General features: G+C 44.3%; 6 protein-coding genes and 1 pseudogene across 8 annotated transcripts in view; 6 read left to right on the top strand and 1 right to left on the bottom strand.

Moving 5' to 3' along the window:
- eaf1 (ELL associated factor 1) overlaps nt 1–3,839 on the bottom strand; it is a 4,949-nt gene extending 1,110 nt beyond the window's left edge. The window contains exons 1-6 of the mRNA XM_084471656.1: nt 3,647–3,839; nt 2,719–2,813; nt 2,326–2,462; nt 1,467–1,639; nt 671–922; nt 1–490 (exon numbers count right to left, since the gene is read on the bottom strand). The exon at nt 1–490 is cut by the window's left edge and continues 1,110 nt beyond it. Coding sequence (XP_084327782.1) covers nt 441–490; nt 671–922; nt 1,467–1,639; nt 2,326–2,462; nt 2,719–2,813; nt 3,647–3,749 — 810 coding nt within the window. The 5' untranslated portion in view covers nt 3,750–3,839 and the 3' untranslated portion in view covers nt 1–440. The remainder of the gene's footprint in view (nt 491–670; nt 923–1,466; nt 1,640–2,325; nt 2,463–2,718; nt 2,814–3,646) is intronic.
- Nucleotides 3,840–4,127: 288 nt separating this feature from the next.
- mettl6 (methyltransferase 6, methylcytidine) lies at nt 4,128–12,627 on the top strand. The gene is made up of 5 exons (XM_084471443.1): nt 4,128–4,483; nt 4,579–4,713; nt 11,546–11,716; nt 12,017–12,158; nt 12,256–12,627. Exons 1-5 carry the CDS (start codon nt 4,193–4,195, stop codon nt 12,411–12,413), a joined length of 897 nt encoding a protein of 298 aa, XP_084327569.1. The 5' UTR covers nt 4,128–4,192; the 3' UTR covers nt 12,414–12,627.
- LOC311351627 (4-galactosyl-N-acetylglucosaminide 3-alpha-L-fucosyltransferase 9 pseudogene) lies at nt 8,881–10,945 on the top strand (annotated as a pseudogene). The gene is made up of 2 exons (XR_014684153.1): nt 8,881–9,203; nt 9,836–10,945. The product of XR_014684153.1 is annotated as a 4-galactosyl-N-acetylglucosaminide 3-alpha-L-fucosyltransferase 9 pseudogene (transcript).
- A 964-nt stretch (nt 12,628–13,591) lies between the features above and the next one.
- Nucleotides 13,592–16,024, top strand: LOC311351799 (C-type lectin domain family 12 member B-like; the record flags this gene model as incomplete). The annotated part of the gene is given in 7 exon segments (XM_084471937.1): nt 13,592–13,673; nt 13,676–13,701; nt 13,705–13,801; nt 13,968–14,267; nt 15,204–15,355; nt 15,669–15,778; nt 15,868–16,024. Coding segments are annotated over 7 exon segments (924 nt in total).
- A 15,745-nt stretch (nt 16,025–31,769) lies between these two features.
- sv2a (synaptic vesicle glycoprotein 2A) lies at nt 31,770–52,084 on the top strand (the record flags this gene model as incomplete). Its single annotated transcript, XM_084471203.1, has 12 exons — nt 31,770–32,394; nt 41,327–41,507; nt 43,775–43,926; nt 44,076–44,209; nt 44,578–44,667; nt 45,168–45,275; nt 45,704–45,792; nt 47,994–48,158; nt 48,869–49,002; nt 50,184–50,390; nt 50,905–51,064; nt 51,901–52,084. 12 exons carry the CDS (start codon nt 31,770–31,772, stop codon nt 52,082–52,084), a joined length of 2,229 nt encoding a protein of 742 aa, XP_084327329.1.
- Nucleotides 52,085–56,190: 4,106 nt separating this feature from the next.
- On the top strand, nt 56,191–58,318 carry bola1 (bolA family member 1). Its single transcript, XM_084471238.1, has 2 exons — nt 56,191–56,293; nt 57,003–58,318. Exon 2 carries the CDS (start codon nt 57,068–57,070, stop codon nt 57,527–57,529), a length of 462 nt encoding a protein of 153 aa, XP_084327364.1. The 5' UTR covers nt 56,191–56,293; nt 57,003–57,067; the 3' UTR covers nt 57,530–58,318.
- Nucleotides 58,319–58,665: 347 nt separating this feature from the next.
- arl4aa (ADP-ribosylation factor-like 4aa) lies at nt 58,666–61,105 on the top strand. Of its 2 annotated transcripts, none has more exons than XM_084472103.1 (2): nt 58,666–58,733; nt 59,481–61,105. In XM_084472103.1, the coding sequence occupies exon 2, from the start codon at nt 59,590–59,592 to the stop codon at nt 60,202–60,204; it is 615 nt and encodes a 204-aa protein (XP_084328229.1). In that variant the 5' UTR covers nt 58,666–58,733; nt 59,481–59,589; the 3' UTR covers nt 60,205–61,105. The 2 variants fall into 2 exon arrangements, with proteins under 2 accessions (XP_084328229.1, XP_084328230.1); XM_084472104.1 differs by lacking the exon at nt 58,666–58,733 and adding an exon at nt 58,835–58,872.
- Nucleotides 61,106–71,578: the final 10,473 nt, after the last annotated feature.

Below are 71,578 nucleotides of genomic sequence, written 5' to 3'. Positions count from 1 at the left end.
CCCCTTTATAAAATGACCTCCTGTTATAGAGCATCTTCGTCACAGAAATACATTTAAGTGTGCTATGCCGAGACATTACATCTTCCTATCAACTGAAGGCATAATTAATATTACTCCTTTGAGGTTCTCTGGATTAGAGGGAGGTAGGGGGCAACAAAGGGCACTAGGGGTACACATAAAAACCTTAAAATGAGTATCTAAACACTCGTAACATACCATATTAATGTACCCTCTTATTTATAATCTTCTAAACTATGCCTTTTCTCTTTCATACACGACAGAAAATATACAGGTAATAAAAAATACACTCTAAAATATCTAAGCAGGCCAGCTTTGAGGAGAATACAAAATAAAAATAAAAAAGTCAGTTACCACAGCATTGGAATAATGGAACTGGCGTTACAGTTGAAAAGAGAAGAGGTGTGGGCGGGGCTAGAACTTCAATCATCATCGCTGTCACTGCCTGATTCGCTGAGCTGCAGATCGTTTCCTGCAAAGACAGGAAACAGAATGCGTTGGAAGATGTCACAAATCTCTCAGTTTTCCAGAAGTTATGAAAGTACTTTGTTCCTCCGTAAAGCACAGCCCCCGAGAAATCCAATCCTCCCATATTGTTTCACATCAGGCAATACAAAGTACACATACAGCCAGCCCTCTATATCAGACTCACGGAGTGTGCTCATGAGCTGGTTGGTGCCCTGCTGCCGGTCGGGGGCCCCGTTGGCCAGCGGGTTTCGGTTGGGGGAGGCCTGGGCGTGGTGGTGGGGCGGCGGCGGTGGTGGTGGTGGTAGTGGCGGGGGTGGAGGTTGTGCGTCGTGTTCACCGTCACTGCTGGAGCTGTCGTCGCCGCTGGCCGAGTCTGATGAGGAGCTGCTGCCACTGCTGCTCATTTGCTCAATGACCTCCACCTCCGCACGCAGCTCTGCCCAACACAGGGGAGGGTCAGGGAGAGGGAGGGAGAGAGAGAGACAGAGCGAGAGAGCGAGCATCAGAACCAACTTTTAACCCAAAACCGAGGCAGGGTAATCCATCGCTCCATCATCAATGATCTTGATGGTGATTGATTAGCTCACAGGGACAGCATTTCACAAGAGTAAGGGGTGGACGATAAATCAATATTAATAATAATCCTGATATATTCTGCCACGATAATGGTGATATAACTATCGACTGACATGAAAAAGTATATGGTGATATAGATTTTGGCCATATCGTCCAGCGCTACCTAAAGTGTTATCAGAGAGCCCCTACTTGATCACTTGTTGGGTTGCCCCAACTCCCGGGTTGCCACCAGCTGGTAGGCTGGAGTGCAGTAAGCCCCCATACAACTTGGTGGACAATCCTGCTTGTGACGTCCCCAGTGGATAGGTTTTGAGTGATGGCTTGCAATGACTTGTCAGCCTCACAGCTGGTGGAGAAATAGGGGCCCTTTAACAGTGACGATGCCTCTGGCTGAGGGCCCTCACCTCTCTTGATGTCATCCAGCTGGGGCTCGGGAGAGGGGTTGTCCTTAGAGGGGGAGGGGGAGGTCTTTACTCCAGCCCCTGGCTTGGTGGGGGCCCGGAACTGGGAGCTGGGCTGGTTGGACCGCACCGACTGCTGCTCGATACGGGCCTGTATCTTACTGCTGCCCTCTGCCCTGGAACCACCACACACACCCAGACACCCGTGTAAAACACCATCGTTCATTCCTCCACTGCTTACATGTTTCACAAACCCCAAAAAGCTGTTTGTAAGTGTTTAGGATATTTTACATTTCAGTGGAGGGAACTTTAAAGGAGAACTCAGGCGATTTTTAACCCCATTATTGTTTTGAGGGTCACCCAATGTTGAGGGAAGCTAAAAACCAGACGAAAATTGATTCGACCAAGCCAGAGATCTGCACTGGCTGCCGGCGCTACGGAATAGCTATAACGCTAACCTATGGGGGCAAGCTCTTTATCCGCTTTTGGGGCTTCTAAACACATTCAGAAAACCATTCCAAGACATGTAACAAGGGTTGGTACCTTACGAGACACCACCGTGTTTGTTTAACTCAAATAGTGTGGCAAAACAGTATAAACTTTGTGTTTTTGCATGTAAACACTCACCGCAGATTACCCCGTGGACATATCCAGAAAGCCCTTACTAGCCGATAGCAGAACGGATGCGCTCCCAGCCACTAGCCCAGTGGCTGTGCATCCGCACGCATCTGTTCTGCTATCGGCTAACCCTCTCATCATGTCTCATCAAGCATTTGTGGATTAGAAATAAACAAGAGTTCCCAAATGGCTACGAAGCTACCTTGGCTTTTTTTCCCCCCATGGGAACTATTTGCCCTCTCACCTGGTTTTCTTGACCTGGATGCTACTGCTGAGTTTCTCCAGCACAAACTCCCCAGTGTCGTGGTTGATGATGAGGACACAGTCCTTCTGGTAGGGCCGCTTGTTCCCTTTGAACACCGTCATGGGGGGTGTGGAGCCCTTGGGTGAAATAAAGATACATAATATAAGCTTAATATACCATGTTATACATTGCATTGTTGCCCATTACTGAGTATCAAAGACAGATGTTTCATCCCTGGATGGGACACTGCATGTGTTTTTTTTTACGTATAACATAATGTGATGCATGCAGGTTTGCAATGGGTAGTTTGTGACATTGCATTTAGTTGTTGAGAGGATTGTTATTCTGTCAAGCCATGTTCTAGTCGAAAAGAGGATGTTCCCCACTTCTTACTGGAATATGTGGCAACGTTATGGTAACTTCATCCCCCTTTCCGACCTGCAATTCTCCCTCGCAGCTGGTGTCGATAGAGGCTGGTTTGAAATCATCTGAGGTACACAAAACAAACATGAAAACAGGCTTTGAAACTGTTGCTACATACAGGTGTGTGGAAAATAGCATGTATGTTTGTTGACGTCTCCTTTTTTCTTCCCCTTTCAGAGTACTAAATCCGTGCTCAGTTATAAATGCAGAAAACCAATAACCATGTATGTATGAATGACTGATTTTTCTATTACGCAAGTCCAGTCAACCCAAGTGAAAAATGTGTTTTCCTTCTACAAACACAATGTGTAGAGAGAGCATTGCTTCCTTGTAAAGTAGGACAAAAAATAGTCCATGGTTGTGGAATGCCGCAAGTCTGGCCGTTTTACATTTACACAGCAGGAGGCGTGATGTCAACATACTATGACTTACCTCGTGCCCAACAACGTCTTTGTTTTTGATAGGGGCTTTTGATAATAGTGCAATGGGGCCCTGTGCACAAATGCCAAGGGCCAATACTGGGCTGAAAACGCCCCTAGTGGTACTGCACTACTCGGGGAGGTACAACCAAAGACTGTAAATGATTGGGAGAAACGCACCGCAGGACGACAGATGATCGAGGGGAGGGGCAGGGTATTTGGTACTTCCAATCACTGACAAATTCAACATCCCCCATGTCAATATGCTATTACTTAACACTCGTGAGATGATCTGACTAGGTATTCATTATTAATTGTCCCTTTACAACTACGCGTTCACACAGCAGACCAGATGGGTACCGAATTTAACTAATTTAAATGTCGTGGAAAAACGCCACCAAACGATTCACTTCGTAAATGTGGAAGCTGGACTTCAAGCCATCCATCCCCTCATCTCATACGCTCTTTTAATAACTCACATCTGATTGTATGGAAGGACGATTTGGGCTTCTTCTCGAAGCTCTCTCCGAGCTTCAACACATGCTCCTCTTTATCCAAAAGCGGATTTGTAGTTCCGTTCATTGCTTATTTTAAATGGTCGAAGTTTACATTTGTTTAAAATCACTGAACATGTACAGAATTTGTTTATGCAAAGTGAACACACCAGAGGCGCCCTGGCTAGCCCAATGACGAACTGCGGCGAGCATCTGTTTCCTGTTTGGTTCCTGCTGGGAAATACTTCCGACAGTGTGCGGAAGATTCGTGTTATACTTATTATACTTATTACCTCTATTAAACATTAGATTAATAATACATGATTTAAAAAATATAAATGTAACAACACATATTACATTTCACATCCAAAAATGGAATGTTTTTTAGAGATAAATAAACCAGACGGATTGTGAGAAACTCGAGACGGAAGAATATATGGGACGGACATGGTGGGCTCATGTTGTATACGCTGCTTTTGGTGCTGACCACTGATTGATACAGTGTCAGGCGTTGAAAACGAACTATCCGACATGGAATCGGAAATAAAGTGTTTTACAAGCGATCATGTATCCCCTGAAGATCAGTCTATTATCGATAAACACCAGGGTGAAATCAAAAGCAACTCAGACATGTCACTGAGCCAAGAAGAGTCACATAAACTCCCCATTGATCAGACTCTGGTCTCAGAATTCAAGCAGATGAAATTAGAAAAGGAAGCGCAGAAAAACTGGGACTTATTCTATAAAAGAAACACGACAAATTTCTTCAAGGACAGACATTGGACTACGCGGGAGTTTGAAGAACTGAAGTCGTGCAGAGAGGTATTAATGGATGATGATGATGTATATTGATTCCGTGATTTACACAAACGTCTAAGCGAGTTTTAAATGTCGTTTTATTCTTTCTGGTTTTTCAGTTTGAGTTCCAAAGGCTGGTGCTGTTGGAGGCTGGTTGTGGGGTAGGAAACTGCATTTTTCCTCTGCTGGAAGAGGATCGCAACATCTTTATCTACGCCTGTGACTTCTCACCGAGAGCTGTGGACTTTGTCAAGGTATTACATGCTTTGTTGCTATATAACCATCGAACTGTCTTGTATCACGGATGACTCCCTCTCTATGTTAAACACACGCTATTGCATTCAAACCGTCTTATTGGCGGATACAGTTACCCACCAATTAAGTGGTGATGCGATACACCTTTGCTCTGCTTATTGAAGCTGAATTGAAATATAATTCCGAGGGAAACTCCAGAACAAAAGTAATGCTTTTTTTAAGGCTAGGGTTTGGTTCTCCTTTCACTGTCGTCCGAGAGGGTTCTGGTTTCAAACCCTTTTGTCTGAAGTATACTTGAGAAGGAAAATTCAAACAGCTGGAGGGCCTGCAGCCCAGATGGACATAACCTGCAGCATCCAAGGACACGGGTTGCTGAAGTCATACAACGGTCATGAGTGGATGCCAGTACATGCTGACCGGAGAAGAATCTCAGAATAACTTTGAGGAACCCACAGTAACGAAGAAGGGGAAAATGGGTGCAAAGAAGGAAAGCAGAATGATTTGGATGTATGGATAAGGCAGGGTGTGATCCAGGTAATGGGACCTCGACGACCTACTGATTTTAAGACACACAAAGGAAGCTGCGAGAAGAGACACCATGACGGTGATATATCATTGAAACCTTGGGTTTCGCCATGAACTGGGAAAATAACTCGCTCCCTAGCCATCGACTAGTCTACTTGGGGCTTTGCCTAGACTCGGCCATGATGTCAGCGAGGCTCTCGCCTCCTCAGTGAAATCCCGTAGGTTCCCCTGGGCAGAGTGATGGGCTGGGGAGGAACGTGTCTCTCTGGTGAGTGGCTGACACTCCCCAGTTCACACATTAATGTGCTGGAGCTCGCCACAGAGAGGAAAGTGCTTTTGCATTTCTGGTGCGCGGACATCACCTTCTGATCAGAACGGACAGCGTGTCAGTGGCGGCTTACAAACAGGGGGGCGTGCGCTCCTCTGCTCTCCAACGGGCAGTGGTCGAGCTCTGTCTTTGGGCTCATCAGAATCAGCTCAGTCTTAGAGCCCTGCAAATCACGAGCGCACCAGAAACTTTGGAGCAGACCTCATGTTTCGCAGTGGTCACCGCCGAGTAGAGTGGCCGAAGTCTATAAGGCAAAGCCTAGACGACTACACATACAATCATAGAACTAGAAATAAAGTAACATGACTATTGTTTTGCTTAACGTTCGCTTCTGTCATTTGAGTCTAGAGAATGTGATCCCATGTCAGCCAAATCATGGAGATGTGCTTGAGCTGAGCACGAGGCCCGAGCCTTTGATAGTGAAGGCACTAAAATGGAAGCTAGCGCTGTCACCGCAAATAATTATTTTACAGAAAACCCGATCAAGAAAAACGTTCTTTTCAGTCAAGATAAGTCAAAGTCAGTTTTATTTTTAGTTACTTCACATAGACATAGGTCTCTGTCTGTATGCTGGCATTAGCATAACAGTGATGTGATCAGAGAGTCCAATGTGGGGGAGGGGGGAGGCCTTGTATGCTCCTTTGTGGGTAGTGTAGACCAGATCCAAAATGTTATCTCCTCTTGTTGGGAAATCAACATGCTGGTAGAGTTTTGGAAGGACAGTCTTAAGATCAGCATGATTAAAGATGAGAAGCAGAGTATCTAGCTGTGGGTGGTGGGTGTTGACGACACTATGATCTCCTGGATTACTGACTACTTGACAGGCAGGCCACAGTTTGTCCGTCTGGGTGTCCTGTCTGACGTGGTGGTCAGCGATACAGGAGCTCCACAGGTAACTATGCTTTCTCCCTTCCTCTTCACCTTGTACACCACTGACTTTCAGTACAACTCTGAGTCATGTCACCTGCCGAAGTTTTCTGACGACGCTATTGTCGGGTGTATGCGACTTTGTAGAGTGGTCCAAACAGAATCACCTGAGTCTGAATGTCAACAAGACCAGAGAGATGGTGATCGACTTCAGTAGGAAGAAGAGGATGACTTCACAGCCTCGGGGTCGGGGGGGGGGGGTGGTGGAGGAGGTGGAGGACTACAGATACTTGGGAGTGGTGATCGACAACAGACTGGACTGGAAATCTAACACAGAGGCTGTGTACAAGAAGGGGATGAGCAGACTGTATTTCCTGATGAAGCTTAGATCCTTCGAAGTGTGCAGCAAGATGTTGGAGATCTTCTACCAGTCTGTTCCAGCACCATTGTCTTTGCTGCTGTGTGTTGGGGCAGCAGCATCAGAGCCACCGACACCAACAGACTTGATAAAATGATCAAGAAGGCTGGCTCTGTACTTGGTCTCAGGCTGGTCTTTTGAGTGCGTGGTGGAGAGGAGAACGCTGAATAAACTGTTATCCATCATAGACAATGATCAGCACCCTCTACATCACACAGTGGTCAGACAGCGGAGCACCTTCTCCCACAGGCTGCTCCAGCTCCGCTGTCGAAGGGACAGATACAGGAAATATTTCCTGCCACATGCCATCACATTGCTCTGCTTATTGAAGCTGAATTGAAATATAATTCCGAGGGAAACTCCAGAACAAAAGTAATACTTTTTTTAAGGCTAGGGTTTGGTTCTCCTTTCACTGTCGTCCGAGAGGGTTCTGGTTTCAAACCCTTTTGTCTGAAGTATACTTGAGAAGGAAAATTCAAACAGCTGGAGGGCCTGCAGCCCAGATGGACATAACCTGCAGCATCCAAGGACACGGGTTGCTGAAGTCATACAACGGTCATGAGTGGATGCCAGTACATGCTGACCGGAGAAGAAAAGCACCGACACCAACAGACTTGATAAAATGATCAAGAAGGCTGGCTCTGTACTTGGTCTCAGGCTGGAGTCTTTTGAGTGCGTGGTGGAGAGGAGAACGCTGAATAAACTGTTATCCATCATAGACAATGATCAGCACCCTCTCCATCACACAGTGGTCAGACAGTGGAGCACCTTCTCCCACAGGCTGCTCCAGCTCCGCTGTCGAAGGGACAGATACAGGAAATATTTCCTGCCACATGCCATCACACTGTACAATAACAGCTAAAACTCTGGTCATAATAATAATAATACAGTCTCAAAGCACCTTATGTTTTATCTGTTCACTTGCACCTTATATTTATACTTTCTACTTTGCACTACAATTATACTGCTTATTTATAAATTTTTCATATTACATTTTATATTGCCTCTTTTTTATATATATGTCAAGGTTGTTTCTCTCTATTTGTATTGTTACTGTGTGTAATGCTGCTGCTACACTGCAATTTCCCAGCTTGGGATCAATAAAGTAAATCTATCTATCTGTTCATAGAATTCAAAGGCAAATCTATGTGACTAGTTTGCTTAGAAACTATATCAGTCATGAAAGTAATTTCAACTACTACAACTGCACTGAATATACTGCTAGTTGTTTCACTTAATGTTGGGCCACTGTTTTTCAGTTTTGTGCCATCATTGAATGATGATGTATGTGAGCCCTTTGCACTGAGGAACATACTCATCACTCATGTGGCTGTTGTTTCTTTTAAAACAAATTTGTTGTATTTGTCGTTTAACAAGAGTATAGACTTTATATGTTAAAAATGTATTTCAGCATGGAAAATATTAAATTAATGTATGTTGGTTCAATTAAAGGGGTAGTTCGGAATTTTGGACTGCTGAGAAAGTAGTCCCTCAAAATGTAATGCGATCATTGCGATACAAGGATAGTTTTATTCCTAACATTCTATCAACACGACATTTACGATAGTCTGCCGTTATAACGTAACGGCAGACGGCGTTATAACGGCCAAAGGTACACTTAAAGCTACAGCAACTCTTCTCTATGTGACATGAAAGCGGCACCAACCAGATAGATATGCAAATATATGGAAAAAATAATATAATTTACATAATTCTTAATAACTCTACAGTTTGCTAACCTGTTGGACAGCTAACAGCAGTCAGCAGCTGTCTCGAGTAAATATTCCTGCTATATTGCAAATACATATACAGCTATGTATAACTCTTTATACATTTATCTGCTGGGGTTGGGTTTGTAGGCCTACGTCCGCTGATTGTTGGCCGGGGGGGCGGGGGGGGGGTTGTACGTCCGCTGATTGTTCAACAGGAATTTAACGGGAGTTTTTTTTTTTTTTTTTTGGGTTAGACATTTGGGTGACATTTGTTGCGTGTGCGTGAGAGCGTGAGATTGATGCTGAAAGCGTGAGTGTCACGCCAGATGCGTGAGAGTTGGCAACCCTGCTCAATGAGTCATTACATGACTATGTGTGTTGGTGGAGGTGAGCATCCTGTCCTAGTTCATTCCTTCTGCTCCATCGCATGAGGTTCAGCTCATTTTGAAGCCAATATGTGTATTTATCAGGTAGGCTGCTTTGTGGGAGTGTGCACACTCAAAGGGGAAGGACAGGTATTGCTGCAGCCCGCATACAGCACACATACAGCACACAACAACACAAAGCCGAACACACCCTGGCCCAAACCGGTTGACCTGAAGTATCACTAGCCTGGTTGACAAGGACAATCTACAAAAGGTGAGTGGTTTATGTGTTTTTTATTTATCATGGTCTGCATCCATACTTTTAGTAAAGGGTAGGCTACCAGCCTCCTGCGGGCAACTAGAAATAAGTAAGGGATAATGTAGCCTGTAGAACGCCGGTGATTATCAGGAAATAAGGAACAGGACTTGCTTCGCCCTGAAGGGGCTTATTTTCGATAATGACCGGCGACGGATACATTATCCCGCTTATTACACGGCTACTTGCCAAAACGAAAAAATAACTTCACACGGTGTGTCTTTTTACAATTAATTTGTTACCAGCATTCGTAGTGTTGATCAGCAGAGAAATAGTCCGCCAAAGACGTTGACGTCGCTTAGCAACCGAATCCGCTGGGGTTGTTAAGTTACCAGACTACTTGTGTATTTGAGTCAAACGAAAGACGTGAAAAAATTCACTTTACTTGACAGCGGTCATTATATGCTTAGCAACGGTCATTATCTAAAAATAATTGACCGCAGGAAGTCGGGAAGGCCCATGCAAGTAAACGGAGTATTCAACAGCATTTAGAAGAGCCATGTTATAATTGAATACTTTTTTTCTAACTCTTTATTATTATTATTAATTATTATTTTTTAATATTTATAAATTCATTCATTCCTTGACAGAACCAAAGGTGGACGAAGATGACGTGGTCACGAAATGTGTTGGCAGCTGCTCTCATACTGGGGTGCACCACTTATGTGTACTTTCTTTACATTCATCCCTCCGTGCACATCTGCCCATCGGACGGACGTCTCTTTGCGAACTACACCAGTGAAATGAGGGAAGAGACTCATAAGAAGCCTCTGCTGTTAATCTGGGCCATACCGTTGAATGTTAAATTTGATTTCAATGATTGCAAGAAATATTATAATATCTCAAGCTGTGATCTGACATACGACAGATCCTTATACCAGCAGGCGGACGCGGTCATGTTCTATCAGAAGAATATTCACAGTGTGACCCACATGCCACAAGGACCACGCCCACAACGACAGAAGTGGATCTGGTATAACGTAGAGTCGCCAGCAAACACAGCCAAGCTCCCAGGAATAAATAATATATTCAACCTGACGTTGAGTTACAGAAGAGATGCTGGCATCACTGCGCGGTATGACGTTGTGATCAAGGATGAACCAGGTGACCACTTCGTTTTGCCCAAGAAAGATAAACTGGTCTGCTGGATGGTTAGTAACATGTGGTCTGCTGGTTCGCGGGTCAGAACAGCATACTACAAAGAGCTCGTCAAGCACGTCAAAGTGCATGTCTTTGGTCTTGGGTTTGGTGCTGCACTGCCGGCGGAACGTTATTACCCGACCATGCAGAGTTGCAAGTTTTACTTGGCTTTTGAGAACTCCGCCCACAAAGACTACATAACAGAGAAGGTAAACGGACCCTTGTCGTCGGGAACTGTGCCAATAGTTTTGGGGACGTCTAGAGACAATTATGAAGAATTCATGCCGGGTGATTCTTTCATTCACGTCAAAGACTTCCCCGATGCCAAGGCGATGGCCGAACACCTGCTCGAGTTGGACAAGAACGACGAGAAGTACATGAAGTACTTTGCGTGGAGGCGCTTTTACACCGCCACGCCGCATCTTCTGACCACTAAAAACGAGTTCACGCAACCCACCTGCTTGGCCTGTGACCACATATCCAGAGACAATCATTATAGCGTTGTTCATAATCTGTATGGGTGGTACCATTCAAGCAGATGACTGCTTTATGTAGTACATTTTGGGATACATAGTGGGTTTAAAATTTTTTTTTTTTTAAAGAAAGCAACTTATTTATATTTTGTCCAAAAATGTCAGCCCTTGCTTTCCGCATCCGTTTTCATTTATGAATCTATTACTGTTCAAAAATGTTTTGATCAATGAATTGACTCAATTTCCTTAGTTGCTCCCCTGAAGTATATTTATGTTGTATTTTGGCCACAAAATGGCCATGGTTGGGATTGGCTGGTAATTCGTTTTATTTATTTTTACATCATGGATGACAGAGCCATTGATTTCTTCTCTTCCTGGTTTACATGTTATCAGTGACTGATCTATAAAATGAAGGGTGTAGTAGTTAATAACTCACCTATTCTTGTGTGTGTGTGTGTGTGTGTGTGTGTGTGTGTGTCCTAGGGAGTTGTATTCGAATTTAAATAGATTTAGAGCATCTCCCTACATGGTAACAGAATAAACAATTATAAAAGAATAAAAGAAAATATACAAATTAATGAAACACCATCCCTGTAGTGGACTACTGGGATCACAAGAAGCTGAAATCATACATCAAACAAAGGAGAAGATGTGACAGATTTGGTCAGCCTGTGTGTCTGTTGGCAGCAACACCCCCTGTACTGCCCCGAGCGCTGCAAGGCCTTCCGGTGTGACCTCACCCAGGATGACCTACGGGGCGAGGTGCCGCAAGCCAGTGTGGACGTGGTCACGCTCATCTTCGTCCTATCCGCCATCCACCCCGACAAGATGGTGCAAGCCCTGGAGAACATTTTCCGGGTGAGGACAGCAATAGAATCGCCGTGTTCAATGTCACATTCTCACTAGCTATATATTATTTTGTATTTTGTGCATCATTCAATTCTACTTTTTTTAAGCCAGACCAGTTCTGATAAAACCTGTAGCGGAAACCCTTACTTAACAGACTAGCTAACCCCCTACCTGCTCCCACGTATCTGGATTTACTTTAAGTCACTTTGGATTTAATGTCTGAATGACTGAATAGTAAAGTAGTTCCCTTTAAATGGAAGGTGAGCGTGGCATGGTACAGAAACATTTGCCTCTGTTTGTGTGTCTCAGGTGTTGAAGCCAGGAGGCTCTGTGTTGTTCAGAGACTACGGGCTCAACGACCACGCCATGCTGAGGTTCAAAGCCGCCAGCAAGCTGGGGCAGAACTTCTACGTCCGGCAGGACGGCACCAGGTCCTACTTCTTCTCCAAAGGTCAGTTTTATTATTGTACACGGAAGGGTCATCCATAGCCAAGTGCAGTGCATTCCCCTGACTACAAAATACTCTTACGTGTCACTTCCTTCTTCAGAGCTCCTTGCTGAACTGTTTGAGGGGAGGGGCTTCCACTCGGTGGCCAATGACTACGTCTTCAGAGAGACGGTGAACAAGAAGGAAGGCCTCTGTGTGCCTAGGGTGTTCCTACAGAGTAAGTTTAACAAGCCTCACCAATCAAAGACTTTGCCCTGAAGAACCAAACCCAACCCTATATACACAAGGATTGTTTTTCACCATAAGCAAATTGGTTGATGATTGAAGAAGAAGATCACTCACCAACTGAAAACTGTTAAACGGCAAATACCATGTTGCCAAGGATCTATGCTTCCATTTTGACTTGAGGATGAATATCTGATTCTACACACGTTTTACATGTTTTAAACCTTTTTTTTATTAAAGGAAAACAAAATAAAAACAATACCAGTGTTTTTCTTTTTGTAGTGTGATTTTAGTTTGTGTGGACAACCAGCGATAAAAAAACTTAAAAACAAGAAAATATTCCAATTGCCCTGTTAATTTTCAAAAACCTCCCTCTGTAAATAAGTAATACATTAATTATTATTAATACAAGCTACATGAAAGCCATTAATTTGTAATCTCAGAATAGACTAAATGATTTTTAATGTCAGTTGACCTCATTCAATTGAAGCCCACCAGCACTCTTGCCAAGACTTTGGGCTTACTGCATTGTGTATGTCCTCTAGTGGTAGGTTAATGCACTTATATATATTTTTTTACTTTATTTTGAAAAGTGAGATTTAATAAATTACATTTGTCTTTGATCAAATGTTTCATAGCCAGACATTTCCTATACATCTATCTAGTTGAAAAGCCTTTAATTGTTGATTGAGACAAAAAAAAAAGTAATTAATGGGGACCAGTGAGATCAGTCTATTGAGCCTTGAAAACCCCCGCTTAACCCCCACCAAATATCTGTGGTCAGAGACAAAGTACAACAATATATTTCCTCATGGGACATGTGGTTGGAATATTTCAACATGTTATTGGCAAACTATGACTACAGACACAGAGGGAAGTGCCACATCCTCCACCCAGAAATAAGTTGCCAACAGAGAAAGGTTTTCTCTATATCTCTGTGATACACACACACCTTGAACACCGATAAGTCATGCAGCGGACTGATTTGGACTACATCAACTCCCCTTCCTCTTCATCAAATGATAAAGATGCAACGGAAACTGAGAAACCGAGCTGTGTTTCTGGTAAAAAAAAGTTTGATTTTTGTCAAAGGGACACTATCAGGTCAACAGGTATTCGTAGACAGACCACTTGGATTAATCTGAAATGTAATGTCAAAATTTGGACTAACAGTTGATCACTATTTAATTTAAATTTGATGAGTTCACATTATGTTGCTTTACTCTTTGGTCAAAGGTGGGGGGGGGTATATTTTGAGGATCAAACTGTTTAAATGTGGCACATCAAAATGTGTGTGTTCATGCATGTGTGTGACATTTATTAAACAGTATTGGGAGTTTGCAGAGTGGTTGGTGTAAGTCTGGGTCTCCTCTGCGTTCTACAAGCCACCCTCAACATTTCACTGCGCCTTCATAAAACCTGTGAGTAGGCATATATCCATCTGTAACATCACATTTTCTCAGCAAACTATAAGAGAAAAAGGTTTAGGTTTATGAGAAGCCAAGGTTCCAGGCTGAGATCCCTTTGGTGTTGACCCTGCCTCACTAAAGAGGAACCTCTGGCCTGATGTGTATCTTCCCTCCCCAGCCCCCGAGCCTTTCGGCTTCGGCGGCACTACAGATTGGGCCGTCGAAGACTTGGTTTCAATGAGATTTCACTTGATAGGGCAGAGGCAGGAGCTACAGAAAGCACACGACATTCTAGAGGCCCAGTTCATAAACTGCAGCCAGTCTCTGGGCAGACGGATCTACAACCCACATGTGGAGATCTACAACATGGTGGTCCGAGAAAGAGATGTGCTGAGGGACCAGATCTCCCGGCAGAGAAATGTGGTAATGGAACTCAAGAACCAGAGAAGCAGGCTGCTCATGCACATTTCTAAACTGGGTGAGTTTTATTAGTTCCTAAAAACATTGTATGTTTTATAAATAATTTAATCTAATAATCCCAGATGTGAAATTTGTAACTTTTTTTTTTTAAGAAAGTACAGGTTGGTAGTTTACATTTAACAAAAAATATTAAAATATATATTTTTACAGTACAAAATAATGCAGAAATTGTATCTAGGCCTTTGAGTAGTAGCGATACAAGTCTGATTGCAAAAAATAATTGTACATTACGCACAGTTGAGATACTTCACAGTATGGGTAACACTTAATGGTACAATAATGGTACGTTAAATAACCATTAAAGAAGATTATTTAATGCAGTAAAAAGCATTAACTAACTAATTTACTGGTAATATAATGGTTATTTCTGCTTTAATATAATGGTAAATTAATATTGACCACATGTTGTCTTAGAGTGTAGTGATTAAAGTGTCAAGTAGCATATATGATATTGAAACTATAGGCCTATACTGACTATTCTACAGAAGTGTTATTTTTTTGTATTTTATTTATTTAACATGTAAATAAAATGTAACTAAATAAATGGCGTTTGAGCTGTTGTTAATCACAGCTGTGATTATCTTACTCATATAATCCCAGCTGTTCTGTGATTTAGTATAACAGCACTCCCTCTCGTGTGATATTGATTAATTACATGTCAAGAGACCTTTTTCACAGCAGTCATTCGGGGGAAAGGGGTCACTCATAACCCAAATGATGGGTCTGCTCCTTTAATGAACAGGGCACAGGTTCGTAGACTTAACTTCACTGGTTAAATCGACTTCCCCTGTCCTGGTGCATAAAAGGAGCAGACCCCTAATTAGCATTATGAATGACACCTGTGTGGGTCTACTGTGACTTAAAGTACACCGGTGTAGTTCAGTTCAGAACTGTAGTCTCTAATTGCGTTCTGCTCTGTCGGACTCCTGACCAGACCCAAGCGTCCCACGCTGTCCCCCAGACTGGACCTCAGAGCAGTCCAGTTGTTACCTGCTCTCCTCCAGTGAGGGAACCTGGGAGTCGGCCCGTCAAGACTGCCTGGATAGAGGCGCACATCTGGTGGCCGTTAACAGCCAGCGAGAGCAGGTTGTGTGTGCGTGTGTGTGAGCATGTGTGTGTTACAGCATGTACTTTACATATAATCGTACATACTTCATATGTAACGGCATGCATTTCACATGTAACGGCATGAACTTCTTATGTCATAAAGTTATGAAACGGCCTGTAAGTGGTGGCAAACACCAACCACATTGTGTAGTTACAGGCTGTTCCATAACATTATTACATTGAGGAAGCTGGGCTGTTACATGTTGTAACATTAGCTATTTAATTACACTGTGACAATGGACTCTTTAATGTGAAGTGTTCCTCATAAAGCGATTGTCGTTCTTGTTGACAGATGCTGATCCTTACGATTGGATTTTTAGTAGATAGAGTTTGGATCGGCCTGCAATCAAGGGCTGGAGAATGGGACCCTGTTTGGGAGGATGGGACGGCGGTGGAAAGAGGGTAAAACATAACATAACGTTCACTTCACTAGAACATTGCATTGTGATGGCTTAATTCAAAACCCTTATTTACCCACTTTGCATGTTTAGGTATTACAAAGAAAATCATTTTTCGGAGTTCCGCAATCGTATGAAGAGGAAATGCGCCTACTTGGACCAACAAGAGAAAATGAATCCCTTGAGAAGCGCCTTCTGTGAGAATATGAACCACTGGCTCTGTGAGAAAACACCTGACCTGTCTGAGTAAAGGTTAACAGTATACATGCAGTGTGTATGTAGTGTGTTAACTGTGGAAAATCATCACAAGAGTCCATTTCATTACCAGGATTTCACATATGACGAATTTGTAATAAAAAAAATATACCCCCATAAATAATGAATAAAAATATACTGTATAAGCCTACAAAATATGAATTATGCTTATGTTTTTACATACTTGGTAATATTATTTTCTTGTTCGTTTGCCATTTTCATTGGCGATTCAACATGGATAAAAATAAACAAATGGGAAAAGCAGTTGTGTCCAATTTCGTCCTTAGACACTAGAGGGCGGTGTCACCTTTCATCTTTCCATCCAAGTAATTTATTTTGTTTGAGATTGATATCCTTTTAAATAAACTTGAGTTACTTATTTTCTCATTTTTATTAAAAAAAACGTAATGCACTTTTTTGGAAGGTAGTGATCATGTTTTACCCATGTTTTGCCTACCAAGAAGTTATACAATTAGTAAGGGATAATCAGGGTGGGGCAGGGCAATAAACAGTTTGATGTGGACGGCTTACCGCCCGAGACGAGCCGGGCTGTTTATTGCAACATAAACATAATAAAACAATTAAAATACTTTAATAATTATGCTTTTTCTTATTCGTAGGCCTATTGCATGCTTATTAAATGTATACTCTGTTTGTTCATCTCCCTCAAAAAGTAGTCCCCTTTAGAATTACGGTGAATAACGTTAGCTCAGCTGTAGCTAATTAGTTTCTATAGCAACCGCAACGCTGCATCTGATCACTAGTTTAATAACGTAGTTGCTAAATGTATCTCGCTTGCGAAACTATGTATCGACTGATCCTCCGACACATTTTAGAAACTTTTTTAAACAAGGTTTATTTTTACAATGGACCTCATGTTTGTAATTTCTGTGATAAAAAAAAAAATACAAACGGCGTATTGATCTACTATTTGATGACGCTGTGCTCAGTCAGCAGCAAGTACAACCGACAAGTCAGCGGGCAACCTGCCGGGTTAATGCCCTCCTCCCAGCCAATCAGAATCAAGCATTCTTAAACGAAGTAATAATTTACTTTATATAATGTCTTATCACTCACAGTTGCCGATAGGCAGAGACCCTATCTATCTGTCTTCAACTGGGCAGATTAAGGCTGATTGAGGCGGCCTGTGTGTGAAAAGCTGATAGGCCTACTAGCCCTGCAGATAAGCCGGTCAATAGATCTCGAGACCGGACAATGGCAGTTGAAAGCTGCCGACGGGGAGGTGGTTGTAGTTGGCATGGCGATGGACATCTTACCAACAACACCGTTGGTTTACGGTCAGACAAGGTGTAAACTATGGTTGAAGCTCATTAAATTATTCAAATTGCTATTTTTTGGGATCGTTTGTGCTGCAACGAAATCAAAATAATTCGATTTAGTAAAAAAACTCCCGTTCTCTTTGCTCCTGTCACTTTTTTTTGTTTGCCATTGTAGCGTTGCATTTTACATAGGCCTACCTTTGATTGAGAGATGAGATGGAATTGACGAACCAATCAGGAATCATATACTTTGATTGGTCAGAAATTAAACTGGCGTGGTCTAAAATCTAAATTGGCTCAAACAGCGACACGCGCGGTCAGTAATCACTTACGCATCTTAAATTAACCCCTAACATATTATCAAATATTACTGATTAAATAAAAAAAATCCAATAGGAAAGTAAATGTTATTTGGCACGACAAATTAACTGACTCACGGGCCCGTGCAGAGAAAACCGATTGGCTGCATGGACCATTATATGCACGAGCCCGAGCACGTGTGGCGGCAGGAGAGGCATATCGTGCACAGTTCATTGCACCAACCCATTTGGTGCATATGGTAAAGAAACACGCAACTCCATTCGGTGAGTCGAAATATAAATGGTTGTGTTGAAAATGAATACTACTTCTAATCCCCCTGTGCGTTTGCCTGGACAAAACACGGCCAATAATCCCGGACAAAATGTTTAAAAAGATGGACCGTTTTAGCATTTAGGCAATCACGTGCACCCCCCACCCCCTCTTGAAAGAGAGCGAATGGTGACGCGAGGAGGGCGGGAGGGTGGGGGAGAGGGATGCTCCAAGGATGGCGCCGTGTGCGTGGTGGGGGTGGGGGTGTGCGTGATGGTGGGGGGCGGTCTACGTCAGTGCAGAATAGATCACAGGGCTACACACATTTTACACAAGGTGCCGGGCCAGTAGGAACCCAAGCCGGATTTTACATCTTCATTCTTGCCCATCGCGCCACTCTCTTCCACAAACAAGCTAATTGACCTCTCAGTTTGAAGGTAAGATAGAAATGGGTTGTGCGCCGTTTAATTTGGATAATATTCCATTCTAACACCCTTTCACTTTCTGTCAATGCCCTGTCGCGGTGACAGATGTGAAGGTTGTTACGGGTTTTCCCCCGCTTGTTATCGTACTTACACGTAACTATAAGCGACGACTCTTAACGAATTCGAGAGACACATCTTATTGTGAATTATTCACAAAGGAAGCGAAATGCAATTTTTACAATGCGTTTGAGTAGGCAAGACAGTCTTTGGTTGTTTCCAATCACATGCTTTTAATTTGGCATCTTGCCACTTAAAAACATTTTGTCTTAATTGTTATCATAGATTTAATGAGCCGATACAGCCTGCGTCTTTACTCCATTTTGTCTATTTGTCTTATTCTGTTTTGGATATAGACTATTTCTTGCTGAAGACGTTTGCAAATCTATAGCCAACCTCTCCGCAAACGTCACAACATATTATCGGAGGCCAATGATCATATTTTCGGATTTAATCTAGCTTCAGAAGTGTTTCATTGTCTGATATCTCGACCATCAAGGCCCATCCATGTAGCAGCGTGTCCTCGACGCATCGTGCCGCTCAATGACCTTGTCGAACCCCCCCCCCCCCCCCCCCGCAGCTGTAGATGTGGACGGACCTCGTTCTCCATCCATAAAGACGCACCCAAACGCATGTTTGATGATGTCCTGGTCTCCTTTTGTGGTTCTTCGAAAACAGCTTCGTTATTTGAGTTGTTTTGAACGTAACATTGGTGGGTCTTTTGAGAGGCCTATGCATGAATGAATATCAGGGTTGTTTTTGCTCTTGTCCGTTGGAGGTAGAGGGAGGCAGTGGTTGCCAACAAGATTTAGGGGCTTTCAGACCTACATCGTAGGCCGTTTGTCTGTAAGCAAATCAGTTATGGTGCATTAGGGCAATTGCGTGCTCCAACAGACACATCAACGCTTTTGGCATTTATAAAATGATTATGAAACGAGGTATTGTCGTGATTGTGGCAATGATGTGATTATAACACATCCATCACTGTTTTATTAACGGTTTGACAGATTTTTACTGTACGAATTACTGTTCATAGCTGTCTAATAAAGACAACCCACAAGCCTGAAATATGCAGGAGTGTCATTTAGTGTGGAATGGTTCTACAAAGATCCAAAAGGGTGGCATTCATGTTTCATTGTTAAAAACATTGTTGCCCTCAACCCAATACTGTATTCTCTTTTTAAAACTGCAGTAGGTACGATTAAGTAAAAATACATTTATATGCAGTCAGAAATATTCCATTCCAAAGTTTCACAGCTAGGGCCACTCCTTCAAATCAGTCAGAGAAGCTCAAAGAGAAATAGGGTACCCCATTTCCGTCAATCAACTACATGAACACAATTCAAGGTTAGTATAGCATTTTGACTATATAACTTGCCAGGTAGTATAGTAGCTGGTTGTATTATAAACGAGGTGGAGAAAGAGAAGTCAGAGCCTTGCTATGAAATTAAAGAATGGGATATTTCTGCTCAGAATGCTGCTATACACTGGTCAAAGAAACTCTACTACTACTACTTACAGTAGAGTATGAGTTAGTGTGTCCACGTTAAGGTCTACTTGATTTAGTAAATTTAATTACATAGACAAATAAGGTTGTTTGACTACCAGGTGAAAGGTTCTGGGTTCCAACCCCAATACCCCAAACCTCCATATGTCTACCACTACGCCGTCTACTTGCTCATTAATGACATATCTAAATCATAAAGTCACTGGATAAAATATTTAGTTAAATGACCAAAGTGTAAAGGTAATAGTAGAAACCTTTGGCTCCATCTTCCTTGTTTAACTAACATTGACTGTTCTGTCAAGTATATGTAACTACTAACAGGCTATGGTTGTTAGTACACCATGAATACTGCTGAACATTATATTATGATCCTTGACAATCACGATCAGTTAGGGTTGTGCGATAAGGACCAAATCTTCTATCATGATATGGGTCTTTTCATATCTTGATAATTATATATATATATATATATCACAACATGGTAAATTGGCTACAACATGGCTGTACATTTTGTGAATTATTTTTACATAAAATAACCACATGCCTCATGACTACTTTTGAAAAATCCTGTCACGACAAATGAAAGGGACACTCTCTTTTGTCCTTAAATATTAAAATGACTTTGAGCTAACCCTGTCACACATGAGAAAAATGTAAAAAAAACTGTTTCAAGTTTTAGAAATCTCAAATGATCAGCCAATGAACAAAATATGAACTCAGAGTAACTCGTCTGCAGGTCCGTTGTTAAAATGTAGACAAACCCACAGTTTCAGCTGAAATTCAAATTTTGGTGGAGCAGGGGGTGGGCGACCCACGGCAACATTGGGATATTTTTTTGGTACCGTCATTGTGAATGAGCGTCACAATGCTGCATTATACTGAGCATAATGCTCACTCGGACAGGGACATCAAAAAATATACCGCTGCTCCGACAGAGCGCCACACATCCACACACACCGTAGCGACGCCCCAACAATGTCTGGCACAATCTTCAAAATCAATGGCCGTCCAGAACGAGCTCCACATATCCGCACACTATAGACTCTTACAAACTTGTTTCAGATTTTCCTTTCTTTTCATCACTTCCCTTGAAAGCAGATCGCATTTTTGACTCTTGTTCTTGTCTCGGACTGCTGCGGGGACGTTCGTTCTGTGTGACATTCCTCCATGTATGTTTTTGTATTCGTCGAGCATGCGTAGTGAACGCAAAGCAGGGTCAGAATGAGGTAAAATACTGCCGTAAATAAAATAGTTATAGGAACAATAGAGGGAAATATCTATTGATAGACATTTTTCTATCGTCATATGGAGCTGCCCTACGATCAGTGCAATTTTTCAAACTAGGATAGCTCATAAACCGTAAACAAACGCACAAACACACACACACACACACCATTAATGATCATCTTTTGAGGAGGAGGTGAGGGTTGCTTGCTTAGTAATTTCCTTGTGCAGATGATCTTGTGCGCTGAGATGAACTCTGTCATAGGTTATAACAGAGCTCTCTGCATTAGCATAACAGCCAAAACTGGACGTCATCAGGGCATTTCAGAGGTCTGTTCATTATTTATTCTTGGCAGATTCATATTGTTAGTCTGCACTCCTGCAGTCTTTTTAGAAAGCTTACCCTTTGAAGCCGTCCAATTTTGATTGTATGGGCTTTTGCTTTTGATTAAAGTGCTGAATTACAAAATGTAACACATCTGCTAGTGGCACATCTTTTGCTGTCTGCAAAGACCAGGCAGCTTTATGTAGGATGTGCATCTGGGAGTTTCTTTCGTTTCACATTTGGTTTGACCAATCATGTTGCTGGAAGCATCGCTCACTGCGTGATTGGTGATAACAACAGCAGTATAGTAAACTGTAAAAAAAGGCATAAAAGATCTCAAATCAAAACTATTCAGATATAATACTCTCATGTAAGCTCCATCAATGAGTATTCTGTGGTAGAATATCTCTGTCACGAATAAGGAAACAAGGCGTTACGCCTGTCCTTGCAGTTTCTGGTTTCCGGCCCAGGCTGCATGCCTTCGCACCCAGAAGTTATGCTATAACATAAGAGGACTGCTGGATCCCAGGTTATTTTGGAATATATCCATGTCTCCATCTGATGTATACTCTACTGACTAATCAATGGCTCCCCTCTGTTCACTGCCGAGAGAGGACCAGTGGAATCATTGATTATTGTCGAGCACCCCTCCACTCTTTTGAGTGGTAAACGCTTTGGTTTGCCTCGCTGCACACAGCACAGACTGACAAGACTGTGCAAACGGTGTTGATGAATTCAGAGAGCAAATCGGTCATGATGGTTTCTGAGTTATGCAGTGCTTAGGATATCGAAATGGTGAATGTCTCTCAGCTATGGAATTATCCCTCCTGCAATAATCCCTGCGGAAGAATATTCTAGAACCCCTTCTAGAATATTCCAGCGATAATGGAATATATTATTCAAGAACTTTTTTGCTGATAATCATTATCTGTGATATTCGCTGCTTTAGAATATTCTAACATAATATATCTATTCTAGATATAACCATCTAGATCATTCAAGAACCGGTTTACTGATATTTGTTTCCTTATTATCGCTGGTGTCTAATGCAAAGTTTTAAGCTACACTTTTGAGATTTACATTATAGATACAATTACAAACACAGTTTCATTTGTAAACCATTAGACATTTACATGGATCTTGGCGACCTTGTAATGTCTCAAACATCAGAAAAGTGTGTTAATTAGGATTGAGGAATTCTAAGGAATAATATCTAGGATATATGTCATTAGTAAAAAATGCCTAAAAGGTGCCAATTTCCAGACAACATGTTATGCAGGATGTGTAAAACAGGGAGCTGTAGTCCTTGCCCCCAGGGGGGCTACATTGGCTACATCATCCATGTATGATGGATACAGAACCTGTTCCCGTACCAGTGCGACCACACAGAACCAGACCATTGCACATGTCATGAGCTTGTTCCTCCTCCTCAGTTTTTCCCTTACGGTCTCTGCTGTGACCAGAGCCAAGATGGATGCCAAGGGGCTGACGTCACTGTGTGTTTGACATGGTGTTGCTAGCCGGCTTGGTGCCACTGGGAGGATGGAGACTGTGTGTGTGTGTGTGTGTGTGTGTGTGTGTGTGTGTGTGTGTGTGTGTGTGTGTGTGTGTGTGTGTGTGTGTGTGTGTGTGTGTGTGTGTGTGCGCACGCGCACGTGTAGTACACACACACACACACACACACAGAAAGCCCTCACAGGGGAGCGATGACGCTACTCATGTAGGGCTGAACTTTCCCCTCAGGGGATTCCTGTCTGCACGACACCAGTGTCTATGTGGGGCGGGGCTGTGACATCACAAGCCTCACGAGCAATCCCGTGGCTCTGTCACCGTGGCTGTGGGCAGGTGTGTTTGGACAAAGGGCAGTCCCAGGCTGATATTTCACTGTAGACGGGGCCTGTATTCATCTCCAAGGGTTCAATGAGCCCAGTAGATTATGATCTATGATTCAGTTAACATCAGGTTGATAGAATAATGTTGTGTTATATATTGTAATATGCAACACAGATTGTAGCATACATGTATGAGTGGTAAAGAATATGATTGTCACTCTGGAGTTTTCTCAAATCATATCTCGAAATCTTAACAAATATTACGTTATTGCGGTTATTATTATACAAAATAAAATTCATGATCTTCATGATGCTCACCCACTCCTCCACCTTTTCCAAATGTCAGAAAGATTTTTAATAATCCCAAAATATGTTAGCCTAATCAAGTCCCCTTTGGCACCGTTTGTTTTGTACTGCTTTTGTTCAGTTCAACGCTAGGCCTACTCTCTGTGTAAACAATCTACAATGGACCCTGTGGGCTATGGGCCTGTGTCTATTGGAGACCAGCAGAGAGAGAAAGTCAATTACACCACTGTTTTTTTGCTCGCTTGCCCGAATATATTGCTCCGGGCACTGCTTGGCTGCCCGTGTCCCTGCGGCTTGAAAAGCAGACCTGAAATATTTTTCAACTGGTCATACAGGATGCAAGCGAAAACCCAGACCAAAGCAGCCTTTGACAGAGAAACTGAGCTTGGAACAACAATCAAGGGTGAAGTATATAATATATAGATCTGCAATTCACTATAGCTTTATTGATACACAGTGTAATGCATTGTGTCGTTGTGTGTTACAGTGTGCTACATGAGTTCAGTGTATTGTAGTTTACGTTACTGTGCAGAAGAGGGTAAACAACAGGTAGGTTGGTAAGTAAGTAGATTGTGTGGTGGAAAATTCTTCCAACTGTATTTACAACGCAACTCAGAATAAAATTGGTCTGCACAGAGAGGCCACTCAAGATGACAAGCATACATGTTTGAAGCGCTGAAGTGAGCCCCAAACAGTGGGCACACTCCAGTATTGAAGCAGAGAAACGTCCTTGAGGGCACAAAAGCGGATAAGGGTGCCACGACTCCCTTCGGCCATCTCAGGATGTAGTTCACGGTACAGCTTTGAATCAGCCAAGGCCTTCTCAGTTCCACCCCAAGGCACATAAGTGCGGCGCAAACTGTGAAATGGTTACTATAGAAATAAAAACTGAGAACTTACAGTGACTTATTGTCTTGAGAATGTCATGTCTTCTGGAAATGTCCATGACAATAGGTAGATTAATAGATAGATTGACAGATGGACTGTCTATCTGGTCATTGATGGACAGATGGACAGACAGATAGATTGACAGTAAGAGGACAAACTCTGACAGACAGACAAATGGATGAATAGATGCATAGATAGTTTTACTGTGTGTGGCGTGGAGAGGAGTAAGGGGTGTCAATGGTGGAGGAGCTATGTGTTTGGTTCTGCACAGTGCTTACCATTACCAGGCAGTCATGATTCACAACTATCCCACTGAGACATCTACATCATCCAACCCCCCCCCCCCCCCTCACTAAGGCAGGCAGGCATTGTACCTGATACTTTAAACACTTTAACCTAGAATTACATGTAATGCACATATTTACAACCACAACTAGACAAATATACACACTCCTCTTTGACTCGTACGTCACTCTCTCTCTCCCCTTTGTCTATCCCTCATGTCCGACACACAGTGCAAGAAAATATTTATCACTAGTGAAACACATCTCTGAGAGGAGTGTTAGGTGTGCGTGTGACAGTGCACATGTGTGTGTATGTGTGTCATGTGTGCACAGCGTGTGTGAGTAAGTGTGAGTGAGACGTGTGATGCGTGGCGCTGGTGGTTATATTCAGTGACAGCTGAAGTTGCTAATCAGATGCAGCTTCAAATAAATGCATTATCTTTCCTTGATCTTTTTATCTCTTCTACCGAAATCACCTTTCTATTTTAGAGCTGTAACATATACATTTAAGAAAAAGGCAATAGTCAACTTATTCACTGAATGTGGCTTATCATCCCTGACCTATCAGTCCTACTTTTCTGCATGATTGAAATCAGTTTATTTTAATTTATAGCTCTAAATTACCAAAATAAATCAAATCAAAATCTGGATGAATATGTCACATTTTTAGTCGCAGGACTAGAGGGGATTTCCTGATGCAGAACTGCTCAATGCATATATAATCATAGGTCCCACCCCCGGTCTGCTCTTTGTACAGCTGCGCTCAGCACGTCCTCGTTCTCGTGTCTTTTGTGTTCATCTCACACAAGCTGTGGTCTCTGTAGCGTGCATCAGTGTCTGAACCACAGTAGTCTCACCTTCCTTGTGTGTCTATAACAGGGGCGTCCTACGCTCCGAGGGTGAGGTGAATGGTAGTCAGAGAGGCGTAGAAAGGCAGCTGATGGCCACAGCAGAGTGCATGAGAGCGCCCCTTCCCCAATGCATCCCCTGAACTGACTGAGGTGGAAAGTCCTGGACTTTTCGAATCTAGCGAATCTAGCATCTGGGCTCATACAGAGACAGGCACGGTTCACTCAATACCAATATTCTGACAGCGCATTTCTCTCATCAATAGCTGATGGACGACTTTGGATGGATGGATGCCATTTCTAACAAATTACATTCACAGAATTGCACTTAGATCTCACCTACAGCACCTTAAATGTATGTGTGTAACATGTTTTGTTTTGGGGTCTTCTAATTGCTGACTGCTACGTCTGAAATTATATTCTAATCTATTCTATTCCAATCTGATTACAGTTCTATTCTATTATTTGAGACTGGATGGGTAGACATATTTTTGTGTTCTTGAAAAAACGAATCATATCTATTTCCTCATAATGTTAGTGCTATGTCACGACATTCTGCTCTCTGATTGGCTGGCTGTCTCCCTGTCCGAGTGGCTCTGGCTACCAGCCAATCAGTGGACAAAAAAGAAAATCAGGGATACTGTCTCTGGCATAACTCATCACAGGGACCCTCGCCAGATGGCAAAGACATCCTGGGATCAGCCAGATTGTTTACAATATCTACACACACTGTTAGTGTCTCTAAATTTGTGTCTTACACTAACTTGTCTGTTGGCTTCAAGTAAATCAAGTGTGCTTCTTGTCTGAATGCGTATTTTATGCCAGGACACTGGTAGGGTTTCTGAGTTATACACCAAACTTTAAACCATGCATTCTGGGTATATTGGCTCGTGGGTCGGTGAATACGTTATTTAGTCATTTTCTTTTTTAATTTGTCTGCTTTTAACATGCTTTTATCCAAAGTGATTTACTGTGCTGCAAGTGTCTAAAACCTGGAAATAGTGCAGAGTAGCTATTGGAATCCATAATGCAATATATTTGTTGTGCATAGCCTACTAGTTACATCTCAGAGATACAGGGATAGTAAAACTCAACAGAGTGTTTTCTAAATTCAACAGAGGAGTTAAAAACAACCAAGGCCACAAGTCTGTATCGATTTGCTTCTTTGTTTATTAAATTGGCTGTCTCTCGACCAAACACATCTCAATCTCGCTCTTTTAACTTTGTTTGTATCCACTCAGTCAGGATAATCCTCCCTTACGACTCCATTAAACTACCTTATCCCCCTCGTTACATCGTAAAATCACCTTAATTCAATCCCCTGAATAATCCCCACGCCGTGTTTTCAGCCACGACTATCCTTTAAGGAAACAGATTATGGAACTGTAAAATACCCTGGGTTTACCGAAGATGATGAAGAATATCCGATAGGTTCCTCTGTGCTGCTGAATCACTCGCCTCCATCTGTCGATCTGATGGCCTGTGTCCAACACTCCCATGATGGGAATCCATTCTGGCTCATTTCTATTCATAGGACCTGCAGCTGAGGCTGTTTTTCTGATCGCAGGCAGTCAGCACTCTATGGATGCTATCAGTGATTCAATCACATTGGTATTTATTTTACCGTGTCCAATCTTGACAGTGGCCGTTGAAGGACTTCTCCTTCAATGAGCCAAACTCTCCCTTCTCTGCTGTTGAATGGTTATTACGGTACATCATTAAGAAGTGTTCCTGTCTCTCTTTAAAGGAACATAGCGGTCAGGGCGATCAAACCACTATAACCACTATAGCTTCACAAAAACATTCATTACCAATATAATTTTTCAAAATGACTTTGTTGTGCCGATTCTGCCAAAGAGCATTAAGTGTGAGGGTGCTCTAAACACAAATGTAAACAATAATGATTATAATGGTTTATACACCCAGACGATGTGGTCCTCTGAATACTTTCAGTGGAGGAGCGTTTTGTGTGTGCACTAAAGAAAGGAGAAACTGAACTAACAGTGTGCAAAAATCAGCTTAACAACCTGAGCATGGCTGCTACCTATCTGTCTTCGCCTGACCAATGGGACATCGGTGGCAAACAGGGCAGACTAAGGCAGCCAAGCCCATATCAACGAGCATGGAGTGGTATAGTGCATAGATATCCATCTACTAGATGACTCCATGGTACCTGTGAGACTACTCTGGTCTCAAGTTCCTTATCCACTGTTGGAAATGTAATTGGCTCCAACCAGCTACACTTTCTAAATCCTTGGCAAAGAAACAGTTAACTTTGTACTTTGTAGTCTTAAAAATGTTCCCTGTTTGAGGACAGATGGACTGTGAGAACAATTAATTTCAGCCAAAACTGGCTGCATACACAATGCTAGGTTTGCTTTCCCAACTTCAAGGCACCATTTCTGCTCTTTTTTAGGCATGCTGCTAACCTACAATGTTTTCACTGCTGTATATGTGTGGGTTTATGTGTGTGTGTGTGTGTGTGTGTGTGTGTGTGTGTGTATGTTGTACAATTCATAGCCTCTGGCGTGGTATCGTCTTGCTAGAAGATGGGATTACATAATCAAGTCTTTTATCACCGACAGAATTTTGACAGAAATGAATTCTCCCCTCCCCCGCAAACCTATTATCTGGTTGCACTTAATTTATGATGTCCTAAATAACAAAACCCTCTGTTTCCAATGAAGGCTTTACATATTCATCTTGGCACATTTTCATTGGTCGTTCATCTTGGGAAATAGCATGCAGTTAGCCCATGGGGATAGCTGTTCTATGTTGATAACTATTCATTTAAAACTCTGATGATTATCCCTGCCCAGCCGGTTACCCTAAACACGTCATTCTAGGCTAGTAATGACCTTAACCAAGGTATTCTAGCCAAGTTATAATCCTTGCCAATTAAAATCCTAACCATGTTATTAACATTAATAAACTATTTAACCCTGCCATATTCTAACCAACCTTAAATATCTAACCCAGTTATATACATACTCAAATTAGTCTGTAGACTCATTTATTTACCCGTATCACATTTTAATAATCAACTGTATTAAATTCATCAAACTTCCTTTTCCATGACCCCCTTGACCCTCCCCTTGACCAATCAATAGCCGTAGCACCGGAGTCGGTTACCTGAGTGCATAGAACTGCTCAAAACAGGGAATGACGCATTGCAATTGGAAGTGTGACTTCTCTTTGAATTCATGTGTGTGTGTGTGTGTGTGTGTGTGTTTGTGAGCAACACACTGACTCCGGGTGGTTTGTGTGCCTCAGCTTCCTCTCTGCTGTTCATCAGCAGACAGTGGAGACGACATACTGTCATCTGGATCTCCAGCTGGGGACTAGACCTCTGAAGAACAAGTCCCGCCTCCGAGGCTCCGGTTCCCTTGGTCAAATGTCTATGGGAAATAACATGGGGTTTTTGAATGATCGTACGTAACAAATTCTGTAGGTGGCGGAGAAGTAAAAGCTGCATCACGTTTTCAACTACAACCGTTTTCATCTACTTTCAACTGGGTTTTTGGATTTTTGGTGCCGTTAAAGTAGCATTAATAATCATTTACTTCTATAATGGCACCGACAATCCAAAAACACAGTCGAAACTAGATGGAAAATGTGTGTAGTTCAAAACATGACGCAGCTTTTACTTCTCCGCCACCTACAGAGTTTGTTACGTACGATCATTCAAAAACCCCATGTTATTTCCCATAGACATTTGACCGAGGGAACCGGAGCCTTGGAGGCAGGACTTATTCTTCAGAGGTCTCTGGCTGATCGCTTCATAACGACCGCCAATCACAGCATTCGGGTTGGCCCCAGAGTGGGGCTGAAACATGAGTGTGTCCTGCTTTAAAATGTGGTGACCATGGCAACAGAGGACAGCCCAACCCTAATTGCGGATTTGGTTGTTATTCCTCCAGGAGGGGCTGGAAATTGTGTTTAAATTTGACTTGTTGGCAAACTAGCCTCACACTAGTCTTGCAAATCCTTTAGAATAATCTTAAGTCTGATAGCAGACGAGCTCAAATGTGTGGTGTTTCACCTTCTTTCGCTTCATATTTGATTCAAACAATCATGTTGCTGGAGGCAGGGAACTGTAAGCGCATAATACGTGGACGTCTCCAGGACTTTCACAACAAGTACAGAGTTGCAATGGTGGTTATCTAAGCCAGGGCTGGCGGAAAGAAACGTATCTATGCGAGGTAAGCCCCTCGCCCTTAGTATGGGTAAATGCTTCCGATTCGCACGTCAAACCCGCGCAAGTAACACAGCTTTAAGGTTTCAAATCAACACTGTGTAGACCATTAGCCCATTAATAAAGTCCCCTTCTGAAAGCTTCATCCACCACCGCAAAGGAGTTTCTCTTTGGTACGAAATCTTGATAACAAAATATAAGGAAAGCCTTATCTCTGCTCATTTCAGCTTCTTGGCCCAGGCACTGTGCTGATGACTCAACCCAGAAGTTCTGCTGTAGCATTGTAGGAATTCTGGATCCGAGATGAGGCACACCGGAAAACAAACTAACTGGTGAACTTCACACATCATTTCACATCATAGTCCACGAGGATCTCAGCAAGGTCTGGCTCTAGAGACTTAGACCCAAGAGACTAGCTGCTGTTAATGTATTACACTTATTTTTTGGATAAGTCTGTTGTATTGTTTGACTTGAATGAGCTGAGATGCGTAGTCCCTTTAATACAATAAGCATACATTGTAAGGATGTATGGATACAACAGCGCCTTGTGTGCCTAAGGGGTTACAGTGAACTTTTCATACCCGAATCTCTTTGGAAATCAACGCTAACATCCTCCTCCATCCGCTGTGAAGAGGGGGCGAAGTGTTCAGCGCCTCGAGGCCTTATGGGAGGATTCCTCTTCCTCGAACAGGAATACCCTCCACTGTACGTGTTCACTTAAAATAATGACACTACCACCAAGTCTTCATTGTATCTGTATGAGGTTTTTGTTTTAAATACCATCACTGTCCTTTAAAGCACCAGCAAGGTCAGTTGAGGTGCTGTTGTCCGGTTCTTGCCTGTGTTTACCCTGGTGTCTTCCTTTTGGTATGGATTACAAGGCTTGTGTACGATATGGATGTATTGATTGGTAAACTGCCACTGAAATAACAATTATACTATAAAAGGAAGGAGTTTCTTGTCTTTCATCTCATCCATCCTTTCTCTACCTTTAATCCTCTCTTGCCTTGGTTTAAATCTCTTCTCATCTCCAATCTCTTCTCTTCATTCGCCTTCTCCTTGCCTCTCCCCTTATCTTATTGCATCTTCTCTTGCTCACCTTCTTCTCTCCTCTGCCAGTTTCAACCCTCCCATTTTCTCCTCTCCTCTGCTCTTCTCTCCTCTATCTTATCATGTATGTTCGATCTTTGACAAAAGGATAGATGGCTTCTAGCTAGCAAAGATCATACTGAAAGCTTGGCTCAATAGTGCTTCATTCTCAAGGAAAGAAGATGCAAGTCATAAACACATGAAATGATGTATTTGATCTTTATATTTCATGGCCTTTGGCTCAGGCTAAAACATCGACCTTTGAGTGCCTGAAGAAAAACATTTTCTAGCCATGGAAACCAGCTTCAATGGAAAAGAAATGACAGAGATGTGTGATTCCGGCCATAATCCATTTAGGCCACTGAGCTCAATTGAGGACTCATGGCTGGCTAAGCACTACACCACAATCAGTCGTAAGGCAGCTAACCCTAGCGGTAATGCTCACCCTACTCCGGGGGTTGTTGCATTGAACTAGATATGCTATGCGTTTGTGCATTTGGAATATTGACGATGATTGACATGTCGAGATAAAGTGTGTGAGTGACTGATGATGGATACGTTATGAACGCTCTACGCTTCCTTGTCATCCCCTCATTTCTAACTCTTTTCGCAGTGCCTACGTTTGACTAAATAAGAGCTGACTGCTAATATGCTAATGCTAATATGCAAATAAACAAACCCTGAATCCTCATGTTAATCCGCAGGTTTCCATACCAGAGAGCACCCAGCGGTCCAGCAGCCCGGCATCAGCTCTACGGCAGGACCAAGGGAGCGGACGTCCCCCACCCACTCTGCCCTAGAGCTCCTCCGCACACCCATGCTCTTGGGCCGCTCCTGATCCACCACCTCCCGTTCTTCTCAGCGACAGACCACCTCCCCCCCCCCCCCCCCACCCCCCTCTCCCCCCGAGATGGAGGACGACGGGCGATACCGGGACGGCCGCTCGGACTTCATCCGCGGCGCCAAGGACATCGCCAAGGTGGCCAAGAAGCAGGTGGGCAAGAAGATGGGCCGCGGCGCCGACAAGATGGCCGACGAGTACACCAAGCGCTCGTACAAGCGCTTCGAGGAGGAGGACGACGACGACGACTACAGCGGGGCGCCGGGCAACGACGCGGGCTACCACCGCAACGACAGCCGCGCGGCCAACGACGAGGACGAGGACGCGGCCGGCCACAGCGACTCCACGGAGGGCCACGACGAGGACGACGAGATCTACGAGGGCGAGTACCAGGGCATCCCCCGGGCCGACTCCGGCGGCAAGCCCGGCGGCGCCGACGGCCTGGGCGCCGGGCAGGCCCCCTTCAGGGACCTGTCGGCCTACGAGGCGGAGCGGCGGAAGGACCAGGAGGAGCTGGCGCAGCAGTACGAGACCATCCTGCAGGAGTGCGGCCACGGCAAGTTCCAGTGGACGCTGTACTTTGTGCTGGGCCTGGCGCTGATGGCGGACGGCGTGGAGATCTTCGTGGTGGGCTTCGTGCTGCCCAGCGCCGAGAAGGACATGTGCCTGTCGGAGCCCAACAAGGGCATGCTGGGTAAGGTTTTTTGCTGTTACTCTTCTTGGCTTTTCTTCTCTTCTGCCTCGCCTCATCGGCGTTGTTTGTGGAAACAACATTGGCGGGGGCAAGGTAATCCGAGGAGGGAGAATGGGGCCGTGACTCTACCCCATCCATGTAAACCTGTGGGTGGTCACAAGGTAGCAGGGGATCAGAGCTAGTGCTGGAGAATCCGGTAGTGTTTAATGTGACCGAGCAGCCTTTAGTACTAGTGAAGGAGTCTTGGTTGAAGACGCTACAACAGGATGCCCTCATTCAGCTGCTAATTGGTGGACAATAAGGACAATAATATCAAACCTGAAAACGATGTCATGCACATATTGTATTTGTCAAGGTTATAGCAAGGGCATTCATGATTCACCGTCAGGGAAGAAGAAAGCTAGTCACCCTCCCATCTCAGAGCAAGGCTTTGAGGGTTCTGCAACATGAAAGAGCCCTCTGGTATTGATGTCAACAATACAGTTGCAGCCCTCCTGTTCTTTCTCCTTACAGCCAGGAGATGCTGTTATACAAGCGATAACAGTGCAACATAGTTAATGTTCAAAGCCTATTTCCCAGCGAATCACCTACTTGTCACCAACATTATTCTTGTAAAACCCTTTATGCAGAAAGGGAAAAAAGTAATTAAAAAGCTGAATTTGCTAATCAGCAGAGCCCAGATGTACGACGAATTTAGGGGGAAATTGTCTGGCTCAGTGCTGCGCTGGAGAGCTTAATCCTAACACAACTTTTATTTGCTGCAACTGAAACTCTCCATCTCTCTGGGGCGTGGTTGGTAGGGATGGAAGGAACTACAGCAGGAAAGTTGACCAGGGTTGAGGAGCCTCATACCGGGCTCGATCAGGGAGACGACGGGAGGTATTCCCGAGTTGTATGCTTGTCTTGTTCAGTGTTGCTCTCATTAATCTCTTTCTGTCTCCGTCTGTCAATCTTACAGCTCTTCCATGCTGTTTCTCCGTCTGTTATGGGAGCATAGGCCACACTATAACATTCTATAGTGGCTGTTATCCTGATTATTAACTCTGCTTCCTATCCCTCTCTCTTTCTCTGGACGGTGCTATTAGGAGGCAATCAAGGTTCAATAGCCCATGCAGCTTTTATCGCCACTAGAACAGCAATCCGTGGTCTACTTTTAATACTCTTTAGCTATAATACTATGGCTGGGTCATGGCTTGTATAATGTATGGTATGTGTGTTACTATCCACAGGCCTGGTGTTTAGTATCGTATCAATTCTGCATATAAATACAATTAATTCAGTGAACACAAGAGTTCTCTCTCTCCCTCTGTCTCCCCCCCTCTCTCTCTCTCTCGCTCTCTCTCTCTCTCTCTCTCTCTCTCTCTCTCTCTCTCTCTCTCTCTCTCTCTCTCTCTCTCTCTCAGTCTCCTTCTCCCTCTCTCAGTGTGAGCCTGTGCCCACAGTGGGTGCACATTTGTGATTCTCTCTTGTTGCATGCGTTCTCTCCAGCAGGGAACACATGCATGTGACCGTTTGCTCCCCTCAGGTCTCCCTGTCCAATTAGATTCCACGCTCAGCTTGTCATCCGCTATTGGTTGTCCAGCAAGGGCACCAGAAAACAGCCGCTATGGGCCTGAATCACCTCGCAGCCATCTTGGTTCTTAATGTTAGCTGGATGAGGGAATACAGTATTCCACATTCAGTTCCTTTACTCAGTTAGCATTTAGAACCAATATGGCCGCTCCCGACCAGTCACCAAATATACTGCATTTATATATGAGGAAATTGGAAACGATAGGCTCATTTAATTACAATGGGATTCTTCTAGCATCTCTGTTGTCTTTTCAATGGTATGTCGGTATTACAATGCAGCCCTGTTAAGCTATTAATTATTGTTTCAAAATAAATGTCTAAATTTGAATCCAATAATGATAACATACTTTAGCATTAAAGCATTATTCCTTTCAACACTGTTATTGATAATCATATATAAGAAATGATAAGAATATTTATGTTTCACTGTATTATGATAAAAATATAACAGTAAATGTAATTTTTGTATGGTATTTGGTGTTTCATACAAAAGTCCTATACCAAATTGTTTTAGAAAAACATACAGTTTAGCTTGAATTGGTAGAATACCTGGATACTGCAGTACTTCATCTTGATTGTTACAATGTTTTAACCTGCTAGTACTTATGTACTATTACATCAAATTATTATTTGATGTATTCCCAATGATGTAGTGGCAAAATAAGTATACTTGAGTATAGACTCAGGTGTGAAAACCAATCTAATCAAATATCATTGTTCATAATTATAAAATGTGGAGCAGGTTAAATTGATTTTTTGTTTTTGAATAATGTTGTTTTTGAGGATTTTGAGTAATAAGCACCTAGTACTCCCACAGATATGGGAGATGGACTTAAGCTCTGACAAGTTAATTAATTACACAAATGAATGAGTCATATAGACTCATAATTAATTCTGCGTCGTTCCCTGAGATGTGTTGCTATGGTTTTTATTCATTCTGTCTCCGGGTCCACAACTGCGACCGTACCAGCCTCACCGGTCCCAAGTGACCGATGATCTGTAGTCAGTGCGTTTGGCTAGCAGCCATGCCATCAAGACGTGACAGGTGTAGAATACACAGGACTTTATTACATTAGCATTACATTCTCACAATTTCCCCTTTTGCCTCGCCACCCCTGCGTGTGACTGGGGGACCGGGAGGGGGTGGGGGGCGAGGACGGCCGAGCCTGGTGTTGAGGGTGTTGGTGATGCAGGGGGAGGGCTGAAACCAGCCCACTGTCTCTCCGCTCTCCCCCTGTTATACAACAGGCCTGACTCATGCTGAAGTGATTTTCTGTCACTGCTGCTCTGCTTCCCATGGGTCCTAGCACCCAACCTGGTTCCCTCCCTCACTTCCTCCCTCCCTCCCTCCCTCCCTCCCTCCCTCCCTCCTTACCTCAAACAGTCACTGTAAGAGACTGCACAGCCAAGCATCTCCTCTGCTGTAGCTGTTTGTATTTGTGTGTGTGTGTGTGTGTGTGTGTGTGTGTGTGTGTGTGTGTGTGTATTTTTTAATGTGTTTGTCTGTATATGTGTGTGTATGGTTGTGTCGGTGTGGCTGTGGGTGATTGTGTATGGGCGTGTCAATCTTTGTGTGGGTGTGTTTGTCTGCGTGTGTGTATGTGTGTCTCTCTGAGTGTGTTTCTGTGTAGGCTCTTTGCAGAGATTTATACCTGTAGATAACAAAGCAAAAAGAGTGTATGCGTGTGCCTGTGTCACTCTGCATGAAATCGTATGCAAATCATCCGTAGATGTATTCTGTCCTAAGAGCAGCAGCGATGAGCCAAGTAGTGAGAGCAGAAAGCCCCAGAGCCCCTTTGTTTCTGCATCCACTAGACAAGCACAGATAGAGTGCTGCTGCTTTAAACAGCCAAGTGCATCCAAACACCCCGTACCTTATTGACGTGTTTGATGGTGAATAAAACCATTTACTTAAACTCTGAGTGGACGACTAATAGTCCGAGTGGTGCTGATGTCCTAGTGCGCACTCACCTAGTCTGCAGCACGGAAGTGAGGAGATGTATAAGCAGGTATGTGTGTGTGGGTGTGTATTTGTGTCTGCCCGTGTGTGTGTGTGTGTGTGTGTGTGTGACTGTGTTTGTGTGTGTGTGTGTGAGTGTGTGTGTGCTTGTGTCTGCATGCGTGCGTGTTCGTCATTGACTTGCCCTTGTTAGGAAGCTGCAGAGGTGGCAGCTGCAGTTGCAGTCTGGGGGTGTTTACCCCTAAATGGCGAGAGAACGCCTGGTTGGGTGGTTTCTGCCTCGAAGGAGACGTGGGACGACCTGCTGCGTCAGCAGAGACACCGCTCTGTCCTCCTGTCTCAACATTTCACACCGGCTTATCCTGAGCCGTGGCCTAGTCTAGCGTCGTGAAATTATTTAATACAAAGTCCTCCTTCATATCCGCGTTACAGTAATCAGTGGAGAGGTCTTAAAAAGGTTGTGCGATTTGCATAAAAGTAATGCAAATCGCGATAAAAACAGTATACAATTACTAAGCGTTTAATCAGATGGTCATTGTGTTGATTGATTATTTTTTTGGACCAAAATGTTTTAAAGTTTTAAATGTGCATCATTTTATATATTTTAATAAATATTTAGTTTTTTCTGTGGCCTTTACAGTTAGTGCTGCTATCACTAACGCTACGATGAACACTATGCTACAAAGAGCCGCTAATTTGTCCTTATCCTGCTGACCTTTTGCTGAACAGAAACATGCAGCTGCTGAGTGCTAGTAAGAAAAGAGCACAAGTGTGGGCGTCCGTGGGCCTGCGAGTACAATGGCAGTAGAGGAGAGAGGGAGAGAGGGAGGGAGAGAGAGAGAGGGAGGGAGAGAAAGAGGAGGAGAGAAGCCGTGTTGGTTGTGCTAAGTGGGTGTATGTGTTTTACCTTAGCACCTTGCTTGGATATCATTTTCTTTAGGATCTTGTTTAAATTAGTTTCAGTTCATTGGATGTTGACACAGTTCTACGTCATTGGTTATCACATTTCCAATTAAATGCTTTGTGTATTTATGTTTAAATACATTTAAACAGAGCAAACATTTCTGACAAATCTAAAACGACAGCACACTCACAAAAGAAAAGGTTAGCCAGTGACTTAACCCCCTTTGCCACATTTACTTATAAACCAGTTCCCACACGTACTTTACAGGGACAAACTGATTTGATTTTAAATCAAGACACTGCTCACACCAATCGTTTGAGTCCTCAGAAATGACACAGTCAAAATGGTCTTTCACAGCAATACGCACAGTGAGACTCATGGGAAATGCAGTTCCAATTTTGGTAAACCGCTTTTCCAGCAGATTAGAAAAGTGGATTAGCAAAGGTATAGTTAAGTGTTCATTGTAAATGGGGATCTTGTCAGATCTGAGTAGCTAATCAGCTGATTACAGAAGTCCCTGCCTCATTCAGAAAGCCCCATACTCTGGCAGAAAAACAGAAACTGGCTATTAATAGCAACTCTGCTGCCCTGCCCCCACTTCAACACACACAAACACACATGTGTGCATGTATACACACACACACACACACACACACACACACACACACACCGATGCACACACTCACCCACATCACATACACGCTTGTGGTTCTCTGAGGCCCTATAGCTTTGGAGAGCTGACTAGCCGCACTCCTCCCCTCTGTCTCTCTTCCTGTGTTTTTTTCTCCCATTTTCTGCCCCCATCCCCCACTGCCTCTCCAGAACGCTGAGGAGGATCCTCCTCCTCCTCCTCCTCCTCCTGCTTTCCCTCCTCCCCCTTTATCTCACTCTCCAAAGCGCTCACTGAATCTGCCCATAATTTTTTCTTTTTGCCATTTGTCTCTCTGTCTCTCCCTTGCCTACATTAATTCTCTGCCTCAATTGTTTCCTCTTTTCCTCTCTCTCTCTCTCTCTCTCTCTCTCTCTCTTTCATGGCGATAGTCTCTCGCCCTAGGCAGCATGAGGGCTATGTAGAGCAGGGTGGAGGCTAGCAACAGCAGCTAATCACGGCCATGCATGCACATTACAGAGTGAGGAGGACACACCCCCGCGCACGTGACCTCCCGTGATGTCCATGCAGGGGTGCCCCTGACATGCACATGCGCATGTGTGTGTGGGTTGCTCGTGTGTGCAGCTTACACATGAGTATGAGATATGAGTATGAGATATTATATATTGCACTTTAAATACAAGAAGAAAATATTAAATATTAATATTATATACATTGATTATATACATTGACAGTGTTTGTGATTCTATTATATTATTATATATTAAATGTAATAGAAGACCATTAAATGGCATTAGGGCTGAAATCCAATCTTAGTATATCGTAAGCGATCACATATCATCCAGTCTTTTTTAATGAGAGCTGTTGCTCCTTACCGGGGTGTGGAAAGATCTATTCACAGATGAACAACGTACAAACGATGGCTGGCTGCTCTAACACGATGAGAGAGAGAGAGAGAGAGAGAGAGAGAGAGAGAGAGAGAGAGAGAGAGAGAGAGAGCGCTGGTGGTCAGGGAGGTTGTGAGGGAGAGAGAGAGACCACTGGTGGTCAGGTAGGTTGTGAGAGAGAGAGAGAGAGAGAGAGAGAGAGAGAGAGAGAGAGAGAGAGAGAGAGAGAGAGAGAGACTGGAGGCTGTGTTGGTAGGCTGTCAGAGACAGCTCTGTAGTGTACATTGAGGTTCAGGACCACGGACAGCTCCCCGGACAGCTCCTCAACCCTCGGCTGACAAGGAGCCTTAACCCTTACTACTGTCCTTCTTTCCACCTGCCCATCCCTCTCTCTACCTGCTAACCTGTCTATCTGTCTGCCTGTATCTCTGCCGCTATTTCTGCCTGGCTGTCTGTCTGTATCTCTTTCTGCCTATCTGCCTATCTGTCTGTCTCTCTGTCTGTCTCCCTGTCTGTCTGTCTCTCTTTCTGTCTGTCTGTCGGCCTGCCTGTCTTAATGCTGCTGCATTGCGGCGATGGCCGACGAGTCTATTCATTCCCATTGGCTGGTTGTTCAGAGGCTCTCTGATAGGAGGAAGGGCTGACAGCTGCCTCTCTCTCTCTCTCTCTCTCTCTCTCTCTCTCTCTCTCTCTCTCTCTCTCTCTCTCCCCGGCTCTCTAATCCACGGTTTCTCCGTCTTTTTTCCTCACTTGATCAAAAACACACACACACACACACACACACACATACACACACACACACACCCTCACGCTCAAAATATGCTACACTTGGTGGGCGCAACAGAAGTCACCTTCATCTCCTGCCTGAGCACTGCAGTGTGTGACTGGGGTAGTGATTCCCACACAACACACACATTGTGGAACACAATAGATAGACTCCCATGACGTTGGTTTTAATTTTCATCCATCCTATGACTGTACTCATACAGGTCAAACAGGATGTGAGTGCTGTCTGCTTTTGGGCAGCAAAGAAACGGCAGTGACTGCAGCATTACCATCTGGGGTACCCCTGTTTGCATTTCAAGGCCAAAGACTTAACTGAGTTAAATTACAGTTAGTTCTGCACATCTCGACATTTGCATGTAATACATTTTGCTGCTCACATCAATTCAACATCTTGAAATCATGCTTTCAGCTGAACAAACAATTAACCTTTGCTGACAACATGCTTGCTTGCACACACGCACGCATGCACGTGCGCGCACACACACACACACACACAGACACACATTAAGCCTGCATACATTTCTAAATCAAACTAATGTGGACCACAATGAGACGAGTTGACCTTCAATTTACCTCATTAGCTATGAATATCCAAAACCAAAATGGACATTGCCATATATTTAGGACATGAACTGCATCACTTTAGTGTTTAACCATATTTTATTAGGACATATTATGACTTCAAATAAACACATATGTTGTTTGATCTCGAAAATAGGAGAAATAGCTGGGGGCCTACATAACGTTGTTTTTTCCAAGCTCAGAAAGATTGCACAGACGGATATTTCTTTGCGGATGTGCAGACCGACAAAATAGAGGTGTCATAAACTTGCCTCCGTGCAAGCACCCTGACAAGCACACACACACACAGGCACACACAGACACACACTCAAGGCAGTATAACACACACATCGTTTGGTATTCAGGGTGGTGTCGACACTGGCTCATATCGATGGATGAGGAGCCGGCCTGAAAGCTGTTGACAGGAAGTCAATGGGACTGTGATCACAAACCAGTGCCGTGCGTGTGTGTGTGTGTGTGTGCGTGTGTGTGTGTGTGTGTGTGTGTGTGTGTGTGTGTTTCTGTGTTTCTGTCTGGGTCTCTGCTGAATATGCTATGCCTACAGATGCAACAAGAATTCCATAAAGAGAGAGAGTGATAGAGAGAATAACATAGGAGAGAGGAGATAGAATGAGAGAGAAGAAAATACAAATGAGAGAAAATAACCTAGAGAGAAAGATAGAGAGACAGAGAGGGAGAGAAAGAGACAGAAAGAGAGCAAGAGAGCAACAGGGAGAGACAGAAAAAGAGAGAGAGAGAGACAGAGAGAGAGAGCAAGAGAGAGAGGCTGAGAGGGAGGCTGAGAGAGAGGGACACAGAGAGAGAAAGAGACTGAGAGAGAGGGAGACAGACAGAGAGAGTGAGAGAGAGAGAGAAAGAGAAAGAGAGAGAGGGACAGAGAGTGAGAGAGAGGGATAAAGATAGCTCGTTGTGCTCCGCTGCTTCTGCCATGACTCACGCTCGCACCTCGTCTCGGCCGTGCTGGATCCGAGCATGGCGTTGGGTTTGTTGCTCTCATTATTCCTCCAGGTTCCCCGGTAGGCTGTCCTGACAAACACCGGTGAGGTCTCGTGGCTCATGGCCATCGCTCCACAAAACACACTTTTAAAATGAACTGCTAGCTGTTGAGACGGTAATAAAGAGCAGTGTGCGTTAAACATGGTTGTATATATATATATATATCGACAAGGCGGGCGCTTCCCTGTGTTTATAAATCAAAAGCGATGTCGCTCCCTCTCCTTCTTCCTCTGTCACTCGTTCTCTCTCCTCCTCGCTTCTCTGATCTGTCGTTTGAAGATGTTTGTGTATCTGGAGATGTAGCGTAGGCCTGATTCTGTCATGGTCAAGTCATTCTGAGTAAAAGATTTTGCTTTTCCCACGGTCAATCTGCTGAGAAATTGGAGGCTCATGTGGAAGTGTCCAATAACCATGAAGTCTACATAATGATTCCTATCTGTCTTTCCCTTTTCCTTCTCCCCCTTCTTCCGTCTCCTCCTGTCCCTTTGTCTCTTTCATCCTGTTCTCTCTCTCTTTCCCTCCGTTTCCCTCCGTGTCATTTATCTCGCTCCAACTGTCCTTGCTTCCTCCTCCGCCTCCTTCTGTTCTCTCTTCATTATCTCCCTCCCTCCCTCCCCCTCCCTCCCTCCCTCCAGGCCTGATCGTGTACCTTGGGATGATGGTGGGGGCCTTCGTGTGGGGCGGGATGGCCGACCGGATTGGCCGGCGGCAGACCCTGCTCATCTCCCTGTCCATCAACAGCGTGGCCGCCTTCTTCTCGTCCTTCGTCCAGGGCTACAGCTCCTTCCTGTTCTGTCGCCTGGCCTCCGGCGTGGGGTAAGTCCTCACAAGACCCCCCCCCCCCCCCATTACGGCGTTGGTCCCAACCAGAGTTCTGTGATATGTTGCGTAATAACAGCAGGGGTGTTCCCTTAACCTTGCTACAATTCGAGGGTTTGAGGGTTATATGGGGCTTTATAATCGATCTAATTGGTTCCCAACTGTTGTATATTGAGCGTATACACACAGCTATGACGCCCGTTCAGTTTACAGAGTTCAGTATCACTCCGCGCCTAACTTGAACTGTTGTTTATTTATATATAAAAGCAATAGCATAGATAGATTGCCGGAGAGGGTGGAAATGTTGCAAAGCAATAGGCGCACGGTGAGTGAACTCGATAGTAGGCTAAATTGCCGGCGAACCAAGCTACCGTCTCTAGCCTAGCCTTCTCTCTGAAGGACGCTACAGTGTGTTGTATAGCAACCGCCGTAAAGTTTGCAGGCAGCCAGGAGGGACAACTTTTTTGTTTTCGTTAAAAAAATTGCTTTTCCGACTTTCTCGCTTTTTCAAAATTGAGGGTGTCTATGACTTTCATTTCGCCATACTTACGTAACCGTTTTCTAAAAGCAATAGATCACTTCAGTCAGTGAAATGTTCTCATTATACCACAGTTAAGGGGGTCGCCGTCCCTCCGCTGCGCGTCGGGAAGGACAACGCCCCTTAACTGTGGTATAATGAGAACATACCACAGCCTGTCTGAACTATTGCTTAAATGTATAAGGCTTGAAGCAGTACAATTACTTTGAAGTAATTGTTGGATAAACTTGAATTTAACATTTAACTCCAATTGCAAGGGACAGCACTATCTGTGGTGAAAGTGCTTTTCTTTCAAAAGCATCCGTGTACCCTAGATACGGAACATATACTCTTAAATACAAACGTATAAGTAATTCTTTAGTTATGCAACTTCTCGAGTATCGTTGTGTAACTTTACAGGGATGCGTAACAGGGAAATGTTACGACGCTCGCCACACATTGAGATCAATGGTTATTCACAAAGTGGATGTGCTCTTCTCGCTGGCATCCTCTCCAAGGCTATAAATTGTTTTGATGGAGTACGTGTGGAGGGCCTATTCATTATGGATGATGCTATCTTTTCGCCGACAGCCGGGGGAATTAGCGGTGATGTTTGAGAGGCGGTGGAAGGCCACAGGAAGGCGTCTTTTCTTCCATCGTTCTCCTTGTATATTTCTGTTATAAATAAACAATGCTAGCCTTGGCACGTAACTTGTTCTGCTGTGTTCTGTGAAACCAATCCACCTGTGTTGGTGAACACAAGTGACCACTTTGTCGCCCCCTTTTGTTCCCATGTTACCTAATCTGTTGGATAGTCTTTATTTTTGTGTTTTTTGTAAAACCTTTTAATACTGTCCTGAAAGCTCAGACTGCATGTTTTGAAAGTGGTGGGCAGAGGTTCTGCTCAAAGGGGTGTTCACACACCCGTTTATCATTAAGATGTGTTTCCTCATCCTCTTCTCCTCTTTGTATCATATCTTATCTCTGACTCTTATCTCATTTGAATGCAGCTCTGTGAGGCTCATTAATTCTGTAATTAGTATAAATGGCTTTAAGACGACAGAGATCACTCTTAAGCTTGACATCGAATTCTTACCCCAGAACCGACCAAACCTTCTTCATCATCGTGTGTCAAGCGTGAGGAGTGCCGCTTGACATGCAGACCACGAGCCAATCGTTAATCGTCCACCAAGTGTGCTATCAAATCACCACATCCCTCCGTCCGAGGCTTGGCCCCGCCTTAATAACTACTTTTTTAATGCATTATCACCGTAGCACGGAGGTCGTTACACTGGCTTCTCAAGATGACCGTGACTCGACAGGATTCCCTCTCCCCCCCTCGTCTTCTCCTCTCTCTCTCTTCGATAATTGACTACTTTTATTGAAAGTGTGTGTAGTGTAGATACATAAAATATGTATAAGCAGGGAGGGGTTAGGGCTCAAGGAAGCCTTAGTAGTTTGCGCATATTGGGGTTCAAACCAAGAATCTTTGGCTGGAAGTAAAACACCTTAACCTGACCCTAACCACTAGTCTTCTCCATCTCTCTCTCCCTTTTCCCCTCTCTGACCCTTCTGTCTCTGCTCTGTCTATCAAATCCCCTTCTCTCTTCTCCGTCTCCCTCTTCTCCTCCCTCCACCTCCCTCTCCATCTCCTCTTCTTCTGTCTTCTCTCTTCTCCTCTCTCTCTCTCTCCTTCATTCCGCTCCACCTCTCCTTCTCGGTCCACGTCTCCTCTCTCTCTGTACAGTATCGGAGGCTCCATCCCCATCGTGTTCTCCTACTACTCTGAGTTCCTGGCCCAGGAGAAGAGAGGCGAGCACCTCAGCTGGCTCTGCATGTTCTGGATGATCGGAGGCATCTACGCCTCCGCCATGGCCTGGGCCATTATCCCCCATTACGGTCAGTCCATCAAGGAGTTAGTCCATCAATCACACAGTTTGTTATCCAGTCAGTCAGCAATATAATGCTTTCAATTAGATATTATACAATTATAGTCAGTAAGATCCTGTGTAATCACTCTCTCTCTCTCTCTCCCTCCCTGGCACCAGGCTGGAGTTTCCAGATGGGCTCGGCCTACCAGTTCCACAGCTGGCGCGTGTTCGTCCTGGTGTGCGCCCTGCCCTCAGTGGCCGCTATATGTGCCCTCACCACCATGCCCGAGAGCCCCCGCTTCTACCTGGAGGTCAGTCCAGGCCACCATCCACCATGCATTATGAATGGTTTAATGAATATTACATTGCCAGAAGTACTTGTCAATGTAATATGTCTCATGTGATAGTATATGGTGTATATGTCACACAGCTCCTTTAGGGATGATTAGGAATGAATCATAACAATGCGTAAAGTATCAGGACAGCTGTGTGACCAACTGTCATTTTGGATCAGATGAACAGAAATATAAGTAGATTACTTCAGCCTTCACTAAACAAATGATGAAAGGATAGCTTTTATGGACTTTTTTAAGGGATGCCGGTGATTTCATCTCTGATGTTGTGACAAAACTAACGGGATGTTTTTTATTGTTGTTGTGGTTGTTGTTGTCTTTGTTAGAACGGTAAACACGACGAGGCGTGGATGATCCTGAAGCAGGTTCATGACACCAACATGCGGGCCAAGGGCTACCCAGAGAGGGTCTTCTCTGTAAGCCACCAAGCCTCCTTAAAGCACCACTCCATCACACTTCAACTAAAATATTCAATTCATCAGAAGTAATGCAATTTGTACAATAACTTTTACTGTTTGGTTATTCTTTGAATATTATGTGAACATTAACATCCGTGCATCAGAACATTTAACATTCACCTTACTCACTTTAGAATGTGACATTTATGGAGCCCAGCGATTACTCTGAAGACATCACTGAACACACGTGAACATTGGTTTTGTTAATATCACTGCTTAATTGCACTCAAGATTAAAAAGTGAGCGATACATACCATTAAAACATAAAACCCAGAAAGACAAACCACTTCAACACCTTCTAAAATAATAAAACAATAATGCTGTGGTGGTTTTTTATCGTGCCGGCCATATTTGGAGAGCCATAAAGCCGTGACACTGATAGTCGGCTGATTAACTGAGGGCAGTAAACTGTTAATGATTCCCAGACAACGTGTAAATATTACTGTTATGGCCGCCAGGTGACCACCATTAAGACGGTGAAGCAGATGGATGAGCTGGTGGACATGGGGGAGAGCCTCGCCTGGCACCAGAAGTGGAGGATGAAGCTCAGTGCCTTGTTCCATCAGGTGACGTTAGCCGCCAGGCTGAATGCTAATGCTAGCTCTCACAGCTACATGCTATCTTTCAAGCTAAATGCTAATTTCTTGGTCTCATTTAATCTCCCGATATTCGTGTAATTCTTTTGGCACATCGTGAATATAAAATATGGTGATTGTGACATTAAATGAGACAACAAAATCAGGTATGTGACCTAATTTCCTGGTCTCATTTAATTTCACAATGACCATATTTTCTACTCACAATGTTCTTGTGATTATTTGGTAAAGGTCAATTCATTTGTATGTGTAGTGCATATTTTAATTTTTTTTAGTTTTGCTTCCAAAATGTTAACCTGCTGTCTGTGTGTGTACATTTGTACTTGTGTGTGCATGCGTGTGTGTGTGTGTGTGTGTGTGCGTGTGCGTGTGTGCGTTTGCATGCTTGCCTCCCTCAGGTACGTGGTAACTTCCTGGCCATCTTCTCCCCTGAGTACCGCCGCACCACCTACATGATGATGGCCGTGTGGTTCTCCATGTCCTTCAGGTAACGCCGCCTCAGGGCACAGCACCACCTACACATCAACACTAGGACCGGTATCATTCATATCCATAATAAACAATACAATTCAACTGCATTATAATTCAACTATTCAGGTCAAATTGTTTGACTGCTGCCTTAGGGAACCAGTGTAAACAAGGGAGCAAAAGAAACTTTTATATGTAGTAATAACCCTAATATTGGTTTTGTTTATTGATGATTTATTCTGTGTTTTGATGATTTTAACTGCTGTAAAGTGTCCTTGAGTGGCGTGAAAGGCGCTTCTAAATAAAATTTATTATTATTATTATTATTATAATATAATAAAGATACAATTCGTTTTTTATAACAAAGATCATTTTATTTGAAAATCATGATAATTAAAACACAACTCGTGTGAGGATAAGAACATCCAGGACGCTCGTCTGTCCGCACACTTCCAGAGAAGAGATAGATGTGGAGGGGTGTGCGCACATGCCAAACAGGCACTGCGGGAACAGAACCGCCGCTAAGATCACGGAACCCAAGAGTTCATAGGAGAAGAAGTGAACTTAAGCCATGTACACTGGCGGCATTTAGCTGTGATCTCGGGAGAACTAAAACTAAAACACTGTCCCTGTTACGGCCCAGCTCTTACGGGGAAATATAGGTGTCTTATATTCGGGTCAATACGGTACTATGTTCAGTAGTATGAATTGGTATAGAGTACCATGCTACTTATATCGCCAGCCCAATTAGCGAATGCATATTAGTCTGAAACGTCTTAGCTCATTTTCAAATCCAAGGGTTGTGATCAATGGACGCAGAGCAAAATGCCCTCGCAATAGGATGGCTCTACAACCAATCAGAACAAGAGAATGTGTGACACGTCAGCGGCAGCCATCTTAGTTGTGCATGAAAATGCCTCAAAGGCACTTCCATATGGCACCCCTCTGTACAGTCATCGTGTTAAACCCGCCCCATGTAGATAAATGGTTGTGATTGGCCCGGCCCGGGCCAGCTCTGCTGGAAATCTTTCTGAACCATAGGTGGACCTACCCCCTGGGTCACATGATTTTTATTTTTAAATCAAGTGTAAACCGGTGCACACAGATTAGTAAAGCGTGCGAGCGGTTTGGTAAAGCATGTCCTCAGAGCCGCAAACCGTGTGCACGGATTTGCAATCCACACCCCCTCCTCTGCTCTTCAGCAAATTGGCCTGCCTTGGAGCATGACAACCTCCGCTAAATTGCACTATAAAAGCTGTGGGTCCAAACCACATGCTTGGATAGGTAGCTACCGTTATTTTAAGCTAGTTGCTTGACCACTTATTGTAATGGTGGTTTTCAGGTGAAAAGCACTAACAATGCACATAAAAGCCGTGAAAGGGCCACAACAAAAAGCTAAATCAATAGCACTCATTTCACCATAAATAAATCTGCCCTTAAATCTAGATGAATTGGACTTACTGGGAAGAAGTGGTCATAGCCTTCCAAGGCGGGTCCATTTGCTGAAGAACAGGGCATGTGGATTGCAAATCTGTGCACATGGTTTACGAATCCTTTACCAATCTGTTCGCATGGATTTACACATTTATTTACATTTATTTTTAATGTTTTATCATGTGACCCTAAGGGGGCCCCATAGGGACCAGACACATATGTCAGAGCAAATTAAACATGAGCTCAGAGATTCATTGTGTTCCAAAGATAGTATGGAACATGCACAAATTAAAATGTGACAATAATTATTTTTGATTTAAATAAACCTATCAATAATAAAGAATAGGAGGCAGAATAACTCATCAATCATCCTTTCTAATTAGTACAATCTCTTTCTCTCTCTCATTGTCTCTCTCTCGCTCTCTCTCTGTCTCTCTCTACATCTACTCATTCCCTCTGTTTCTCCCTAATTCTTCCTCTCTCTGTTTCTTTTTCTGATACATGCTTATTTTCCCCGTGTACTCTCTCCCTCTCTTTCTCTCTCTTCCTCTGTTTCTCTGAAACTATTTTCCTCTCTCCTTTGGTCAAACCCTCTCTTTCTCCCACTCTTTCCCTCTTTTTCTCTTGTCGGCTTTACCACCCTCTCTTTCCCTCTCTACCACTGTCTAATTCTCCTCTCTCTCCCTCTCCTTACTCTTTTTCTCCCTCACCCTTCTCTCCCTCTCTCTCTCCTTCTCCCTCCTCCTCTACTCCCTCACCCCCCTCTCCCACTCTCCCCGCCCCTAGCTACTACGGCCTGACGGTGTGGTTCCCAGACATGATCAAGTACCTCCAGAAGCAGGAGTATTCGTCACGCACCAAGACCTTCACCCAGGAGCGTGTGGAGCATGTCACCTTCAACTTCACCCTGGAGAACCAGGTCCACAAGAAGGGCCAGTACTTCAACGACAAGTGAGTGGCCACCTGCTAATCCCCGCCCCTGCCCCCGGTCACCATGGTGATTAGCGACCAGGATACAGAGCCATTATCCGCTTGTAGATCCCAAAGGTGTTGCCGCCGATACCAAGGTAGTAGCATTCAAAATACTGCAAATGTAAAGTGGGAATAAACACAAGAATGGACATAGGGTAATATAGTGATAGATAGATAGTATACCTAACAGACATTTGTCACATGAAAATCTTCGAGATTGCCACTTTACGATAAGATCATCAAGATTCTATCATCAATTCCAGATTGGAAACTTGAGTGTCAAAGTAGCAGAATTAGAGGACAATAAAATATTTAAAAAGAGATAAAAAAGATAAAAGATAAAAAGAGATATAAAATAATACAAAACAAAAAAACTATTTTGACCTACAAAAAAAGAGTACAAGAGTAGACATCTTGAAAATCTTGTCAATGCAAATATTGTGAGTAGTAGTACTATTACCTATAACCTATTTACCTATGTATCCACCTAAGCTTAGGGCTAAGTGTAGCATGAAGACAACAACAGCAAACATTGTTCTTGGACTCATAGCGTAGCTTAGCACCAATCGTATTGTGACAACAGTGACGGTAAATGGTGTCCCTGGACCCTCTGTTGGTTACCTGGATTAGCTAAGCACCAAGCATGGCGTGACAGCAGCAGGGGTAGACATTGTGGTTCTCCCCTACAGGTTCATGAACCTGAAGATGAAGTCCATGGTGTTTGAGGACTCTTTGTTCGAGGAATGCTACTTTGAGGACATCACCTCCAGCAACACCTTCTTCAAGAACTGCACCTTCATCGCCACCCTCTTCTACAACACAGGTGTGCAACACTCAAGCACGCACACGCACACACACACACACACACACATTTTGATAAGCACACACACGTAAATGTAAGCGTGAATACTTGCACGCAAACACACACAATCACACACACACACACACACACACACACACACACATACACAAACACCCACACACATGCATATACACATTGTGATAACAGGCAGTATGTGTTATCAGCGCTCCAACGTCCCTCTTGTCTTTGTGATCTGTTTGCAGTTCTCCTGCCATTCAACCGATCATTCATAGCACCTCGATGCACCAGATGGGACTTTCTCATTCAAATTCAAATCACCGATTATCACCCGTTATGATTGCTTATTATCCGGGCTGGCGTCACACAGAAGACCGGGGGAGGCTGCCAGATAAAGTTGTTGTATAACATTACAACAGCTGATGACACGTCGGGTTACAGGTGTCTGGGATCCGTCCAGAGAAGAGTAGAGATGGTACCAGGGGGGCAGGGTAGTGTGGTGCAGTAGGTCCAACACCTCGTGGGGCTGAGGCACACCAGCCCTCCCCGCTCACCGACTATTTATGGATCCAAAGTCAAGCGTATGCAAAAGCAGACCAGCAAAACATTTTGGTGGTCGCTCTTAAAGAGACACACACATGACCTTTTTTTGTCCTCATCGCCACGGCTTCTCGGCACAATCTTTGGGAACCAAATGACATGTGTCCTAGAATTCATTCTAAGTTGTGTTTTTATCAGAGCATCTGCTAAATGACCATTTTCAGGAGGGCCGGTCCCCATGCACAGTCCATGGATTAGGGCATCGCAGTCTGATAGCACTCTGCTCATCGCGTTTAGCTCTCCTCCTGGCCGACAATCAGCTCCACCCATCGACTGCATCTCAAGATCCACTAACCAATCTCTCTCTCTCTCTCTCTCTCTCTCTCGCTCTCTCTCGCTCTCTCTTGCCCACTCCACAACTGTTTTCTCTCTCTTCCCCTCCTTTACCCTTTCTCTCACTCTATTTATCCCCCTTCTATCTTTCCCTTCCGCCTGCTTTCTCTCTCCCCTCTTTGTCCTTCTCATCTCGTCTATTTCCGTCCCTCCCCATCACTCTGTCATTACCCCCCCCCCTCTCTCTGTCCATCTCCCTCCCTCTCTCTCCCCTACCTCTCTCCCCCCTCTCTTTAAATCTCTCCCACCAGACCTGTTCAAGTACCGGCTGATCAACAGCCGACTCATCAACAGCACGTTTCTGCACAACAAGGAGGGCTGCCTGCTCAGCGACGTCAGCGACGACAACAACGCCTACATGGTGTACTTTGTCAGCTTCCTGGGCACTCTGGCCGTGTTGCCGGGCAACATTGTCTCTGCGCTGCTCATGGACAAGATTGGAAGGCTGAGGATGCTGGGTAAAATGCCAGGAGGGCTCAGGGGTTTATTTTATGTCGGGGGGGGGGGGGCATTGTCTTTGGGTTGATGTTGTTGTTGATGTGGGTTGGTGGTGTGACATTTACTCTGGGCTGATGTGGGTTGGTGGTGTGACATTTACTCTGGGACTCTTGCTTCCTGGTCTACCTGTGCTATGTACTACTGGGAAGCGACTAGTCCACAGATCCTACAGTCAAAGTTAAATATAATTGACTCACTGTAGAGTGAGTGCACAGCCTTATATATAATATACTCATATCTCGTATATACCTGCCGTGCTTATTCAAGGCCAAAATGCACTCCCATGATGGACCAAAACTGATAATTGACTGCAGTTCTCATCTCTGCAGCAAAAGCCCAGGAGGAAAATCCACCGGGGCACATGTCGAGCTTAGCGGGCTGCACAATGCTCGCAGCCACTGTGTCGCGGCCATCACAGATCCGTTCCCCTCCCCTGTCCTCCCTAACTCCTCCTGTCTGTCCCCCGTCCCCCAGCCGGCTCCAGTGTGATCTCCTGCGTCAGCTGCTTCTTCCTGTCCTTCGGTAACAGCGAGTCGGCCATGATCGCTCTGCTCTGCCTGTTCGGGGGCATCAGCATTGCCTCCTGGAACGCCCTGGACGTGCTCACCGTGGAGCTCTACCCCTCTGACAAGAGGTGAGGACGCACGCACGCACAGTGACTGAGAATCATGATTCACCGCATGTGGTGAAGCTTAAATGCATAATTTTACGTTAATTTAAAGAATACTTGTCTACAATGAGGTATATTTGTGACCCTTTTGGCCTCTACCCAGATACCCTCCACACACACACACATCACACACATAACATTATCTTTATTTACCCAGGCAAGTCATTAAGAATAAATTCTTAATTACAATGGTGTCCTGACAAGTGCCACATGCACACACACACACACACACACACACACACACACACGTAGATCCACATGCATATAAAAACACACACAGACTCACAATCTCCATGACAACCCAGATGAAGGTGTGGGGGCGGGTTTAAAGTGATAATCACAGGGAGGGCGAATGGATTGTGGGACAACCACCACTTGGGATGTTGAACTGCAGGGCTGAACAATGATTGGTTGGGGAGGAGGAGGGCAAGAAATGATGGGTGTGACTCAATTCTGGGGAGTAGATACGTGGAGAATTGCCTTTTACCACCACCATGTGGTCAGAACTCGGAAGTTTGTTAGTATTGATGTTGTCATATCTTCAATTAAATGAGAACAACAGTACATGTAAATGTAAATCACTATGAACATCAAATACATATTGGCAAACTAAAAATATGAATTAAATCAATCCATACATTGCAAATATGCAAACATATAGTTCCAGGTGTTATTCGTAGAGGGCGACTCTGTGATGTTGCAGACTGTGGTGCCCTCTTGTGTCCAAAGCAAGTTTTTACCAATGTGTTAACATCAAGAATGTTAATGAATGGCAATATTATCCCTCCCCTCCCATCCAGATGCACGGCGTTTGGCTTCCTCAACGCCCTCTGCAAGCTGGCCGCCGTGCTGGGCATCAGCATCTTCACCTCCTTCGTGGGCATCACCAAGGCCGTGCCCATCCTCTTCGCCTCGGGGGCCCTGGCCGCCGGCAGCTTCCTGGCCCTCAAGCTGCCTGAGACGCGGGGCCAGGTGCTGCAGTAGTGGGCAGGTGGGGCGTGAGTGAGTGAGTGGGGTGGCGGATGGGGAGGCGTCAGAAAGGTGTCAGCCACACTGTGAACAAGCAAAAAACAAAAAATACACTCAAGCCCTTGAAACTCTACCCTCTAACCCCCACTCCACTTCACCCTCCCCCCCCCCCCCCCCATAACCTAAAACTAACAACGTTCAGATCTCTGCATAGAAGTCAATGCGAACCGCCCCCCGGCTGTATATACATATATTAAGAAATTCTTGTCCTTTGGATTCACCGACCATCGTACAGACACACACACTCCATGTTTTAGAGCAATTGGTGGGTGTAGTGAAAGCCTGTGTGACACTTTTAACATTGGTGGGATCACAATGAGAAATTACAACTGCTGAGATTCTGAATCGGGTGCCAGTTTAAAGTGCAAGGCGCATCTTTATGTGTGCATCGTTGGTGCGTTTATTGAGATGGCCACTAGCACAAACACCAGTGGCCCGACTGGGGTAAGAGGTTAGAGAACCAGGGTCCTTGAGAAGGAGCCATGCAAATAGACCGAATGATGAGGATGATGACCACTCTTCATTGGCTTCAAACGTCTTCGACATAATGTTCATCGTTTTATTGAGCTATTCACATCACCTCTAAAGTCCTCTCTGCTTTGTCATTTTTTCAATTTGAAAAGAATAGGCCTTTTTATTTGAAGCATTGTTGATTCTAAACCGAACACATGCTTTGATTAGCTTGGTCGTGTCACATGACCGGCCCTGACTCTTATATATCCTAACGGTCTTGTGTCGGTGTACAACCTAACTGCCATTTTATAGATTATAGGACATTCCAGGTCTTTCATTTCTGAGCTCTTTTCCCTTTAAACATTACTTTTTGATAATTTTTTTTACAGCTGAGAGGAGGTTTAATCAATCAGTGCATGGATTCTCCCCTAACAAGACAATGGTGAAACATGAAATGCTGCCTGATGTATGGGTTGCATCTAAAAAGTATTAAACACAAATAGTTCACACTGAATTTTAACATTAAAAGCACAACTGTATGCCAGTGTGAATGCCAATAACATGTTTCAAATTCGACGAAAGTCATTCATAATTTCCAAATTCATCCGACTTGAAACTTTTAAAGATTTATAGTGCAATTTTAAATTCATCTTATTTGATGAAATGCCTAGGCAGTATTGTCAAGTACTTGCATGTTTATGGCATATTTACTTTCATTCAATGTGCTGTGCATATAACAACGTATCTACTCGACTTTGGGGTAAGTTGAACAGTGGGCCCCATTTAGACACATTGCATTTGTGCTCTGACTCCATCTTTTAAGTTGTGCGACCGAGGATATATTCAAAAAGCTACCCAAAAAAAGGCTACATTGCATTTGAATAGCCATGAACGTTAACTATCTTAAAGCACAACCCAACCCTTTAAATGTGCAATCATCCTGATTTTATGTTTTTCTGTTTGCATATACAGATGATAATCATCTGTTATTGTAGTCAATCATAAATATATAATTATATACATTATATATATATATATATATAAATGTATATGTGAAGCTATAATTGTATAGCTTACATTTACAAATTCCATGCATGTCTATTTCAACTGAAGCAGTTTCAATTCATAAAGAACCGATTAACTAATAACTGAATGGTCTCGGAAAGAATGTGTGCAACATCATTATAGATGATTATAGATTATAAATATAGCAAAACAAATATACATATAGAAATATATAAACGTGTGTGTTGAAAACAAAAGCTCCCTACCAGTCCAGAGAAGATACAATAAAGGGATCATTCTCATCTGTATAATTGAGTGGAAACGTCATGGTTTAACTTCATGTGTGAATGGTCTTATTGTAAATGGCAGGTGTCTAAAAAAATGAATATTATTATTGAATAGCAATGTTGAGATTAAGGCATCTCTCTTGTGGAAGGTCGAACCTCTCATTGTGTCATTGGACTACAGTCCTCAATAACAATCAAACTATTTAAACTGGCGTGATTTTAGCTATGTTTAAAAGTTGATCTAAGGATCAACTAAGGTTGCTCTAAGGATGCATTTATTGCTTTTAGAGAATGAATCAAACGTTAAATTAAAGTATAAATGGTTTACCTTCAAGTTTGATCTAAGTCATTGTGCCCTAAGTAGAAACCTAGAATTTCCTTTTCTATTTATTTTATTTATCTATTTTTGCAGGGCACAGCTCAAAAAGTAACATGGTTCACACATACAGAGATGGTTTGGGAGTTGAAGCCTGGCGAAACAGAGGTATTCATTTAGCTCTATTCAAAACAATTATAAATTCACAGAGAAGGTCACACACAGGAACAGTGGTGGGAAGCCCACTACCAGGTGCTCCATTTGAACACCAAAAATGGCACAGAACCATGAGCCTATTTCCACTAAATGGATCCAATTCACCAAAACCAGATATGTTCACAATTGCGTGGGAAAATAAAAACGAACAGTCACAAATCGGATCCAATCAAAAATCAAATCTGGTCAGATCAAAGAAAACAATGTTTATTCTTTTGTCCAAACTGCCATTTTGTAGGATAGCAGCCATATGTAGACTTGAGACAGGTAGAAAAAAAAAAAAGGAAAAGACAACCCACTGCACTATGTGTACTCCGATGTACAACCACACTAACCGATGTCTTCAGTGCTTCGAGACACGAGATTGGTCGCTTGTCCAGCTGGCGTTTTAAAAAGAGCGAGCACATAGACTAAACACACAACCAAATGATCAGATCACCAACACACATGCAGTTGTGAACATAAGCGTTCCAAGGACATGGATGAATTCCCCCCCCCGCGCCCATATAACATCCCACAATATATGTTTTCAAATGAACTGGACATCTGTGACCATCATGTGACTCATGTGTGAGCGTGACGAAAGCACCGTAAATTATTGCCAAATATTTCTTTGTGTCTTTGGTTTACACATCAAACCGTCAGATCTCTGATATAGGTATAAATATATGTAAATAAAATCAAAAGGTTATAAGTAATAAGATGACGCCCTGTGTTCTTGGATCCCTCGGTAATGTATCGTGAGTAAGAGTCACTGAAGTGACTAGAGAACTTTAATGGTCAGACAGTCAGAACGTTTCAGCACATTAAAGGCCTAGAAATGAAGAATTCTATGTAATCAGAAAAACAAAAAGTCAATGTTTGAATACCGTTAATATGTGTTTTATCTCATCATACGTCCTCTGTTGCTCTTGAAATAAAAAAAAGAAATAACCACGTCAATGTAATTGCCGTATAGTTGAACGTGAAATCGCCATGAAAACGCAAACTATTCCAGTGAATCTGGTATTCTGTTTGATTCTCCGTTCAATTCCAGTTTGTATGTAGTATATACATATCCTAGCTTCTGTTACAGGGTTATTTTGTATTATTAAATTATTGTTGCCTAAGCAACAGTCAATTTTGAGTGCAAAAAGTTAACAAAGCAATAAATGTTTTGGGATATTTGTCTATTTTCTCTCCCTGAAAAGCACATTATTATGCTGGCCACGTCCATGGAAACGCTGACTGTTGGCTCTACAAAACAGGACTGAATGGCTCACATTCATGTGTTCTCTCTAAAGCTAAATCTAGGTCCTGATGCTGTCGATATGACTGCAATGCCATTAACTCAATATTACAAAGAATTTATCACAATCGTCATTGTACTGTGCTGTAGAAACTGTAGTTGTTTGTATGTATGCATAGATTCTCTTTGTGAAAGCATAAATATAAAAGGTTATATTAAATAAGAAGTGTAAATGAAAAATACTGTATGTTGTCTTTGATTTTGTGTATTTTGTAAATGAGAATGAATAACGAGTAAATACATGTTAAATACAGGTTCTGAATAATAGTTAAGCTAAATGTTACGATGTCAATTCTGTTCTAAGGTGTGTGAGATTTTTTCATATATTTTATTTGTTGAGTTTTGGTGGGGGGGTTGCTGTTGGGCAACTGACCCGTTAGATCTGCAATGAATAACAAAAGACCATGAATAAAAATAACTCTAAAATTAAAATGTGTTTGTCATTTGTCATTTTTTCTCCAGTAATTAAGAATAATTTCAGTCTTCAGCGTAATAGTATGAAGTCGCAACGAAGTACCAGCAGTACGCATGTCCGGCATAGCCTTCTATGACGCAACATCCGTTGTCCATTGACAACAGCTAGCATTCAATTCTAAAGGGTGAGTATGTACATCAATAACCACGTAACACACATGTACAAATAGGACACGTAGGCTACAACGATTCGTATCAACGAACATTCAAAAATGAAGATTTGTATAACTGTAGTTTGCTAATGGGAAACGTTTAACTATGCTAACGTTAGACGATCGCATTACTGCGTCCTTGGTTGCAGTTCCCTCCATGGAGAGCCCTTCACATAAAATAGTATTCTTATCTTCTTTTATTTAATGTAGATACTCTCTTATATTCCACCTCTACGGACAGCTTCGCTTTCATAAAAATCCACGTAATTGATGGAACAACTTTCTGTCAATAAGGCTGAACCGTTACAGACTCATTGACCTAAAGTTGCTCATACATAACAAACAATATTTTTTGTAAAACCATGACAAGGACTAGTTATTAAGTATGGCTATTTGAGATGTTATATATACAATTGGAATATAATATTTACCATGAGGCTATAAATTAGCCTCATTAATCATAAGACGTAATTTATAGGGCTTAGGTATATTGACAACATTCCCCACTAGGTGGGGGTATTTGCTAATTTTCGTTATCAATTGTACAATTGATTTAAAAATTCACGTGAAATACTGAAAATTAAAAATGCAGGAACGCTTAATTTTAAGTTCTGAGTTCTTCTCTTCTTCTGATATCTTCATTCTAACACCTTTTTCCACACATCCAACTATGTATCCACAGGTTACTCGTGGAGGGAATCGGACTCTGTTTCCCCCATCATTAGTGGTGTCCCGGCACCTATTCTGATGCTGGCCCGCGTACTGCTCTGTGCCCGGCCCGTCTCCGCCACCCTCCCCGCTCTAACTCGCCCCCTGGCCCACTCCTCCTCAGCTCATATGGACCCCGGCTCCGGGGGTCGGCCTGTGGAGACGGCCATCAGAACCAAGCTGACTGGCGCCCTTGAGCCAGCGCACCTGGAAGTCCACAACGAGAGCCACATGCACGCCGTGCCACCGGGCTCCGAGTCCCACTTCCGCGTGTTGGTGGTGAGCCCACGTTTCGACGGCCTCTCCCTGATACAGCGCCACCGCCTGGTGAATGAGGCACTGCGGGAGGAGCTGAGCAGCCGTGTGCATGCACTGGCCATCCAGGCCAAGACCCCCGCCCAGTGGGGCAGTAACCCCTCCGTGGCCAAGAGCCCGCCCTGCATGGGGGGCTCAAAGGGGGACCACTCTGTGGAGGTGAAGCTGGCGGCCGGGAGGGAGTGACTGAGTGGGGGACTTTGACGTGGCGGTGTTGCGGCTCTACACCCCACTCCAAAAGATGGCTCTGGTCGGAGTGTGAGACGTTGGAACGGGAGTGCCATGTAAAATGAACATTAAAGTAGTGTTTTATAACGGAAGTGTTGTAAAACATTTTACATTGACACTGGCAAACAGTAAAACCAATCTGTGAATGTTAGTGTTTTATGGTGGATGTCTTGGATGGATGGAATAATAAATGGAATCAAGCTTAAAAATATTTGAGGTTCACTGCAGTGAAATCTCATATTTGTTCCCAGACACATGTTCCCAGCCTTCCAGTAGTTCTAATCAAATTGGGAACCAAAATAGTCAGTATCAATGACCACCCTGACTTACATTTAAAATATTCAATAATACGTTGTCTGTTTTCTGAATTTTAATGAGGAAAATATTGTGGTAATAAATCATATCAAGCAGCGTCATCAAACAAAGCCTTTCTTTCTGCATGGGAGAAGGTCACCGTGGAGATCAACGTGCCATCGTCGTGAGATATTGGGCCCACGGGGATCCCCTGACAACTGTCCGGTCGCCGCTCCCTAAACATCCCAAGCATGGCCAGCTAGCATATGGTCGAGCATAACTGAAATACCTCTGCTAACTCAACCCTTACGCAAACACTGTCATACGCCATGGCTATAGGCTAAAATAGAAGGTGAATAATTAATGACACCGTTTTCTGCAATCACAGCATTTTAAAGTGTTTTGCTTCTTATAGGCCTATGTTCACCGGCTAAATAAAATCTTTGATATACATTTGGCATCGGATATTTTGACTTTTAACTCTATTATTATTATTAGGCCTTAGATCATTCGAAAATTCTCGAAATTATAAAACACATTAGGACCGATTATATAAAATCATAAAAATGGAATCATGTAATTATGCCTATTATGCCTACAGACCATTTATCCAACATGTATAATTTATATATATACATTTTAAAAATGTATATCGCTCGCGGCTCAACAGATTTATAAAAAAAAGAGTAGAGCGACGAAGCCCCCACTGTGCGTCCAGGGAGGGCATTGGTCTGACCAATCAGTTTGAAGGTAAACACAGGACGGCGTTGGGCGGCGCTCGCGGGCCTGACATTAGTACGGCGGCTTGTTGCTAGAGCGACCGAACAGGCAGCTCTCACACACGCTGTCCGCCCGCCTTCAACCAGCGGTAAGTTTCTACTATTAATGTCGTTTATTTAACTTTCACTCTCGGTTTCTGATATTATCGCTGAACAATTGCACCTCGGTGCATATTATGTATCGCTGTTCGTCGCATGTCAATGAAGGAGAAACCGAACTCCGATAAGGTAATGCTCTTTAAAAGTTTGGAGAATCTGTAACATCAGCCCTCCTACATCAGATTAGATATATCGACGTTTGACGGTAAATGTGGTCGCATCAGGCAACAGTGGACCGTGTGGTTTCCAAAATACCCGTGATTGACGACCGTGTTGCCCGACGGGTTGTTCCAACCACGCAGCGACTCTCCACCAGAACCTACCCCGTGCACGGGGAGAGGGGGACATAACCGCGCTGCTGTGGGTTTAAACGTGGTTGTTGCGGGACAGAAGAGACGATTGGTCCCTTTGGTGCTGGGGCATCTCAACCTAACGTTTCTATAAGAGGTTGGCATATATGATCCGGCCTTGTAGTTCAGACAAAGTCCGGAGAACGAGCATAAAGTCATTTGATTGGGCAATAACTAATCACCTGTCATTTCATTGTAGGGTTAAAGGTAGCCTAGTATCTCTTTAAATGTTATATTTTATAGGTTATATATTATAAATGGATAATAAAACAGTGTGTCGGTATGTGTTCCAGTGCCATCGTGCCATGACCTACGTGCACCTGCGTATCTCGCTGTGTAAATAAACCTCCAGGAAGTGACTCATAATAACACATGTGACGTTTCCAGGTAACTGCTGCCATTATTTCACTTTGTTCGGAGGGAATACAACCAAACCCGAGGTTAACCCACAGATCGGAGTAAACCAAAACAATCCCTTCCTCATGAAAACAAAAACATGGGGAATGGATTCTCAGAACAACCCGGATTCCTGCCCTCCGTTCCCTTCTTCCAGTCCTTTCACATGGCCATCCTGGGCCTTGACTCTGCCGGCAAGACCACCACGCTGTACAGGCTGCGCTTCAACGAGTTTGTCAACACCGTGCCCACCCGGGGCTTCAACGCCGAGAAGGTGAAGCTGTCCCTGGGGGGCAACCGCACCGCGGCCACCTTCCACTTCTGGGACGTGGGCGGTCAGGAGAAGCTGCGGCCGCTGTGGAAGTCGTACACGCGGGGCGCCGACGGCATCGTGTTTGTGGTGGACTCTGTGGACGGCGAGCGCCTGGAGGAGGCCAAGACGGAGCTGCACCGCATCGCCAAGACGATGGAGAACCTGGGCGTGCCCGTGCTGGTGGTGGCCAACAAGCAGGACCTGAGGAACTCCCTGACGCTGGCAGAGATGGAGCGGGGCCTGGCGCTGAAGGAGCTGGGGCCCGGCACGCCGTGGCACCTGCAGCCCGCCTGCGCCATCACGGGGGACGGCCTGCGGGAGGGCATGGAGAAGATCCACGAGATGATCCTGAAGCGCCGCAAGGCCCAGCAGCAGCAGCAGCAGCAGAGGAGGAAGAGATGATCTCGGAGTCACGGGTGGGGAAAGAAAGACAGGACTTTTTAAAGGAAGAACCGATCATGTATAATATCTCTAAAGTAAAGAGTGAAATATGTCGATCAATGTGAAGGACCCAGGATTTATCCTCGCCTCGGTTGCATGGATCTGTTTCCGCTACAGTATATGTTGAACGTGCTGAGTTTTATCAGTTCAGATTTGAGTTCCCCCATCCCCCCCCCTGATCCCCAATGATGATGGGAAAGCTGCTGACCGGGAAAGTGACTCTTGAGGAATACAGTTGGATGATGAGGAGGATGATGATGTTTTTGACGAGGAAGGATGTTGAAATGTGAGGGGCCAGAGCGGTTGGGACGGAGAAAGTATTTGTGGACGATTGTGGGAAGGATTAATTGAATGGCTATTCTGAAAACGTGACCAAAAGTGATTTGAAAGATGCTTGAGATGGGTGTAGAGCAGGGATGACGGTGTGGATGTTGACGCACCGAACAGGCAGAGACAAGTGGCCATTTTGTTCACCCCCCCCCCCCCCCCGCTCCTAACGGACAAACTGTGAACACTAGAGGAATCCAATATCCCAAACACACCAGTTTCAATGTGGATCTTGTGTTACTTTTCTTTGTTTAAAATCAATGTATGTATTTCTTCTTTATCTTTTTTGTACTTTACTCTATAAGTGTTGCAACATTACATTAGTTTACCTGCTGCCGCAATACATTGTTTACTTTGTCCAACTGTCAAAAAGCACTTTACACTATCCCATAGTGTTTCACTGTTTAAAAAAAAACAACAAGCATTTCTTGTCAGAGTTTAACATTCAGGCTTGTAGGCTCCTGCAAGATGCTACTGTGTATAGTTGGGTCTTCATTGGCCACACTGCCATGAGGTAGATTAATTTATGCATCATCTTTTCTGAAATAAAATCTATTAAGAGCACTCTCCATAATGGTGTGATATTACTTTTTAGACGCTGTTGGTATTAAGTAGCAGGTGCCGTCAAGTACTTAGGCTGCTAGTAGGAATTCAGATTTATGTAGTCCAAAATGGGAAAACGAGTTGTGGTTTATTTTTACAAGGCCTTGATGGAATCAAGTAATTTGTTCAATTCAGACGTCACTCGGTCATCACTGATTTAACTGACCAGCTGTTCCGGGCGGTTTGCTCTGAGCGCTATATTTAGAGTGGTCAGACTGATGCAAGTTAGTGAAACGTTAACTGAAAAGCTCAGGGAACCAGGATAGGGTTATGATGAACCATTCCTTAAAATCAAATATTTACAATCTTCATAGAAAATCTCTTGCCAACATGTTATTTGAATTTGTTAAGATTGATCCCGCTTCAATTAAATACCCTGACATGAAACGGTGTCTATAATGTATAGCATACTGTAGATCTGCATGATAAAACCAATGGGTTCTTCCTTAGTCCTGGATGATGTGTGAGGAGGACATTGGCAGGGTAGAGTGTATTTTGTGTATTTCTTTAGCAGGGTGGACGAGGATGTAGTACTTGTTAGCGGTCAGTCACTCTCTCTCTTTCTCCATCTCCCTATCTCTCTCTATCCATCTCCCCCTCTCCATCTCCCATTCCACGGAAAGAGTTCAGAGATTCCGACAATGCAGCTGCTTGGACTTAAATAGCCGCGTGCTGCGACCGTTTAGCTGTACTGAATCCTCCCTGGCATGTCAGTCATGTTGCTGTATACATGTGGACGTCATTAGCACGTTTTATGGGATAACAAGGAGCCGGACATACGTTTCTTTTGGATAATTCACCGCATGACTCAACCTGGCAATTAACACTTAATTTGTTGTCACCCCAGTTGTAATTTTAGACCAGACTTTAACCAGGTCTGGGCTTCATCTGTTACAGACAGCATTTACCTTGTCTCGAAGAGATAAGTGAAACACTCTGTTGTTAAACTGGTTAAAGCCAACACTATTAAAGGTATGCTTCTAATAGTGTTGACAAGATTACTAAATAATGTTTGCCAAAGTAGAAACCTGGCACACACACACACACACACACACACACACACACACACACATCCTGTACTAAACCAACAGTTTGAACACACACACACAAACACTCAGGTTTATATTTTGGCAGAAGCACAAAGCTGGTGGTCCTGTTTTGTCTGCTGTGTATCTCCTGTGTGCATGTGTTCTCAGTGTGTGCTGTGTGAGTTGGCACCCTGTGTGTGTTTACTGGTGCGGGATAATCAGAGTCACAAGACTCCGGCTTTCCCGGGTTTTTTTTTTCCCTTCCAGGTCCCGACCGCGAGCGTCTGATCTCTGTGAGCAGGCCTACCTGCTGCTCGCTGGCTTCCCTTCCCATCGCTCTCATTCTGCTGACTACACAAACCCAAACAAAACAGTCTTAGGTGCCATAAGGACTGCGGCTCGTCTGTGTGGGTTCATGGCCAACTTCCTGTGGAAGTTACGAGGGCCACTATGGCTGCAAATCCATATCTGGCTGAGCTTCAGTACCTGTTGTATTTGGTACACTCCTCCCCGGTGGGTTAGAGTGAATGACCCCCTCCCAAGGCCTCCTCAGGGGCCCTCCATTAACCCAGTTACCATAGCAATGCTGCTTTAGCCAGCACAATCTGAGGTATACAAGGGGACATGTAGGACACTCTGTCAGAGAGGCAGAAGTAGTATGCAAAGGATCTCTTGCACATAAATGGGAATATTGAGGTCCTGGCATTCCACAGTGTTCGTCAAATGGTAGAGTATGGCATCAGCAGTGCTGGGTCTGGTGTTCCATTCCCACTGGGGAACGGATCCCCATGCTGACTGATGTATGTTTAACTCACTGTATTGTGAGACACTATGGATGAAAGCATATCCACCAAGTGTTATGTATATATATATAGTATATAGTGAAAAAAAATGTAATGCTCAACCTCAAATCCTCTGTTGCATTCTTTTAAAAGTTAGTTTTATTAAGCTACAAGAAGCACAGCTTCTGGATCTGCACGAATCTGTGTGTTGGTCGGTAATCTGTTGGTTGTCGGATGCCCTCTGATCTTGAGGTCAATGCGAGTTCTCCTTTGTTCTCCTAGATTTAAAACATGCTTCCATGTCGAGATCAATCCTTCCAGAGTCCCATGACTGAACAGCCATGTCCAGTGAGGGCCCATGAAATCAGTCCCTGCTGTCCCTGCTTCAGCATGGCAGGGCGTATATCTGGTGTAACGTGTGCATTTGGAAACACTCCCAAAGACGGGGGCGGGGTAGAGATATGGGTATTTGACTTCCAAAGAGAATGTTGGCCACAGACACCAAAGTCTACCTGTAGGCATCCTGACCCACTCCAGCTCATTAAAGACTATCGGAATGCCGGGTTGCTTAAACTAAAGGCTTAAGTCATTTAGCATAAGGGCTTCTGCTTAATGACTAAATAGTAAAAATAAAAACAGTAGTTAGAATGCTTTGACACAATGATGTCTCAAAATACTTAAAGATTAGAATATAGAAGTAAATACAAGGTGAAATACTTTATCTGGGACTGTGCTGCTTGTGCGAAACCGTGTGACTGTGCCATACACGGTGTACGGCACAGTATGTGTTTTCTTAACATGAACCAAGGCAGAGGGACCTCATGCTGAGCTCTGGGGTCATGTATCCAAACAGGGAGGGGACATCTCTCTATGCAAGATGCCCCGAGGCTGCTCTATTATGCAGGGTTATTCTCACTAGATTAATTTTCTCCTCACTGCTCTCCTTGAGAGAGCCAGTGGCCTATTTACATGTGAATTCCTACCTCGCCCGCCCCAACACCGTTAAGAGCAGAGAACGGGGCCACCTGCAAGGGGAGAGGGAGAGAGAGAGAGAGAGGTGGGAGGAGGAGAAGGAGGGGAGAGAGAGAGGGGAGGGAGGGAGGGAGTGAAGAATCTGTAGAAGTGTACTCACTCTTTCTCTCTTTTGTCTGTGAGTGGTTGTGTTTCTGTAATGTGCTGGAACCAGCGAGTGGCTGAGGAAGGTAAAGAAGATATGGAGGGTGATAGAGAGACTGGCAAAGATAGGTAAAGCAGAGGGTGACTGTGGGAAAGAAAGTTAAAGTCAAAGCAGAGAGAGAGAGAGAGAGAGAGAGAGGCACACACACACACACACACACACACACACACACACACACACACACACACACACACACACACACACACACACACACACACACACAAACACTGGAGGGGAAAGTTAACAGACCGAAAAAAAACATGTTTTGTTAGCTTAATATTTGTTCATTTAGTTGAGATCTCTGTTGGTTCTGTGGCAGTATCATGTCTCGTATTTACCTTCTGACATTTTTAGATCTTGCTAGGGTTTTCTAGCCTGGGAAAGTTTTATCTTATGCAATATACCTCCTGGCACCACGCGGTTGCATGCTATTATTTATACAATATATGGAAACCACTGTGTGCTCTGTGAATCTGGATAATTGTGTGTGTGTATTCGGTGTGTGTGTGTGTGTGTGTGTGACTATGGTAGCCAGTGTTCCCGGTGACATTCCGATGCAGAGGCTTTGTGAAAGACACATTGTAGAGGTGATGATCGCTCCTCCACCTCTGTCAAGCTCCCACAGAAAACAGCTGTGTAGAGAACTTGGAACTGTGTGTGTCTGTCTGTCAGTGGGAGTGTGTGTGCAGGATGGGGCAAAGGTCAAGGTTAAAATGAAAGAGAGAGAATGTGAAAGTCATCTACCCAGATACCCTCCACACACACACACACACACACACACACACACACACACACACACACACACACACACACACACACACACACACACACACACACACACACACACACACACACACACACACACACACACACACACACAGCCTGTTGCTCACCCCGTGTTTCGCCCGGACCCCATACACACTCTATACAAATAGGCTGCACAAAGCAGTGTCTGGTGGCCCAGTGCGGGCATTGTGAGGCATAAGCCTGTGAAATGTGTCTGTGGTCCCGTTTGGGCGTGGGGGGATTAAGCCAGGGTAGGGCCTTAGAGCCGGGGCCTATCACAGGGGGCCGCTGGGGGAGAATCAGGATGAGCAGTGAACTGTGAGAGCTGGGGGGGGGGGGGGGGGAATTGTCTCCCACTGATTCTCTCTCTGAGTGTCAATCTCTCTCGCTCTCTATTTCTCCCAGGCTCTCTCTATATCTTCCACATAATCGATTGTTCACGCTCTTTACCTATCGCTCTGAGTCTCTGTGTCTCTCTATTTCCCTCACTCTATCGCTCATCTCTCTCTCTCCCTGTCTCTCTATGTCTCTCGCTCACTCTTTCTTTTTTGCTCTCACTTAATGTATCCCTCGTGACCTCCCCCCTCTCGGCGGGTCTCTCTCTCCCCGTCTCCCGCTCCTTCTCCTCTCTTGCTCTCGCTTAATCTACCGCCTGCTCTCTCTCTTTCTCTCAGTAAATCTTTTGCTCTCTTTCATACCCTTGCTCTCACTAAATCTACCACTGAATCTCTGAGTCTCTCAGTTCCTCCCTAACTATTTATGTTCTCTCTTTCTCTCGCTCTTGAATGCATAGCCCTGTTAAAATATAACCTCTGGAGTCAATGGTATATTAAATCACATATTACCACTGCACCACAATAAAAAGAAGGAAAGAAACTTCCATCCACAAACCAATAACATGCACTTTCGCTACAGTGGGCCCTTTTCCTTCTTTCCTACTTTACAGTTCACCCTGGTCACCAGACCAGACCAGACCAGACCTCACCCCTGGGGGGCACACAGCAGGTCTGCCCTTATATTAGCATTAACAATCACAGAGGCGTCTAAACCACCCCACCCCACCCCCCTCTCCCCCGCCCACCCCTGCCTCTCTCTGGTCTGGGAGTTTATTGACTCCAAAGCAGAGGAGAGTCCATCAGTCTAATGGACTTTGCCCTGTAGTGTAGAGACGGGGGTTGAGGGAGGGAGGGGCTGATGAGGGCCCGGTGTCTGTCTAATGATTAACACTGCCCGGCTCTGGACCTGGCCTTCTCTATCTGTCTCCACTGCCATGGCGACGCGGGGGTGAAGGGGAGGCATGCCAGGAGCCCACCGCTTCCAGGGTCCGGCTCTCTGTCCCTGGTTACTGTGATGGGGGGAGGTGGGGGGGGGGGGGGGGAGGTCGTGTTGAGGTTGGAGCCTGGAGGGGTGCATGCAAGGGGAGGACTGATCAGAGATAAGAGAGGGGAGATTGGGGGTGGGGGGGGGGGGGTTGCAGGGGTACGTCTCCCCAGCAAGTCCTTATCTGCCCCTCCCTTGCTCTTTTTACGACCCAGGGGTGCTGCCTGGGGCTCCCCCCCCCCCCCCCCAACACACACACACACACACACACACACACACACACACACACACACACACACACACCTGGAAGGACCCTGGTTCATCTCATTTCTTTGGCCGTAGCCAGAGGTGTCCAACACCCCCCCCCCCCCCGCCACCGGTCAGACCCTTATCTTGGAGTAAGAAAGTTTAAAGCCCTTAAAGTGCTGTGGTGATTAGTGGTGGTCTGCCGTCATGTGGCAGGGTCTCATCACCTGCTCTGGTCCTCTCCCCCTCAGCGCTGGGAGCGGAACCAATGGATTCCTACCAAGACACAGACCCAACACTAGCAGCACTACTCCCACCGTCTGGGAAACCTCACTTTTTCTGTGTGGAGAGAGATAGAGATAGAGAGTGTGTGTGTGTGTGTGTTTGGAGGGGTGTGGGTGGGTTCGTGCCCTTTGGCCATCTGAACCATAAATCAAAATAAATTAGAGTCAAGTCACTCCCTCATCCCATCTGTTTCCTTCATTCTAGCTCACAGATCCATAGATGAGTAGCTAGATAGATGAAGTAGTTAACTGATACATTTCCAAGCAATGGTCAAGGAATTGTTTTTGTTGAAACACTGGTTTGCACCAGGATAGCTACATGAATGTGGAGTCATTGACAGGGTATAGGTCATTTCCTGGTCTTCTTGTTGAGGAACAGGACATTCAAGTGCTTATTGTTGTTCCCTGTTGACACAAGGATTTGCAGTCAGTGCTCGAAGCAAACAGATTTGTCAGTTGAGGTTATTCATTGTTGTGGAATTCTGACACAGGTCAACTAGGAGAGTAGAAATATATGAACAAGGGAGTGATTATATGAGGTCATTTTTGAAGTAGTTTGAATCCACCTGAAAAATCAGACAAATCTCTGTTCCCTCGACCGTCATCCATCAGTGTCTGCGGGCCCCATCTGAGTGAAGAGACGACAGCCTTATCACCGATCCACCTCTGTGGCTGTGGCCGAAGGGGAGGGAAAACTATCCCTCACCCCACAAAGTGGCTTTGTCTCTGGGCAGCCAGTGATACGCAGCAGTGGGGGGACCTCCAGAGCTTTGCAAACAGACAGAACCAAACTGAAAGGGGAGATCTCAAATAGGGGCTTGTCTCTGGGCTTCACCTGCCTGCCAAACCTCAGCGGAGACAGAGGACGCCCTTGTCTTGCTCCCCTTCTTATCCCCAAAACACCCCCTCCTACAATTCAATATCTCTACCCCCCCCCCCCCCCAAACCAGGCCAAAAATGTGTATGTTCACGTACTAAAGGATGCAGGGACAGCGTGGTGAATCGGGTCACCGTAAGAGTCCTGGGTCCTGGGTTTGATCCCCTATGTTTGCAGGCAACCTTGAGCAAGATACCTAACAACCTGCCCTGACATGGACCTAAAAGCATGTTAGTCACTTTGGATAAAAAGCATATGCTAAATGACTAAATGGCAATAAAGAGAACATACATTGCTTTTTAGTTTATACAAGTATACTTTATATCCGAGTTGGCTGTTATCCCTCATCCTTGGCTTTTAGAAGGGGGAATTTCTGGGGAGGTCGGGTTTTCATCCAGCTGTGTTATTATTGTTCTCCCTGTTCTTCTTTCTTGCTTGTCGACGCTCTAGTGTGGGCGCCTGTTGTTTTGTTTTGCCCGTCACAATAGGCAGAGAGGTGGGTGGAACGGCTTGAAGGGAGGGGAAATATGAATGACACAGAACCAGGAAGGTGGTATAACAATGACAATACTCTACCGTGGCGGTGCCAGGGCGGCACATAATACTGTGATTGAGAATGATGAGGGTTTCGCCTCCTGTTGATGAAAGACCTGTGCATGTGTTTTTCGTGCACACACCCATGTCTGCATGTGTGTGTGTGTGTGTGTGTGTGTGTGTGTGTTCGGGGCGTGTGCACTTCAAAAGGCTCAGGCAAACAGCTCTTCTCATGTGGACAAAATATAGGAGCTACACTTCCTAAAATGTCACATAGTCAATGGAAGAAAAACACCCCTACATCCGTGTTACTCTGCACACAGAACAACATGGGCACTATACACGTGCTATTGTGTGTTTTTTGCACAAGCTCTGACTCACTCGACGATGGAGCTGGGTGGCTGAGACGAGCTGGGACGTGCTCGGCAGCACAGCTGTGTTGACGGGGACTCGAGCCGCACAGGACCTGCTCGACCGGAGCAGGTGCATCCTCGTGCAACAGGAAGCTGGGCTGCAGGCCGTGCACTCTCCCTGAATGACAAACATGTGGGCGGGACTTTCTCTGCAGAGGGAAGTGGGTGCTTTTCTCCACCTCTCTCTCTCTCTCTCCCCATTCCTCTCTCTTTCCCTCACTCCGTCTTTCACTCCCCCAACCCCCGCTCTCTCCTTATCTCGCTTCTTCTCCTTCTTTCTTTCCCCTTCTCTCTATCTCCCTCTTTCTCTCTCCCTCTCTTCTCACTCTCCCTTTTTTCTCCCCCTCTTTCTCTTCTCTCTCGTCTTTTCTCTTTATCCCTCGCTTCCTCACTCTCTCTCTCTCTTCCTCTCTCTCTCTCTCTCTTCCTCTCTTTCTGTCTCTCCCCCCCTCTAGTGCCTCACCTCTCTAGATCCCTCTCACTATCTCCTTCTTTGTCTCTCCCTATTTCTTTATATTATACTCTAAATGAGCATCTCTAAGTCATTTTATGCAATAATATCTCCACAGAATATGACATGTGCATGACATTATGAATGGTCTGTATTCAATGGTAAAGCCCTGGCTTTAAACGTCTGCTCTGAGAATGCTGATACAAATGTGTGTTGCGCTGTCTGTACACTAAAGTGCTCAGTGTTATCTGAGAGGGCTGGGTGTTGGTCATACCAGCTAATACTTGGCCTGTAATCCTCCTTTCATTATGAGATCATGATACCACAAGGTATCCTATTCATGCTGAGCCACCCTATGCAGGTGAGTTGTGTGTTGTTGTGATGTGGACAGCAAGGGGTAACTTTAATGTGACTCGAGGGAAACAGCAATTAGGATTAGGATGTATATTGTTGGATGTATATTTATATCGAAATATATGTATAGATATTTACCAAAGAATTACATTCAAGTAGATATGTACAAAATGTGTGTTGTTGACACCACAACAGATCTGTACACTGTTAGCTATGTTAGCTATGTTTTGAGAGTCCATCCAAACTCATCCCTTAACAACACGTCACACACACACACACACACACACACACACACGCACACGTCACACACGCACAGCCAGCCATCAGCTCAGTCACTTTGAAATCAAACACCAGTGTGTTTTTTTGTTTAGAATCTGTGTGTGTGTGTGTGTGTGTGTGTGTGTGTGTGTGTGTGTGTGCGTGTGGGTGTGGGTGTGTGCTTGAAATGTGTGTGTGTGTGTGTGGGTGTGTGTTTGAAATCTGTGTGCGTGTTTGCCATTCTTTATTGTGCTCCATCAGGGCTGGCCATTCTATTTATGTGTGTCCCGATGGCGGGAAGTGAGAAAATGCAGGCTGGTCAGTTGTTACATATTCACCATCAGCTGTCTAATCCCTCGACAGGACACACAGCGCCTTCTTCATCCTCTTCGTCTCTCTCTTTCTCTCCTCTACTTCTCCCTCAGCCACTAACACACTAACAGAGGACAGACACAAGCTTCAAGTGGGTCAACATTCAGCCATTCAACTTTAGCGACTCTCGTCATGCCAGCGGGACAAATGAGTCTACGCCTGCTTGTGTGTGTGTGTGCGCGTGCGTGCGTCCGTGCGTGTGTGTGTGTTCTAGTGGCCCTCTTAAGCTGAGATGTGCAAACAGAACTACTCCCTTTCATTTTGAGGGGACAGAAGCCCCACTTGCATCCCAATGAGTTAACAGCGGTGGTGAGCAACACACCACACAAATGATTCAGCTTCAATGCTTATTCTGGCTACGGATGACGTAATCCAGCATACACCTTTATCTAAGGCACCTGTTATGATGACAGTGAGTTATATTTTATGCATGTTATAAAGCGGTGTTAGGCATCCCTCCAGGTGGACTCTGGACGTTGGGTTTCCAACACAGAATGCTTTGGTTGCAGTATACCAGACTCTCCTTCGATGTATTTGCTTACAACCAATAAAAACGGTGACGTGGGTGAAGTCACGTGTGAATATAGCAAAACATCTCTCCTGGCAAGGGGGGGGTCACGAGGGAGGTCTTTGAGAGCAGGATTAAGGCGACTGGAGAAAAGCCAGTCTGTGTCACTGTGATGGATGCTGACGTGTGGTGACAGGTCGGCTCGGGGGGGGTCGTAGGTAGGGCGGGCGGGGTTAAAGTTACTGATGGAGACTCGATGACATGGGCAAGTATTTTCTTTCATGACAACCTCATCATTAGAACAAGTCTTTTTGTTTTTTGTTTTTGAGAAACCACGAGTTGGCAACAGAAAAGCAAGTTTTGCTCAAGAAGAATTTGAGTTAACATGTTTTTTTCCATATCCAGATCATGACAGATTCAGGAATGAATATATCTTGTTACAAGGTTGATTGTGTACAGTTCTCAGATGGCATAGTAGGCTATTCAGGGAAATCTAGTACCTTAAACACACACACACACACACACACACACACACACACACACACACACACACACACACACACACACACACACACAAATGCACACAGTGTAATCTCACACAGCCCCTGGTAAAATCCATTCTAGTACTTTAGAATTTGCATTTCATAATGGGGGATGTCCTTTTTCCTCTACCACTGATTTATAGAGACAAGTCTCTCCTAAATGAGTGTGTGAATTATTAAAGCTGAGCTGACAGGTGACAATGTGTTCATTTCCTGGTCATTCTGTGATAGTTTGACAGGGATGGAGGAGTTCAAAGACATTCACTCATGCAGCACATGTGGTCTGGCCAAAACAAATGAAATGAAGTGTCAATTTATAAAGTAGTGTTGACGACTTTTTCCTCAGAGTTTTATCCTATTATTTACTGATGTATTTGAGGACTTTTCCCTCACAGAGTAGAAATACAGCTGAGTCGCAAAACAAACCCAATCCCTTTCTCTCTCTCTCTCTCGCTCTGCCTCAGCCCACCTAG

The sequence above is a fragment of the Micromesistius poutassou genome (assembly GCF_964030765.1).
Source record: "Micromesistius poutassou genome assembly, chromosome: 8".
Lineage (NCBI taxonomy): Eukaryota > Metazoa > Chordata > Actinopteri > Gadiformes > Gadidae > Micromesistius > Micromesistius poutassou.
The sequence above is the reverse complement of the archived record's forward strand: the minus strand, read 5'-3'. Positions and strand labels throughout refer to the sequence as shown.

Coding starts and splice junctions, on each gene's coding strand:
- mettl6 (XM_084471443.1), top strand. CDS start 4,193: ATGGAATCGGAAATAAAGTGTTTTACAAGCGATCATGTATCCCCTGAA. Junction 4,484..4,578: donor AACTGAAGTCGTGCAGAGAG/GTATTAATGGAT, acceptor CTGGTTTTTCAG/TTTGAGTTCCAAAGGCTGGT. Junction 4,714..11,545: donor GAGCTGTGGACTTTGTCAAG/GTATTACATGCT, acceptor GTCTGTTGGCAG/CAACACCCCCTGTACTGCCC.
- bola1 (XM_084471238.1), top strand. CDS start 57,068: ATGCTGGCCCGCGTACTGCTCTGTGCCCGGCCCGTCTCCGCCACCCTC.
- arl4aa (XM_084472103.1), top strand. CDS start 59,590: ATGGGGAATGGATTCTCAGAACAACCCGGATTCCTGCCCTCCGTTCCC.